Source organism: Orcinus orca, chromosome 19, assembly GCF_937001465.1.
Source record: "Orcinus orca chromosome 19, mOrcOrc1.1, whole genome shotgun sequence".
Lineage (NCBI taxonomy): Eukaryota > Metazoa > Chordata > Mammalia > Artiodactyla > Delphinidae > Orcinus > Orcinus orca.
The window spans coordinates 41,248,980-41,317,682 of NC_064577.1; the positions used below are offsets into that span (position 1 = coordinate 41,248,980).

General features: G+C 53.4%; 3 protein-coding genes across 11 annotated transcripts; 2 read left to right on the plus strand and 1 right to left on the minus strand.

Moving 5' to 3' along the window:
* Window positions 1–3,925: 3,925 nt before the first annotated feature.
* Window positions 3,926–30,364, plus strand: JUP (junction plakoglobin). 9 transcript variants are annotated; one of them, XM_033410812.2, is made up of 15 exons: window positions 3,926–4,065; window positions 14,778–14,993; window positions 18,038–18,294; window positions 18,532–18,770; window positions 19,862–20,063; window positions 20,853–20,997; window positions 21,102–21,205; window positions 22,910–23,248; window positions 24,882–25,037; window positions 25,248–25,367; window positions 27,850–28,000; window positions 28,109–28,230; window positions 28,779–28,818; window positions 29,084–29,249; window positions 29,578–30,364. In XM_033410812.2, the coding sequence occupies exons 2-14, from the start codon at window positions 14,786–14,788 to the stop codon at window positions 29,233–29,235; spliced, it is 2,235 nt and encodes a 744-aa protein (XP_033266703.1). In that variant the 5' UTR covers window positions 3,926–4,065; window positions 14,778–14,785; the 3' UTR covers window positions 29,236–29,249; window positions 29,578–30,364. The 9 variants fall into 9 exon arrangements, with proteins under 9 accessions (XP_033266703.1, XP_012393193.1, XP_033266706.1 ...); XM_033410815.2 differs by having other exon boundaries at window positions 3,927–4,065; window positions 14,781–14,993; XM_033410817.2 differs by having other exon boundaries at window positions 3,941–4,084.
* A 17,391-nt stretch (window positions 30,365–47,755) lies between these two features.
* HAP1 (huntingtin associated protein 1) lies at window positions 47,756–57,485 on the plus strand. The gene is made up of 13 exons (XM_033410777.2): window positions 47,756–47,853; window positions 48,039–48,718; window positions 49,514–49,593; window positions 49,984–50,100; window positions 50,220–50,359; window positions 50,718–50,819; window positions 50,898–50,964; window positions 52,299–52,429; window positions 52,790–52,862; window positions 53,098–53,319; window positions 53,451–53,542; window positions 53,860–53,898; window positions 55,007–57,485. Exons 1-13 carry the CDS (start codon window positions 47,756–47,758, stop codon window positions 55,443–55,445), a joined length of 2,280 nt encoding a protein of 759 aa, XP_033266668.2. The 3' UTR covers window positions 55,446–57,485.
* A 6,844-nt stretch (window positions 57,486–64,329) lies between these two features.
* GAST (gastrin) lies at window positions 64,330–64,872 on the minus strand. The gene is made up of 2 exons (XM_004282787.1): window positions 64,662–64,872; window positions 64,330–64,519 (listed from the first exon to the last, which is right to left on the minus strand). The coding sequence occupies exons 1-2, from the start codon at window positions 64,870–64,872 to the stop codon at window positions 64,416–64,418; spliced, it is 315 nt and encodes a 104-aa protein (XP_004282835.1). The 3' UTR covers window positions 64,330–64,415.
* Window positions 64,873–68,703: the final 3,831 nt, after the last annotated feature.

Below are 68,703 nucleotides of genomic sequence, written 5' to 3' on the forward strand. Positions count from 1 at the left end.
TGTGCGTGTGTAACGTGTGCAGATCTAAATGTCTACTTGCTTCTGTCTGGGGAAGGGGCCTCCACAGAGAAAGGACTGATTGTGAACAGATAACAGAGACTCATGCCCCTCCTTATATGGCCCAGAGGCCTCGTGGAGGTTGAGAAGAAGGGAGAGGAGCTGAGGAGGGTGGCCGGGCTGCCTCGGTCGCCTTTCTCCAGGGAAACGCCTCCCATCCTCCACCGGCTCCCCTCATCAGACGGGCCCCTCTTTGCCAGTAACTCCTGTCTCTGGGGGGACTTGGGAGGGGCCGCTTGATGCCCTTTCCTCCTTTACTCTGAGGCCCCACAAATCTGCAAGGTTGAATTAACTATATGTGTTCTTGGTGGCCCAAAGACTCCGCTTCCACTGAGCTCTGGGCAAGAGAAATTAGTTTAAACTGCAGGGATATGAATGAGGGCTAGACACCAGAAGGAATTTACCAGTGTTAGAATAAGGAGACAAGGGTATTCATATAAGGGAGGCTGGAGAATCTCCTTTCCTGGAGGTTTGTCAAACAGAGAAGTCCCTGCCTTTAAAGGCTTGGAGGCAGGGGACTGGGTAAGATGGTCTTGTGGCCTTTCCTTCAAGTTCAAGCTACAGAGGAGACTGTGGCCACAGGGACTCTCATCCCTATCCCTAGGCACCTCCTTGCCCCATGAGACCAAATCCCCTATACAGACAGCTGATTCTAGTAAACATCGTTTTCTGATTCTTTTCTGTATCCTACAGATGAATCCTCAGTGCCTAGGAGGCAACAGTAGGTGCTTAATAAACGTGCAGAAACTCCCTTGATGTGGGAGATGCAGCTCTTAGCCCAGTCTTTCCTGCTGCTGTGGTGATGCCTCCACCCAGTCTCAGGCTGAGTTTTGGGGCCAGCTTGTTGCAGCATGTTCTAGGCTGACATGCAGGGAGAATTCTGAGGACACACACACATACACACAGGCTTTATTCTGAAGCCTTATTTCTGTCTCTCCACCCCACCCAGGCTTCTCCACCCCTTTGCAGTCAAACAACCTACTGAAGTCAGGAGAAAGGAAGGGGTTAAGCCAGGCTTAGGTCTGGACGTGTGTGTGTCTGTGTGTCGCCTTGTGTGGGTGCGTGAAGTGGGCAGGGGAAGATGGGAGGTGGGAGAGGAATGAAGAGAAACGCTGGAGGGGGCAGCAGCCTAGGATTGGGAGCTCTTTTCCTCCCAAGCTGGGGGCTGGCTGCTGCATGGCGCGGCAGGGTGGCAAGCAGGTGGATGGGGCACAGGGAAGGTAGGGAGAAAGAAGTTGGGGAGTAGGGGAAACAAAGCGCAGGGCAGTGGCCAGGGCATGTGGATGGTAACTGGCTGGGGATGTTGATGTCTCCCTGGCCCCTTCCAGGAAGACTTGGATGGCACAAGCCTCAGAAGTGAGACTGTTTTGCCATCATTCCTTTCTCTGGTGGAGAAAGTGGTCAAGGATGGACATGCCTCCATCCAGCCCATCCTGAGGGCTAGCTTTGGGGATGTAAAGGTTTTTTGAGCGGGGGACCCTTTCCTGAACAATCACCCCTCCAACACCGACACACGTGGAGTGGCTAAGATGAGCTGTTTACACTTGGTCCTCTGGAAGCCCTTTGAGGGTTGGGGTCATTTTGATTTTCCCTGTCACCAGGGTCTAACCCAGTGTCTAGTATACAGTTGGTGCTCAATACTTGTGTGTTTTTTTAAAAAATAAATTTATTTATTTATTTTTGGCTGTGTTGGGTCTTCGTTGCTGCTCACGGGCTTTCTCTAGTTGCAGCGAGCGGGGTCTACGCTTCATTGTGGTGCGCAGGCTACTCATTTCGGTGGCTTCTTTTGTTGTGGAGCACGGGCTCTAGGAGTGAGGGCTTCAGTAGTTGCAGCACGCAGGCTCAGCAGCTGTGGCTCATGGGCTCTAGAGCGCAGGCTCAGTAGTTGTGGTTCATGGGCTTAGTTGCTCCGCAGCATGTGGGTTCCTCCAGACCGGGGCTCGAACCCGTGTCCCCTGCATTGGCAGGCGGATTCTTAACCACTGCGCCACCAGGGAAGCCCAATACTTGTGTTAATAAATGAATGTCTGTAAGACCCTTGGCACACTGTACAGCAGGCTTTCACTTCATCAACCACAGAAAGACCCTTGTCTTCTCAACCCGCCTACTGAGAAGTTCTTTCTTTTCTTTTTTTTTTTTTTTTGCGGTACGCGGGCGTCTCACTGTTGTGGCCTCTCCCGCTGCGGAGCACAGGCTCCGGACGCGCAGGCTCAGCGGCCATGGCTCACGGGCCCAGCCGCTCTGCGGCATGTGGGATTTTCCCGGACCGGGGCAGGAACCCTTGTCCCCTGCATCAGCAGGCGGACTCTCAACCACTGCGCCACCAGGGAAGCCCTCTTTCTTTAAAAAAATTTATTTATTTTACTTATTTATTTTTGGCTGTGTTGGGTCTTCGTTGCCGCACGTGGGCTTTCTCTAGTTGTGGCGAGTGGGAGCTACTCTTCGTTGTGGTGCGCGGGCTTCTCATTGCGGTGGCTTCCCTTGTTGCGGAGCATGGACTCTAGGCATGTGGGCTTCAGTTGTGGCTCGCAGGCTCTAGAGCGCAGGCTCAGTAGTTGTGGTGCACGGGCTTAGTTGCTCCGTGGCACGTGGGATCCTCCAGACCAGGGCTCGAACCCGTGTCCCCTGCATTGGCAGGCGGATTCTTAACCACTGCGCCACCAGAGAAGCCCTGGGAAGTTCTTTCTGATAACTAACCCAGACTTCCACTACTGAGGGGCCTGCTGCCCCATTTCTTTTATGCCAGTGTTGATGTCCTTTAGATCTGCTGCCTGACTTTTTCCAAACCCACCAATACTTTCTCTTTGACACACATCGTGGCTCTTCTGCCTCTCCCCAGAATATTCATTTTTGCCTTTTCCCCAGCCCCTCCCCACTGCTTTGACATTTTATGTCTATGCTATTATTCCACCAGGAGAGCATGTGGTTTGGTGGACCTTGAAGTTAGAAAAGGGGTCTAGTTTAGGATGTGCCATTTTCTAGTTTTGTCATCTCTCTGAAGCAGTTTCCTCATCTTTGAAATGAGGACCATTTTGTTGCCCTAACAATTTTTCAGAATTGTCATGAGAATTTTTTTTTAAAAACCCATCATTAATTTAACTTTAAGTTTTAGCAGTTGTCCAAGTGACTTCACAAAACTTCCTTCACCCCCATGAGAGAGATGTAGCTCATAAACCCATTTTACAGGTGTGGAGAAACAGGGTGAAAGACAAGTAATTTGCCTAAGATCACACAGCTACTAAGTAGCAGAACCCGAATCCAGGACTTCTAATTGTAAAGCTCATGAGCACTCCATCTTTTGGGAAAAAAAATCCCAGCCCAGAAAAAAAAGCCTATGAAATGCTATACCAATACGTTATTACCACTTTGAGGCAAGGGTGAATAAGCCCAAAGAAGCATCATGCCTGACGCTGAGTTGGCTGGCCAGTGAAGTCATCTGTCCTTTCCCATGGCCCCTCCTGACTCACCTGTTGGACAGGTAGGGGGAAGGGGAGAGTAATCATTCTTACCTGCTCGGGGGTAGGGTGGGACAAGACACACCCCATCCCTTCCATTGGTTCTTTCCTTAGTCTTACTGACAGTTCCTTGCCCAATCAGGAGGAAGTACCCCTCAATCTGCCAATAGGTGAGGAGTTAGGATGGAACCTCAAGTTGGAAAACGTCTCTAGGGCCGAGTGGCAGTCCCTGGGGCCAATGGCCAGCGGATAAACAGAGGCGGCGGTGAAAGGGGACTGGGCGCGAGGCTCCGCCTCTCCATAGGACAGTCAGGCCAGGCAGCCAGTAAGCCCACATCAGCGGGTGGGCGTCTCCCTCAGGGGCGGAGCTTCGAGGGGGCGAGAGGCGTGGCTTGGCTGTCAGGTCCTTTCGCCTTTTGTTCGGTTACTGAGTTGCTGCCTTGGCCAGAGTCCGGAGCAGCCACCGCCCGAGTGCGCTAAGCTCAGTTCGCAGCCCGCGCCGGCTCCCATCCCGGCCCGACCCCTACCCAGCCCGGCCAGGCTCCAAACGCAGGTGCGGACGATCGGGGCAGGTATCGCTGAGGCGAGGGAAGCGGGGCGAGCGGACGAGAGGCCGATCCCCGCCGTCCCCGGGCAGGTGAGGGCGGGAGCCAGGGAGAGCCACCCTGCACGGGCGGCAGGGGGCGCGCTGGGGTCCTGGGCGCGGTGACTAAGTGGGCGCGAGGTTCGCGCGGAGCGCGACTGGGGGCTCCGAGAGCCGGTGTCTGAGAAAGGTGGGGAGGGATCAGGGCAGGTGCCTCCGGGTCGCGCCTCCCCCGGGACCCGCGGAGCTCGCTGGGCGCCGCGTCCCTGACTCTGGCCCTGCTTCTTGCGGGGGAGACTTTAACCTGCTCGGCCTGCGTCCCAGCGCTCACTCTGTAATCAGGAATTTACTGTTTGCGAAACTTGCTGCCGCTGGTCTCTTTGGGGCCACCGTCACCCCACCCCACGCGTTATCCTCGCTTTCCCTCCCTCTCTACTCCCCCAGGCCTGGGTGGGGCCCTATTGTCTACGCCCGGCTTGCCCAACTGTGAGGGCTGAGCGCACATTTTCCTAGAGACGCGGGCCCCACCTGCCGAGCAGGTGAGCACACGGAGTCCGGAGGCCCTGCCCTCCAGCTCTGCGAGCCTGGTCGGGACTGTACCTGCGGCGCCTCTCTCCGCTCTGTTCGGGTGGGTGCCGGGCTCTGGCTCCGCCAGCGGAGGCGGGATGGGATGGCAGGGGGATTGGTGCTGGGCCCGGCTCCGCGCCCAGCCGGTGTCTGGCACCCGAGGCTCCAGATAGGGGTCTGGGCGGAGGGGTCGTGCACGGGTGGAGAATTCACCGGCCCAGTTTCCAGTAGCTGCGGCTTCCAGAGTGTTGATATGGGAACAGGACTACCCTTCCTTTCTATCCTCTTCTTGGCGGAAAAATCACGCCGAACAAACTTTCCAGGAAGGAGTATTCACGGCGGCTTTCTCTGGGGGTTTTCCTGCCTCCTTGCCCGGGGCTTCCCGCAGGCTTTAGGGGTCCTTCTCGGAGCAAAGCCCCCTCCCCCAGCCGGCCAGGCTGAACCTGGGCAGTGCCTGCGCTGTGACCCCGTCCTCCCAGCCCCCACCTCCATCCTGTTTGCTGGGCCCCTTGGGGCCTGAGGGGGGGCCGGGCCAAAGGGGAAGCAGCTTCTTCCTTGTCTTCCTGTCTCCGGGGACCACCACACCCCCTCGCAGGAGGTCTGCCCTACAGGCTCTCCCGAGCTCTGCCCCCCTCCCCAGGAATGGGGGTGGGGCCGGGCCGGGCCAAACTGACTGAGGGTGGGGGGAGCGATTGTTCTGGTGCTTTTTTCCCCTCTATCCCATCCCCCACGTTATTTAGCTGGCTGGGGATTGAGTCCGAAGAGCGCGGAGCAATGGGGCTGGATTTCCATTTGATTTCTGGGTTTTGAAGGTGCATTCCTTCTGGAGGCTTTTGAAGTCCTTTTCCCACCCACCCCCTTTCCGGAGAGACTTCGATGGGGAAGGTGGGACTGGAGGAAGGCTTCAGTGGGGAAGGTTTCAGGCAGAGCTGCGTTAGCTGCTGCCCTCCCTACTCCCCCCCAGCAATTTCCTGAGAGCCCCTTCCCTGGCCTCCTTGGGGAACAGAAAGGGGGGATGTAACAGCCAGGTTCTCCATTCCTGAGATGAAGGGAAGACTGGGGGGATCAGGGTTGCTTGCCCTGACTCACTTGGGAAGACCCTTACCACCCTACAACTCCACCGTGGGGGGTAGATGGGAGAGTGAGGGCGGAGGTCAGACCCACCCCATGGAGTGCCCTGGGTCAGGGGGAACCTGGGTCAGGGGGAGTCCCATACCTCTTCTGCTCCAGTGGGTGTCACAAGGGCAAGGAGTTTGGGCAAAATAACCTGTTTTCCCTCTTTGTGCCAAAGTGGAGGAGGGGAAGGCATTGTTAATTACACTGGTTAAATGATTAGGTTAGCTAATCTGTTTCCTGGCTTCGATGAAAAGATAATACTGAAGAAGTATTGTTAGGAGGTGCAAACTGGCTACTTACTGGACTGGAGGGAGAGGGGAAAAAAAGGTAGGATCCAAGTGGTCATTTCTTGCTAGATCAAGCCTCAGCTTGGGTGACATGAGCCCTCTCCATGCCTCCACCCGGTCCCACCCCACCCCAGTTACAACCCCATTTCCTCTGGAATCTCTGTTTGGGCTGCCAGAGATGAGGCTTTGAGAGTGCATTGCATGGGAAGGAAGGGGTACTGACTGGGCAGGTACAGGTGACGGGGGTCTCTCCCTGGCCTGGGAGGGCTTGTGGAAAAGAGCCACCTTAGAATGAGATGGGGCAGTTGACTTCTCTACAGAAGGGCTATTATTTGGACAGATGTTATAGTGGGGCAGTTCTGAGCATAGGGATTTAGGCTTGGACTGAGCTAGGTTTGATTCCCAGCTCTGTCGCTCGTTACCTGCGTGGCCTTGGTCAAGTCACTTCACCTCTCTGAGCTTCAGTGACCTCCTGGGCAAAATGGAAATAATAGTACCAACTACCGAATAAGTACTTGATAAATGGTCACTTAAAAGGTAAGGGGCTACTTATAGATTCCAAGCACTGTCATTAACTGTTCTCACTTAATCTTTATGACCATCCCTCTAGGCAAGTATCATTACCCCATTCTACAGGTGAGGAAGGGGAGTTAAGTAACTTGCCCAAGGTTGCACAGTGAGACCCAAGCAGGGCCAAGGCTGGCATTTGGGTCCTTTGGTGCCAAGCCCAGGGCCCATCTTGCTGTATCACCCCACCATGGCTCTGGGAAGAATTTTTCTGCCATCCCTTTTTTGAGAGTCTCTGCTTAGGAGTTTGGGGAGAAGAGAATTCCAAAGGCTCCAGGGTGGTGTGTGTGGTTGGTGAAGGCGGGGGCAGGTTTGCCAGGTAGGGGTGACTCACGTCCCAGCCTCCTGCCCTCTGAAACCCCTGACCCTCCCGTGGGTTGGTTTTTGGTTCCTGGTGGAGGGGGCTGTCTCCCCAAGGCCAGGGGCTGTGGCGGATATGTGGAGGAGGTTTCGGCAGGGAGAGGAGGGCAGGGGTCAAAGCTGCTGCCGCCTCCTGGCTTGAGCTGGGCCGAGCCATGGACTGTTCTGGACTTCTCCCTGTATAGGAAGTGGGAGTTGTATGCTTTGCTGGGGGCTGGAGCTGGGCCAGGATAAAGGGGGGCCTGTCCCCTGGGGAGTGGAGAGAAACGAGAGTCAGATTTAGGACCGGACCAGTGTCCTGCTGGACTCTACCAGTCAGCACTGCCAGGCTGGTCTTGGGCGGGGAGCTGGCTGTCCTCTGGAGCTGGGAGCCCTGGGGGCTGGGAGTAGGTTTTCTGCTGCTGAGGAGGCCCTTCTGGTGATTGGGGTGGGGTCAGCAGGGCCTGGGTCCTGGAGGGAGGGGCTGGTGTCACTGTCCTCAGACCTGCTGGCACGTCTGCCTACTGGGCACCTGACACCGGAACGGGCCTGGGAAATGGGGCCTCTATCTGTGTCAGTACAGCCTGGGTACTGAGCCTATCGACACGGGGCTTCCAGATCCCTTGAGGTCAGGAGGGGACCCTAGGCATGGGGAGTTACTGATCCTGGAGAAGAGAAGGCTGAGGGGACTTGATGTGACAAAGAAAGAAAGAGAATGAACTCAGTCCTGGCTGATTGCTGTGAAAAGGGTGACAGGCTTGCAGTTTTCCAACAGCCCTGAGGACACAAGAGCGATTGGGACTCTTGTGAAAGGAATGGAGGCTAGACAGGAGGAAGGACTTCCTGCCTGTTAGAGATGAGATCTTGAGCTGATGAGTAAGAGGGAGATCCTGGTGGAGGCTCAGGGTTGACTCTTCTCGGAAGAGGATGAAGCAGGGTCCCATCCGTGTGAGCTGGGGGAGAGCCAGGCTGCCCCAGGAGAGAGGGCAGGTAGGAATCACTACCCTTTGGGGTGAGTCTGAGGTCTGTTGGTGTCCCTGGGGAAACTCTTAGTCTTGTGTCTTTTGGGAGGAGAGACCTGGCCATGTGAGAGGCAGGTGGCCATGAGCCGCTGGCCCAGTGACCCCTATGAAGAGAAGCAGCAGTGTGACTGGGGCAGGTCATCAGGGTTTGTGTCTCTGCAAGCGACACCTTGAGGCCTGCCTCCTGGGACGTGGTTGAATCTGGGGGAGGTCTGGGGGGCGTGGACTGTCCTGATTTCCAGCAGCTTCCTTGGCTAGGCTGAAGAGAAAGCTCACCGACCACTCCCCCTTTGCTCAGCCTCCTGGCCCCTCAGGCTTTGGGGGCCCTCAGGGCAGGAAGCTCAGCTTTCTAAGACCTGCGGAGTGTGGGTTACAGGTCGACTGTCTTTCCTCCCTGTGGGGACAGAGGATTCTTGTCTCTGGTGAGTGGCAGGGACAGGGGAGAATTGGGACGGGGCTGGGCAATCAATACACTGCTTATTTTGGGGTGAGCGGAGGTTGCACTCACTACACAACTCCCACTCCCACTTGATTGAAAAAGTAATATCTGATCATTTTATAAAACAGTTGGAAAGTTTAGGAAAGTTTCCAAGAGAAGAAAAAAAGTCACCCGTAATCCTGTTGAGGCATCTAACCATGAACATTTCCTTCCCTTCTCTTTTCTTAGCATCCTCCTATTATCTCAGCCTCGCTCTTGGATGGTCTTATGCTCTGTAGACAATAACAAATTTTAACCAAATCTTTATCCGAACCCTAGTTTTCTCCAGCAAATGCTGAACAGGGAAGTAAGAGTTGGGTCTTCCCTGCTTTTCCAGGAGAGGGCCAGGCAGCGATCCTTGCAGAATGAAACCCCGGGGAATCACACCCTGAGGAGTGGACATGAGCTGGGGACGGGCTCCCCAAGCCCCCCTGGGTGGGGGTGGTCAGGTGGCGACACCAGGCACTTGGGTATTGAGATACGTCACCGACCCAAGTGAGTCCTTAGCTGTTGTTTCCTGAGGCTGGTAAAGTGTTTTTCCATTCCCAGGAGTCCCGGTTTAGGGTCATCTGCCGGTTTGGGATTTTAGCCCACCCAGGGTCCCCAGCAGGGAATGGCGCTCCAGCTGGAGCCCTCTCCAGGGGAGCCCGGAGGTTCCCAGGGTCCAGCCACCTGGCTAGGCATTTCCCTCTCCTCCAAGTCCCCTTCATTTTCCCACCCTGGTTTGTTTGCTTTGGGCAGGAGCCCAGAAGGAAGAAAATAAACAGCAGCTGGGTCGGCCTGACCTGAACCTCTACCCGCAGCCAGTGCTGGGCCACAGCTCAGGCTGTCCTCCAGCCTAGAAGTGAGGGGTTTCCTCCGGAAGCTCAGGATGGGCTTCTGTATCTTCTCCCGTCCCCAGGACCCTGGCCACACATGGTACCCGCTTCAGTCCCTGCCCGTTTGGAATGACCAGTCTGATGGCGGAGACCACAGTCTCTGCCAGGGAACATCTAGTGTGCGGGTGGTGGACATTTCTCCTGGAGCCACCCGTCTGAGGGGAGAGGCCTAGATGGGAAGCCCCAGCCTGATGGGGGAGACAGGGCTCTCAAGGGATGCAGTCCTGTCTGTCTCTGTACTTTTGTAGAGTCTGTTTCCGTCTGTGCTTGGGACCGCTCGCCAGATCTCTTCTGGAGCCAGAGACAGAGTGGGGAAGGGTGGTGGCTGGCGACACTGTGGAGCCCAGCCTCTCCCCTGGGGCTGCTATGTGGGGAATGTCCAGGCCTGACTGGCCTGCAGGCCCCCAGCTGCAGAAGGCGGCACGTGTGACGGGGGAGAGGGGCAGCGCCATGTCTCCACCCGGCCTCCCCTCCCAGGACCTGGACATAACTCATCCTCCCTGGCCACACCTCCCCCGACCCCAGGGGCTCTGGCCCAGGGCCGGGAGGCAGCTCCCCTTCTAGCCTTCATCTGAGGGGTCAGGGAAAAGAAGCCTGGGTCTTGCCCTGAGTACTGGGTCCCACAAAGCAGGCTGGCTACCGGCTACCTTGCCAGGCCCATCTCTGCTGGCTTCCTCCTCTGCCATGTCTGTGCTTCCCTAGTAGAAGGACGCTTGCCTGGGCCTTTCCTACCAACAGAGGCCTTGCACAGTCATGGCTGTGTACCATCCACACAACACACAGCCGTCTGAAGAAGGGAGTGTCTTCATTGTCTCTACTTTACAGAGGCGGAATGAGGCTTCAGGAAGTTGCGTGATTTGCCCAAGGGCACGCGGCCAGTGAGCGCGGGGGGGGGGGGGGGGGGGGGGCTGGATGGAGCCTTCCCCTGACCCCCATGCCCTCCCGCCCTGCCCATGGCCCCCTTCGTCTGTCATTTTCTGAGCCCGTGATCCGTGTCTGCACAGGGTGCTGGCCTCTGGCCCAAGGAACTTCTGGGGGGCCCTGACTGCTCTAATGCAATGTTTCTGAGCCGGGTCCCAGCTCACCTCTCAGGCAGCCCATTTCCTGTCCTGGTCTCCCCGTGTCTTATTGACACTTGGCGTCCAGCAGCCTGGCCCAGCCCGTCACTGCGGCAGGTACTGGCAGGGCGAAGAAGCCTGATGCAGCTCTGGTGGGCGTTCTTTTTATTTATTTTTAATTTTTTTTTTGGCCGTGACGCATGGCATGCAGGATCTTCGTTCCCCGACCAGGGATCGAACCCGTGCCCCCTGCAGTGGAAGCACGGAGTCCTAACCACTGGACTGCCTGGGAATTCCTGGGAGTTCTTTTTAATGTCAGAGCTGGGCCACACTCTGCCAGGACAGTCTTCGATTTAGGGTGCCCGCTGCCAGCCCCCTGGGTCGGCCACGCGGAGGAGGAAGCAGGAGCGACAGGCCGGGTAGGCCCCAAAGCAGTCCCCTTGCTTGCAGGCTCCTGGCCAGTGTGGACCAGTGGGGGAAGGGTCCTTCGCACATCCTCTTCAGGGCCCCTGTCTTCTCTCTTCCTATCCCTTGCGAGGTCCCCACCCCACCCAGTGATCTCTGAGCTGGCTTCTTCCTCCTGCAATAGAGACTGCTTGCTAAACAAAGTGCGCCCATTCAACTCAGGGCCCCGCCCTGTGTCTGGCTCTGCCCGGCTCCCGCCAGGGTGCAGGGGCAGGGCCCGCGTCTGTCTCGCCTCCTTCCACCCTGGCTCTGTCCAGGGGCATTGTGGCGGGTGTCACTTCAGGTCCAGGGCGGAGAGGGACAAGACCAAACCGGGTGCGGCCTCCTCCACCCTGGGAGCTGCAAAAACAGCACTTTTGTTTCTTGTGAAAGAATTCCCCTGGGGCTTCGCTGGTGGCGCAGTGGTTAAGAATCCGCCTGCTAGTGCAGGGGACACAGGTTCGAGCCCTGGTCCGGGAAGATCCCACACGCCACAGAGCAACTAAGCCCATGTGCCACAACTACTGAAGCCTGTGTGCCTAGAGCCCGTGCTCTGCAACAAAGAGTAGCCCCCGCTGGCCGCAACTAGAGAAAGCCCGTGTGCGTCAATGAAGACCCAACACAGCCAAAAATAAATAAATAAATAAATAAATATATTAAAAAAGAAAAAAAGAATTCCCCTGGTTCTCCTGGGGAGTAGGTGGGGAGAAAGGTGGGGCTGCTTGACAGCCCTGCCTGAGGTCTGACTTCTATCTTTCCTGTGGCGGGAGTGGCTTCCCACCAGCATCCTTTCTTCAAGAAGAGTTCTGGTGCATGTCCTTTCTGGACTGCTTTCCACCTCTGACCCTGCCCACCCTCAGCCTTTTCTGGTCTGTCATGGGAATTCTGACTCTTTATTCCTAGAATCTTAGATATCAACTTTCCTCTGAGATCACCTGGGCTACCCTTTCTGAAGATGAAGCACAGAGAGGGAAAGCTGTTGCCCAAGGACACACAGCAAGTTTGCAGCAGAGGTGGGACTAGAACCTGGGACTCCTGATTGCCAAGCAGCAGGTGCTCGGCTCCACCTGTGCCCCTCCTGCCCCCTGCCCCTCACTGTCTTCTGCAGCAGGGTGTCTGGCATTCTCTCCTTGGTGGGCTGGAGACTGGTTGGCAGTGAGGTAGATCTGGATTTGAGCAGAGCGCCACTGTTTTTCAGCCTGGAGCTTGTTTCCTCACCTAGAAACTGGGAATAATAAAATGCCGGCCAGGGTTGCTTCTAGGGAAGCATGAGATTCATTTGCTAGTTAAGGCTTTCCCCCGCCCCGCCTCCCCTCCGCCATGGATCCTTTGACCTCTGAGGGCTCTGTCTCGCCCTGGGCAGCTGTCCAGCCCTCAACTTCTTTTGGCTCCAGGCCTGGGCTGGCGGGGGTTGGTGAGGGGCCTGCTGAGGAAATGCCCCTCCTATGGCCAGCCTTGACCTCGGTGGTCCCTTTGCATATGGGGCTGGTGAGGGGATTGTCCCTGAGGTTCCGGCCAAGGCCTGTATCCCTCTTACTTGGCTCAGAAGCATCAGGGTAGGCGGTGGTCTCTACCGGGGAGCAGCTTCTTCTGGCTCGGGTTGCGTGTTTTTACTGATAGGGCTGGAGATGTCCAGTTTGTCCTAAGCGAATCTGACTGAGGCTCGGCGTCCAGATGTCGGCTCAGCCCTCTGCTCGGCAAAGTGGCCTTTACAGGGTTAATGCAACTGTATTTACTGATGCAGTTTCATCTTCCTTCTCCAGTGCTTGGATGTCCAAGGCCTCCTGCCTGAATTTTCTCCCTGGGGCTTCTGCGACAGGCTTTCTCCTCCCAAACTCTCCTGTATTCTCTGTGTCCAGGGAAGGCAGGAGTGCCGGGCAGTGTGTGGTTAGGGTGGGGGTGAGGGGGAAGGGCTTCCCCTGAAATAGCCACACTTGGCCGGTGCCTGGAAAGCAGCTGGGCACGTCTGGAGGCACCGAGCCCGCTTCTGTTTATCAGCCTGAAACTGAGTCACTCGGGGTGATGGGAGGAGAGGAAGGAGTCTGCGGGGAGCTGGTCTGGCTCCTGCCTCTGCCGGTTCCAGGTGTGCTCACAGGCAGACGAGGAGCTGGGGTCGCCATAAAAGGCAGGGTGACATGAAGGATCTTTGTCATCCTCCCGGAGGGTAGCACTGGGGCCGTCCCAGAAGACATATCCTTGGTGATCTTTGTTCCTGGGGTGGGACCAGGCTCACCAGCCACTCCAGCCTCGTCCTTAACTGGTCTCCCAACACAGTGGGACAGTGGGTTTGAGGTGCTGGGTACTGATGCCCAGCCTCATGGGTGGACCAGCCTGGGGTCTACTTGCCATCTGAGGCCACACTGGGTGTGCACAGGCCACAGACTCGGGTGTCACTCACACCTGGGCCTGGGCCTGGCTCTGTCATTTCTCTGCTATGCCTCCTTACTGGGTGGAGCCTCAGTTTCCCCATCTGTAAACGCGGGAGCAGAGCATGTGCTTCGAAACCCACTTGTGAGGATGGTGACCTTTTAAAATTTATTTATTTGTTTTTAAAATTTTTGGCTATGTTGGGTCTTCGTTGCTGTGCTCAGGCTTTCTCTAGTTACGGTGAGGGGGGGCTACTCTTTGTTGTGGTGCGCGGGCTTCTCATTGCAGTGGCTTCTCTTGTTGCGGAGCACAGGCCCTAGGTGCGTGGGCTTCAGTAGTTGCGGCACGCGGGCGCAGTAGCTGTGGCTTGGGGGCTCTAGAGCGCAGGCTCAGTAGTTGTGGCGCATGGCCCTTGTTGCTCCGCGGCATGTGGGATCTTCCTGGACCAGGGCTCGAACCCGTGGCCCCTGCATGGGCAGGCGGATTCTTAACCACTGCGCCACCAGGGAAGCCTTCTTGAAGGACACCAGGAAGGCCCTCACTGGGGCACAGCCTCCCTTGCCCGTCCTCCCAGCTGCTGGACTCTGGAGGTCAGCACCGAGACGGGAGCTGGACAGACCAAGTGGGAGTCACCACCTCCCTGGTAGAGTCAGGCCCAGCTATTCATGAGCCTCAAGTGGCCCCAAGTCTCTGAATAGTAGTCTGCCCCACCCTGAGGGAGAAGCAATACTGATATCTGGCCATGGTCACCAACATTGAACACCTACTGTGTGCCAGGCACCAGGCTGGGTCCTTTACGAATCTGGTCCTCACAACAGCCTACGAGGGAGGTGGTGCTACCCCATTTTACAAATGAGGACTGAGGTTCAGCAGAGCCTCTGAAGTATGTGGCTGAGATTTGAACTGGTTGGTGGGATTCAGAATTCCGGGAAAGGCTTCTAGAAGCTGGAGTGCTGGAGAGATGGGGTCCTTAGGGCCTGAGCCTCTGGGGTCACTCGTGATCCTGCCCCATCTGCAGGAAAGTGAGATCTTGGAGTCTCTGAGGCTTCCCAGACAAACCTGTCTGGCTGCTTCCCTGCCCCACCCGGTTTCCTGCCCAGTGCCTGGGGTGTAGCTGCCTCACCTCTACAGTGCTTCCCAGGGGGCCCCAGTGGATGGGGGTGGGTCTGCGGGACCCTAGAAGCTGTTGAAGGTCCTGAATGCCTTCTCCTGTTCTGGGGGTTTGGGGCTGGGACAGCAAGGTGAGTGAGCTGAGGGCTGGGTTGGGGCATCTGGCCCTTTATACCCCTCCCGCTATTGGGTTCGCCCCACCCTGGGCTGGAGGTCAGAGATGCAAGCCCAGGACTCACAGACAGGTGTCCCATCCTGGCAGTTCCCCCCTGGGCTTGGTCTCTCCTGTCTCCCACCCTCCTCCACAGCCTGCTGACGGCCTTGCAGCTGTGGTGCGGGTTAGGGGTGATGGGCAGGGCCTGGGGAGAGGCTGAAGGTGGGGACTGGGCCTGTTGATGGGATGCCTCACTGCGGCCAGCTGATTTCCTGCCCCTCCTTTGTGTCCCCAGCAGCCACCATGGACGTGATGAACCTGATCGAACAACCCATCAAGGTGACGGAGTGGCAACAGACGTACACCTACGACTCGGGCATCCACTCGGGGGTCAATACCTGCGTGCCCTCGGTCAGCAGCAAAGGCGTCACGGAGGATGACGAGGCCTGTGAGCGCCAGTACATGCTGAAGAAGACCACCACCTACACCCAGGCGGTGCCCCAGAGCCAAGGTCAGGATCCCTGGGGACTCTTCCATGGGACTATTCCAGCCGAAAACCAGGCTGGGCACTGGAGGGAGGTCAGGGTCAGAGGAGGCAGACTTTAGGGGGCTCCCGGTCTGAGGAGGGAGGCACAGCTACGGTTGTTTGTTTGTTTTTTTTAATATATAAATTTATTTATCTATTTATTTTTGGCTGCATTGGGTCTTCGTTGCTGCGCACGGGCTTTCTCTAGTTGCGGTGCACGGGCTTCTCATTGCGGTGGTTTCTCTTGTTGCGGAGCATGGGCTCTAGGCATGCAGGCTTCAGTAGTTGTGGCACGTGGGCTTAGTTGCTCCGACGCATGTGGGATCTTCCCAGACTAAGGCTTGAACCCATGTTCCCTGCACTGGCTGGTGGATTCTCAACCACTGCGCCACCAGGGAAGCCCCACAGCTCCTGTTGTTAGACTTACCAGTCTGAGGGAGGAGGCACAGCGACTTCAGAGCGCCCCCATCTGGGAGGGAGGCAGATTCCTCTTCCATGAACCTCTGGTACGGAGCGGAAGCGTAGACCCTGCCCACCAGTCTGAAGGAAGAGGCACAGTCTTTGCCTTCCGTGAACTTACAGTGTGATGAGGAGGCATCACTGCTGCCTTCAGGGAATTCAGGGACTGTGGGGAAGACACAGTCCTCTTGCTCCAGGAGCCTCAAATATGCCGGGAAGGCAGAGCCTTCCCCACCAGCCCAGGGTGCCCTGCCTCTCTGGGGGAGAGGAGTATCCAGTCCTGTCTGTAGTCCACAGATACCTCTAGGGCCCTGAGTGTTGCAGCCCGGAGAGCTATGGGAGCTGGGGAGGGTGCTGGGTAGGCTTTGGCAGCCTGGGCCACGGCAGAGCTCAGCCTCTGCACCCTGGGGAGCTCCTCCCACACGGCAGGCAGAGGCCTCTCAGCCTGGCAGGGCCAGGCATTGTGTTGGTAGCTCAAGTACAGCATCCGGATGGGAAAGTCACGTGGATGGTCTCTCCTTCCCGACTGGTTGGAGGGTGGAACCTCTGCCTCCCTCTCTTCGGGGCTTTGGGACACTTGCCAGGGCAGGGCTGCCTGCCAGGGCAGCGCTGCCTGGGAAGCCGGGGCACCTGTTTGTGGGACTCCCAGACCCGCCAGGGGGTGGAGCCTGGACTCTGAGCTGAGAGCCCCCCTCTTGCTTGCTGAAACCCACAGTCTGGACTTTCCCTCTGATCTGCTGTATTCTACTGGGTGGCCCTCTGGGCCTCTATTTGCCTGCCTGTATAATGGGAGAGTTGTCTCCTTTGGGGAGGATGAGGGTATAATTAGAACCGTGAAATTTCAGGGTTGAAAATAGACCGAGGTTGTCTCATCCTACCTCTACCTGGTGGTTAAGGGAGGGGCATAGAGTCGGGGTTGGATTCTGGAGTCAGGCTGTCTGAGTTCAGATCCCAGCTTGGGTTCTTATAACCTCTCTGTGTCTCAGTTTTCCCATCTATAAAGTGGAGATAATAATGGTCCTTACGTTCTAGGATTGTTGTAAGATTAAATGAGAAAAGTATAAGGAAAGCACTTAATTCACTGCTAAGCACATAATAAGTACAGGCACACCTCGTTTTATTGCACTTCACTTTATTACACTTCGCAGATACTGCGTTTTTTACAAATTGAAGTTTTGTGGTAACTCTGCATGGAGCAAGTCAGTCGGTGTCATTTCTGCAACAGCGTTTGCTCACTTCATGTCTCTGTGTCACATTTTAGTAATTCTTGCAATATTTCAAACATTTTCATGACTATTTTATTTGTCATAGTGATGTATGATCAGTGATCTTTGATATTACTACTATGACTTGCTGAAGACTCAGATGACGGTTAGCATTTTTGGGCAGTATTTTAAAATTGAGATATGCACATTTTTTAGACATAATGCTATTGCACACTTAATACACTACATACAGTGTAAACATAACTTTTATATGCACTGGGAAACCAAAAAATTCATGACTCACTTTATTGCAATATTCACTTCACTGCAGTGGTCTGGAAATGAAACCGCAGTATCTCCAAGGTGTGCCTGTACTCAAAAGATGTTAGCTATTCCTTTTAATAATAATAATCTCTGAACTTTTTTTTAGCAATATGTGCCAGGCACATGCATCCTTTCTTTTTTTTAATTAATTAATTAATTTATTTTTGGCTGTGTTGGGTCTTCGTTTCTGTGCGAGGACTTCCTCTAGTTGCAGCGAGCGGGGGCCACTCTTCATCACGGTTCACGGACCTCTCACTGTTGCGGAGCACAAGCTCCAGACACGCAGGGTCAGTAGTTGTGGCCCACAGGCCCAGCCGCTCCGTGGCATGTGGGATCCTCCCGGACCGGGGCACGAACCCGTGTCCCCTGTATCGGCAGGCAGACTCTCAACCACTGTGCCACCAGGGAAGCACCTCGTCATCCTTTCTTTTAAGAGCAATTCACAACTTTTTTTTTAAAGATTTATTTATTATTTATTTTATTTGTTTTTAGCTGCGTCGGGTCTTAGCTGCGGCGTGTGGACTCTCCATTGTGGTGTACAGCCTTCTCTCTAGTTGTGGCATGTGGATTTTCTGTTTTCTAGTTGTGGTGCGCAGGCTCCAGGACGTGTGGGCATTGTAGTGGCACGTGGGTTCCAGAGCGCGAGGGCTCTGTGGTTTGTGGCACGTGGGCTCTAGTTGTGGCACGTGAGCTTCGTTGCCCCGCGGCATGTGAGATCTTAGTTCCCTGACCAGGGATCAAACCCGCATCCCCTGCATTGTAAGGAGGATTCTTTACCACTGGACCACCAGGGAGGTCCCAATTCACAACTATTATCTCATTTAATTCTTGTAAGAATTCCCTGCGACGGACAGGACAGGTGGTGCCCCATTTTACAGATGATGTAACTGAGGCGATGATGCCCTCCTCAAGGTCACTGGTTAAAGGTAGAACTATGATAGGTGGTCTGGGAGGCGGTCCAGAGGACCCAGATGGGATGCCTGCTCCCCAGTGTCCCCCTGCCCGCATCCTGCAGCTCAGTCCCTGCCTGTTGGCCCCCAGGTGACCTGGATTACCAGATGTCCACGACAGGCAGAGCCCAGCGGGTGCGGGAGGCCATATGTCCTGGTGTGACAAGAGAGGACAGCTGCCTGCTGGCCACCCAGGTGGAGGGACAGACCACCAACCTGCAGCGGCTGGCCGAGCCATCCCAGCTCCTGAAGTCTGCCATCGTGCATCTCATCAACTACCAGGACGACGCTGAGCTGGCCACCCGGGCCCTTCCTGAGCTCACCAAGCTGCTCAACGATGAGGACCCGGTCTGTGAGGGGTCTGGCTGGGGTGGAGGCGGGGCAGGGAAGGGAGAGGTCAGGTGTCTGCAGGAGAGGGCCCTACCTGGGGTGGAGGGAGGTCATTGACCCAAAGCCCCATCAGTGGGAAGAGTCTGACCCGGGTCTGTCTGAGCTTTGTGGAGGGGTCTCCTGGCCCTTCCTTCTCACAGTGGCAACCAGCCTGGCCCATCTGCTCAGATCCTCCTATCCTCCCCCTCCCCCCAGGTGGTGGTGACCAAGGCGGCCATGATCGTGAACCAGCTGTCGAAGAAGGAGGCATCTCGGCGGGCGCTGATGGGCTCGCCCCAGCTGGTAGCAGCCGTCGTGCGCGCCATGCAGAACACCAGCGACCTGGACACAGCCCGCTGTACCACCAGCATCCTTCACAACCTCTCCCACCACCGCGAGGGGCTGCTTGCCATCTTCAAGTCGGGTGGCATCCCTGCCCTGGTCCGCATGCTCAGGTACCGACCCCTACCCACTGCGGGAGCCTGGGGCTTCCCCTCCCTTGGACTCCCCAACCTGCCCACGTCCCTGGGCTTCCATACCTTTACTGAGCACCTACTATGTGCCAGGTGCAGAACCACACCCAGTCTTGGTGCTCAGCTGCTCACAGCCTAGCAGGGGAGACAGGCATGTAGCTCGCAGGTTAGTTATCAGGATACAGTATAGATGAGAGCAAAGGTGTGTCCAAGATTGGTCAGCGGAGCTCCAAGAAGCTGTTCACTCTAATGGTAGGGGGTTGACGGATGAGTGGAGTTTGGCTGGTGTAGATGAAGGGAAGAGTATTACAGGCAGAGGGAACAGCATGTGCGAAGTCCTTTGCCACCTTTACCTTTCCCAGCCTTGCAGTGTTGATTGGCCTTTTTCCTTACATCATATTAGGCTGCGAGTTACCTAAGGGTGGAGATACTGATCTTACTCCCCTGAGTCCCTTGCAGGGCCTCTCTAGTACGAGGCCTTCCACATGGCAGTTACTCAGTAGGGACAGGTGTCGAGGGGACCAACCGTGCGTTAGCACCCAGCCGGGAGCATAAAGCAGGAGGAGTCCTGGTCCCAGTGGAGAGAGGAGAGGTGCTGTGTTTTTTGTGCATAAAAATGGGGCTGGGGGGGTCTTCCCTGGTGGCGCAGTGGTTGGGAGTCCGCCTGCCAATGCAGGGCACATGGGTTTGTGCCCCGGTCCGGGAAGATCCCACATGCCGCGGAGCGGCTGGGCCCGTGAGCCATGGCCGCTGAACCTGCGTGTCCGGAGCCTGTGCTCCGCAACGGGAGAGGCCACAACAGTGAGAGGCCCGCGTACCGCAAAAAAAAAAAAAAAAAAAAATGGGGCTGTGGGACTCCCCTGGCGGTCCAGTGGTTAAGACTCTGCGCTTCCACTGCATGGGGTGTGGGTTTGATCCCTGGTCAGGGAACTAAGATCCTGCATGCCGCACGGTGTGGCCCAAAAAAAAAAAGTGGGGCTGGACTCAAGGGACACCATTGGGGTGTCAGTACTGGGAGGTGGCCCACATTTACCTGGGACCTGACTCACGTGACCCCCCTGCCCCTCTCCCAGCTCCCCCGTGGAGTCGGTCCTTTTCTACGCCATCACCACGCTGCACAACCTGCTGCTGTACCAGGAGGGCGCCAAGATGGCGGTGCGCCTGGCAGACGGGCTGCAGAAGATGGTGCCTCTGCTCAACAAGAACAACCCCAAGTTCCTGGCCATCACCACCGACTGCCTGCAGCTCCTGGCCTACGGCAACCAGGAGAGCAAGGTGGGCCGCACCCCACCCCCAACCAAGACCTGCAGCCCCCGTGGCATCACCCTCCGCCCAGCGGCAGCTTCAGGACACTGCCTTCTTACCCTATTTAGGTTAAATATATATGTATATACAGATGTACATGTTTCACCATATTACTGGATATTTTGAGGACAAGGGAAAGAAAAAATTCATTATCCTCATACAACCATGTGCTTCTCCAGTGCTTTCCTGTGGGCATATTTGTACACAGTTGTACTTACAGCAATTTACAACTTTGCATCTGTTTTCTGCATGATATTAAATTTTTTTTTTTGGATAGACTGTCCTCAAAACCACCCTCTATAACAGCAAATAGCATTTCACTTAAGTGGAGGCCCCAGACTTTATTCTGAGGGAGGGCATCTAGGTTGCTCCCGATTTTCCACCTTGATGAACGAACGATGCTGTAATGAACATATTCAAGTACACAGCCTTTCCCAGAGAGTAGGAAAAGTTTTTCATCAATGGGGCTGAGGATTTTTAATATCTCTAAGCTTTTACTCAGAGTTCCAGGTACTTTCCAAAAGGATTGCATTATTTGCAATGCCATCAGTGGCAATGTACGTTAGTAGTTTCACCTCATCCTTTCCAGCATTGTGTATTACCTTTTTTTGTAACGTTTTGGCTTATTTAATAGTCACAAAAGCTGTTCAGGTTTTAGATGAAGCACAGTAGTAACAGCTCTGTCACCCCCCCCTTCCTTCTTTGTTCCCTGTCATAGTCCCTATCTGTCTCACACGCATTTCCCCCCTCCCTCCACAGCTCATCATCCTGGCCAATGGAGGACCCCAGGCTCTCGTGCACATCATGCGGAACTACAGTTACGAGAAGCTGCTCTGGACCACCAGCCGTGTGCTCAAGGTGCTGTCTGTGTGTCCCAGCAATAAGCCCGCTATCGTGGAGGCTGGTGAGTACTGTGGCCGGGCAGGCGGGGGTAGGGGCTCTGACCAGTGACCAGGCTCAGTCAGTGGTGCTCCCCTGTGGCTGATGTGCCCCTGTCTCCCACCCCAGGTGGGATGCAGGCCCTGGGCAAACACCTGACAAGCAACAGCCCCCGCCTCGTGCAGAACTGCCTCTGGACCCTGCGCAACCTCTCGGACGTGGCCACCAAGCAGGTGAGGGGGGTCGTGGAGCCTGGGTCTGCCTCTTCAGCCACCTCGTCCTTCCCTCTTACCATGTCCAACCTCCTGTCTGGGAGTCTGACCTTAGGAGCTGGGGAAGGGCTGAGACCTCTGTTCTTGCTCCACTGTGGCTGGGGATGGAAGTGCCCTGTAACCCCTCATCCCTTTAGGCTCAAGGCTCTAATCCCTGTTAGGGATTCAGAAAGGGGACTAGATGAAGGAGGCTGATGTTTCTTGGCTGGGGTTCAGGTGGTGTCAGAGGAACAGTTCTGACCTAGACCCTGGGCGGGGGGGAGCAGTAGTGTGCAGGAGACGGCTTGGGGGTCGCCGGTGCCTAAAAACAGCTTAAGGAAAAATGCAGTTTCAGGACAAGTCTTCTGGTCCCTCCTTCCAACCTGACTGTCACTGCTAAGAATTGCATCAATCGGCTGCTTGTTGAGCACCTGCCACGTGCTGGGCTCCACTAGGCACCGGGGACATTGGCTCCTTTACCCCTTTCAGTACTGGGAGGTAGAGTGTGGGGCCTAGATGAAGAAACAGAGGCTCAGGTGGTCCAGATACACAGTGGAATATTACTTAGCCATTAAAAAGAATGAAATAATGCCATTGGCAGCAACACAAATGGACCTGGAGATTATCATACCAAGTGAAGTAAGTCATTCAGAGAAAGACAAATATCACACGATGTCGCTTATATGCGGAAGCTAAAAAAAAAATGATACAAATGAACTTACTTATAAAACAGAAACAGACTCACAGACTTAAAGAACAAATTTATGGTTACCGGGGGGAAGGGACAAACTGGGAATTTGGTATCAACATGTACACACTGCTATATTTAAAATAGATAATCAACAGGGCCTACTGTATAGCACAGGGAACTCTACTCAGTATTCTGTAATAACCTAAATTGGAAAAGAATCTGAAAAAGAATAGATATATGTATATGTATAACTGACTTTGCTGTACACCTGAAACTAACACAACACTAAATCAACTATACTCTAATATAAAATAAAAAATTTAAAGAAAAAGAAAGTTTTCACAGAAAAATAGAAAAAAAAAAAAAAGAAACAGAGGCTCAGGGAGTTAAGGAACGGCCCTTGGTCACAGACAGCAGAGCTGGGATTTGAACTCAGGACTGTCTGTCCCCAGATCCTGGGCTCTTCCTGTTCCATCACGGCCCACATGGCTCCCCTTGGGAGAATGAGGCTCCTGGGTTAGGGGTGTTTCCTGAAAGCAGATTTGGCCTGGGGACCACAGAATGGGCAGCAGCTAAGGCCCAGAGAGGGGAGAAGCGTGTAAAAGTGGGTCAGCTGGGCCATGGAAGCATGGACCTCCTCAACAATTTCTTTCTGGCCTAGGGGCCTCCCTCGGCCTGAGTAGAGCTCTGTTGGGTCTGAGGACAGGAGCGGGTGGAAGGAAAGAGCGTGGAGCTTACAGACAGGCCTGAGTTCAGATCCGGCTCACTAGCTGTGGGTCTATGGGCAAGGCCCTCAACCTCTCTGGACCTCAGCTGCCCCGTGACTACCTTCTCACGGGGTTTGGCAGGATCACGGGGATGAACACACACAGGCAGGGCCCATCGAGTATGAGCTGAGTGGGCTGGAGACCTCCGTAGGCCATCTGTTCTCCCGGGTACACTTGGGAAGACCCTGCGTTTGGGAATCTCCCTCACTCTGCCTCCCCCGACCCCAGGAGGGCCTGGAGAGTGTGCTGAAGATTCTGGTGAACCAGCTGAGCGTGGACGACGTCAACGTCCTCACCTGTGCCACGGGTACTCTGTCCAACCTGACCTGCAACAACAGCAAGAACAAGACGCTGGTGACGCAGAACAGCGGCGTGGAGGCGCTCATCCACGCCATCCTGTGTGCCGGTGACAAGGATGACATCACAGAGCCCGCCATCTGTGCCCTGCGCCACCTCACCAGCCGCCACCCCGAGGCCGAGATGGCTCAGAACTCCGTGCGCCTCAACTACGGCATCCCGGCCATCGTCAAGCTGCTCAACCAGCCCAACCAGTGGCCGCTGGTCAAGGTACCGCCCACTGCACGGTGGGGTCCAGCGAGGGGAGGAGCTCTGAAGACCAGATTAGGCGCTGTATGGGTTCAGGCAAAGCTGCGGTAACAAAGAAGCCTGAAATACAGTGGCTCCGATAAGACAAAAGTTTACTCCTCTCTCATGTTCCGGTTTAGACCTCCACAGTGGCTCTGCTCCTGAGACCCAGACTCCTTCTATCTCGTAGCTCAACCATCTCCTAGAATAGAGCTTCAAAGTTTAATATGCACAGGAACGCCCTGGGCAGTCTCATTCAACTGCAGGCTCTGATTCGGTGGGCCTGGGGTGGGCCTGAGAGTCTGCATTTCTAACAAGCCCCCAGGTGATATTGGTGATCCATGGAGCACATTCCTTATGCCAGAGGGTCTGGTCATGAGGGTGGGCTGTCCTCACACGAACAGTTGGACTATATCATCCCCATAGGTGCCTTTTAGCTCTGGAGAAGTAGGGAGGGCTAGCAGCGACCAGAAAGCGGGACACAGCACTTCAGCCCATACTCTGCAACTTGGTCATTTGGCCACATCTGGATGCAAGCATGTTAGCACTGTGCTATGTGTCCTGCTCAAACTCAGGAGCGTCGCGAAAAAGACAAAGGGTAGAGAGGATTCTGGGGACACTGGGTGTCTGCTCCTGGGAGCCAGGGTGGAGCCTTCTTCTCGGGGGGCTGCCTGGGTAGAGGAGAGATGTGTATCAGTTCCCTGTCACAGGCAGGGGAGGTGAGGGTGAGCCAGGGCAGAGCTACCGGTGTGTGTGACACCTGGTGCTAGAGAGTGAGGGAAGCCGCTGTAGACTGGGGTCTTGTCAAAGGGCGCAGGAGCCAGCTGGCAGGGGCTCCTGTTGCCTACATTTTCAACAATAGAACAGTCCAGGTAAGAATGACTCTTAAGTGATTATATATATTGTATTTTAAAGAAAGGGCAGCACGCGGTCCCTCCCCTCCTTGGTCTTGGTCTGCAGCACAAGCTCGAGGTGGGCGGAGGGTTTGCACCCTGACCCAGCAGCTAAGTTGACAAGTGACCTTGGCAGGTCATCCACCCTGTCCTCGTCTCCCCCGTGATTTTCATCCCTGCCCTCCTGGTTTCTTGTTTTGAGGATCAAATAAGATGATAAATTGCTCCCCAAGGAGCCCTGGGAGGCCAGAATGGCTCCTGGGAGTTGGAGGACCCTGGGGCAGAGACCTCTTCCCAGAGCCGCCTGCTGGGGGTTGATTACAGTGTGAGCGTCACCAAAGCAGGAGGCTTCGGGGTCACCCCTAGTGAGGACCCCCTCTCCCTGATAATCAGGGTTTGGGAACTATCAGAAAAGCAAGACTATGTTGTCTGTGAGTGGGAGGTAAGAGAGAGGGGACAGGGGGCAGTGTCAGGGCCTGGGGGCTGATGGAATATTCTGGAATGGGGTATCATTTTAGCAGGGGCTCTAAGAGTTAGACATGAGGACCCACAGATTGTATGGAATAAGGGGCATGGGCTGGGGGTGATCTCATTCTCTGGAGATCTTCCAGCATGTCTGTGGCTGGCCTGGGGGATAGAAGAGATGAGAGGGGAAGGAGGAGATGATGCTGGAGAAGTGATGCCCAGGAAATGCCCTTGATGAGTGTCCCTTTTCTTGCCAGGCAACCATCGGCCTGATCAGGAATCTGGCCCTGTGCCCAGCCAACCATGCCCCACTGCAGGAGGCAGCGGTCATCCCCCGCCTCGTCCAGCTGCTGGTCAAGGCCCACCAGGATGCCCAGCGCCACATGGCTGCAGGCACACAGCAGCCCTACACGGTAAGTGAGCTGCAGGGGCCTGTGACCCTCCACCCGGGGAGTCAGAGTGTCCTCTGTGTGAACGTGTGCGCACGCGAGTGTGTAAATAGGGAGGCGAGTTGCAGTTGATGCCAACTCCAAGGACCAGTGAGGTTTGCCAGCGTCCTGGGGGTGTGTGACCACTCCCAAGGGCTACCTGTTGCTATGCCCCAACGGCTCTCTCTTGTACAGGACGGCGTGAGGATGGAGGAGATCGTGGAAGGCTGCACCGGAGCCCTGCACATCCTCGCCCGGGATCCCATGAACCGCATGGAGATCTTCCGACTCAACACCATCCCCCTGTTTGTGCAGGTGAGTCTGGGGCAGGTGGGCAGGAGAGGTTCCCCCAACCCCTGCTTCTGCCCACTGCTGAAAGGGGAAGGTTGCCAGCCATGGGTTTGAGGGGGTCTGGGCCAGGCATCAAGAGGTCTTTGGAGGAGTTTGGAGAGAAGTGGCCGTACCAGGAGTGACCACTTAGCAAACGCCAGCAAATGAAAATAAAAACTATGTTTTAATGTCCGACAAAACCTAAAAGCATTGAAAAGTAAACAGCAAACTGAGAACATATTTGCAAGCATTACAACAGGCAAGAGTTTAGTATCTTTCATATAAAAAGAGCTCGTTAATACTAGACCCCAGTAGTTATATAAGAAGAGGCACATGCAATTCCCAGCTGGCTCATAAACAGACAATGCTCGGGACTTCCCTAGTGGTCCAATGGCTAAGACTCCGCACTCCAAATGCAGGGGACCCGGATTCAGTCCCACACCTAAGAGTTCACATGCCACAACTAAAGACCCCGCGTACTGCAACTAAGACCCAGCACAGCCAAATAAATAAAGAAATATTTAAAAAAGCAAAAAACAAAAAGCAATGCTCAACCCCAGGAGTTTAAAGAAATGAAGATTACCCTGCAGTGAGAGCCCATTTTCCACTATCAAATTGGCAAAGAAAAAACAGAGTGCTTGGGCTTCCCTGGTGGCGCAGTGGTTGAGAGTCCGCCTGCCGATGCAGGGGACATGGGTTTGTGCCCCGGTCCGGGAAGATCCCACATGCCGCGGAGCGGCTGGGCCCGTGAGCCATGGCCACTGAGCCTGCGCGTCTGGAGCCTGTGCTCTGCAACGGGAGAGGCCACAGCAGTGAGAGGCCCGCGTACCGCAAAAAAAAAAAAAAAAAAAAAAAAAAAAAAAAAATGGAGTGCTTTGTGCTGATGAAGATGTGATCAAATGGGCAGTCTTAGACCCTGCTGGTGGGAAGATAAGGTGGTAGAACCTTTCCAGAAAGCAGTTTTGAAATATGTATAGACAGCCAAGTAGTACAGGTCTGGGACTCTGTCTTTATGAAATAGCATAATGTAATTGAAAACATGGCATAGGTGTATGCACAGAGCTGACAATTGCAGTGTTACTACCAATAATTGAAAATTAACCGACTGTCCAATGATAAGAGAATGGTTAAAAAAGGAATGGTCTATTGTATCATGTGGTTATAGACAATGGTGTCGAAGAAGAACTTTTAGTTTTTGAAATTTCTTTCCTTTAATTATTAATGTTCAGAGTAAGGAATTGGTGCCGGTAGCTACCTCCACTTGCGATCGATGAGGTTTTTTTACTTTTTGTTGTTGTTTTGCTTTGTAGCATTCTCTTTCTCTCTCTCTCTCTTTTTTTTAAATTTAATTTAATTTTTTATACAGCAGGTTCTTTTTTAAAAATTAATTTATGTATTATTTTTGGCTGAGTTGGGTCTTTGTTGCCGCGCGCAGGCTTTCTCTGGTTGCGACGAGCAGGGGCTGCTCTTCGTTGCGGTGCGCCTGCTTCTCATTGCAGTGGCTTCTCTTGTTGCGGAGCACGGGCTCTAGGTGCATGGGCTTCAGTAGTTGTGGCTCGTGGGCTCTAGAGCGCAGGCTCAGTAGTTTCGGCACACGGGCTTAGTTGCTCCGCGGCATGTAGGATCTTCCCGGCCCAGGACTCGAACCCGTGTCCCCTGCATTGACAGGAGGATTCTTAACTACTGGCACCGCCAGGGAAACCCCTATACAGCAGGTTCTTGTTAGTTATCTACTTTATACACATCAGTGTATACATGTCAATCCCAATCTCCCAGTTCATCCCACCACCACCACCCCCACTCCCCCTGCTTTCCCCCCTTGGTGTCCTTACTTTTGTTCTCTATATCTGTGTCTCTATTTCTGCCTTGCAAACTGATTCATCTGTACCATTTGTCGAGATTCCACAAATATTAATAGTTAATATACGATATTTGTTTTTCTCTTTCTGACTTACTTCACTCCGTATGACAGTCTCTAGGTCCATCCACGTCTCTGTCTCTTTCTCTCTTGAGTATCAATACGTGCGCATAGATTTTTTTTTTTTTTTTTGGCTGCTCTGTGCTGCTTCTGATTTGTTCTCTGACCAGGGATTGAACTCACGCCCTCGGTAGTGAAAGTGCAGAGTCCTAACCACTGGACCGCCAGGGAATTCCCGTGAACTCATAGATTTTTAAAGAAAAGTTATTGAATAATGTGGGAAAATGCTTTATGCTACAATGTTTGATAAAAAAAAACAGGAATCAAATATATGTATATGACTGTGATAAAAATCCAATGGAAGAAGCTGTGTCTGGGTGGGGGATTGTGTCCAGTGTGCTTTTCCATTTCTTTTTACTTTTCTTAGACTTTTCATGCTTTCTACTAAGGGCTTGGGTTAAATCCAAAAAACGGAGACAGAGATGGGCAGGGCGGTGAGGTGCCTCATGCCCGCCTGCCTCACGCCCACCCCACGCCCCCTCTCCCCAGCTCCTGTACTCCTCAGTGGAGAACATCCAGCGTGTGGCCGCCGGGGTGCTGTGCGAGCTGGCCCAGGACAAGGAGGCGGCCGACGTCATTGATGCTGAGGGGGCCTCAGCCCCACTCATGGAGCTACTGCACTCCCACAATGAGGGCACCGGTGAGGGGCTGGGCTGGGGGCGAGGGGTCGAGGGGGGAAGCTGGGCCTTGTTTCTCCGGCCTGGGTGGAGGCAGGCACCTGACTTGGCCCGTCCTTTTCTCTGCTCAGCCACCTACGCTGCTGCTGTCTTGTTCCGCATCTCCGAGGACAAGAACCCAGATTACCGAAAGCGTGTGTCTGTGGAGCTCACCAACTCGCTCTTCAAGCACGACCCTGCAGCCTGGGAGGCTGTGAGTATCCCGGGTTGGGCTGCCGTGTCTGGTTGTGCAAGTTGTGCACTGCACAAGGATTGCACTTAGGGAGGCCTCTACCATCCTGTCAACTTCATAGATTTTTATTTTATAACTGGGTCATTTATGACAATCCCCAGCAGATGGAAGTAGTGGGTTGAACCATCTACTGTTTTTGACCTACAAAATGGCAATTTTATTTTGTCCAAACTAATCTGAAGTGTTGGGGCAGGGGTGCTTTTCTCTAACTTGCACAAAGGTGCCGTATAGGCTGGAGGCTGCCCTGATCCTGGGTGGGGCAGCTCCTGGCACCCATTCTCTAGTCCTCTCCCCTCCACTCCCCTCCCCGCTCTAGTTCTGAGGGTGCCTCCTAGCATGAATGGTGGGGACCCTCCACCCTGGGGAGGTGCCTGAGGAGAGGAGTTCATCAGAGCTCTGTGTAACCCTATCTTATCCTCTGTTCCTTCAAGGGGTCTTTGCCCCCAGCCTGGAGCCTACATTTTCCACCCTTCCCCTCCCACAATGTTTCTCTTTGTCTCCATCCTCAGGCCCAGAGCATGATCCCCGTTAATGAACCCTACGCAGATGGTAAGTGTGTGCAGAGCCCAGGGCAGAGGGGGTGCATGTGTGGGTGTGAGCAAGGGGGCAACTTTGTGACCCCAGGGCCAAAGGACCAGTGACAGCCACTGTCGTGTCCACATGCACTTCTGTCCGGGTTCCTGATGTGAGAGTCTGGGGAAGGGGGCGGACCCACTGGGGGCGGGCAGAGGTAGAAAGTGTGTGGCTGAGGGCTGTCCAGACCCCCCCGCAGGGTAACCTGAGACCCTAGATGGAGCTCCCTTCTCCTCCCCAGACATGGATGCCACCTACCGCCCCATGTACTCGAGTGACGTGCCCCTGGACCCCCTGGAGATGCACATGGACATGGATGGGGACTATCCCATTGACACCTACAGCGACGGCCTCAGGCCCCCCTACCCCACTGCGGACCACATGCTGGCCTAGCTGCCTGGACCCTAGTATGGCGACCCCTCCCCGCCCTGCTTTGCAGCTCTCCCTTCCCGCTATGGGCTGCTGAGGCTCGGGCTTTCCCTTCCCTTCAGAACCTCCTTCTCATGGAGGCCCTCTCAGGTTTCCCCTGAAACCCTGGCTCCTTTCTGGGGGGAACAAGTGTGGGGTCTCTTGGTGCTGAGCTCCCCCAGGGAAGGTGTGCCTCGCCTGCCTCATTCTGTTACCTTTGCTTGAGGCGAGGAGTCCTGCCCCTTCTACCATGGTGGCCGGGTTATGCACGAACTCCTACGGGCCACAGGGCTGGCCTGACCCCTCTGTGTCTGCCCCTCCCTCCAGGTGCGGTTCCCCATCTGAGAGGCTCTCCTCGCGGGCGTTGGGGCGAGATAGCCAAGTGCCTGAGCCTGGGCAGGAGGGCTGCAACTTCCTGCTGAACCCTGCGCCTTCAGAGGTCCTCTGTAGGGTCTTTCTCGGGATGGCGATCTGCTCTTGCTTTCCTGTTCTGGGCTGTGGGTCCAGGGCCCGACACCCCCTCCCACCCCCGAGGCCCTGGCACTAAAGCTTTAGACTTGAGGCCCCCACTCTGTCCCCCCTCCTCCTGGGCTTCCCGTCTCCATAGGGCCATGGTTCCTTCTCCAGCTGGCTCCGATTTGGTCACTGAACTCCACCAACTGTACTGAGCCCCTGGGGTCTCCAGGCCCCAGGTTCAAGGCCCAAAGGCCCAGAATCCAAAGCTTATCTTGAAAAGTTCAGGGATCCTCTGACCAGGGGGATGGGGCGGAGATGCGGAGAGTGCCTCCCCTGCGCCAGGACATGGCCTGCTCCCTCCCCAGGATGCGCAGTTGGCTTTGGCCCCTCCCAGGGTTAGCAGCTCCCTTGCACCTGTCCCGCCCACACAACTGCCCTAGCTGACCCCCTGAAAAGTGCTCTTGGCTGACCCCTCTGGTGTGCGGTGAGGGGCTTTCTCTTCCCCTTCCTGTTTCAGACTCCCCCCACCACCTCCTGCACACGGGTGTGGGGGGCTGGGGAAGGTCCCAGTAGAAAATTTTATTATTATCGCTTTATGTTTTTGGTTATTGGTTTTTTTGTATAGACCAAAGCAAAGAAAATAAAACTAAGGCACAGATCTGGTGGAGGCTGTTTGGGGGAGGGGTGGGGGGGCGGGGCTCCGTTAGCAGCCTGATGCCTCCTCGGCTGGATCGCGAGCGTCCAGGCTGCCTTGTGTGTGGAGAAGGCAAGGTGCGGGGGAGCGGGGAGAAAGGAGCCGTCCAGGAGCTGGAGTTGATTTAATTTAATACACACAACTTGGAACCTTGGGAGGCTAGGAGGGGTGAAGAGATGACGGGGGGTGAGCCCCCCCTTTTGGGCACACCAGGCCGTATTTATCTCTTCAGCGGTCAGCCTCCTTGCCGGCCTCTCAACTTCCAGCCTGCTCTGCCCCCGTCCAGCCTTGATGAACACTGGCCCATCTCTCCAGGGCAGAACACTACCCCACCCCCACCCCACCCCCCGCCCCGCCGTGGCCTGTAGCTTGGAGTCCAGGCCCCTTATTGGTCGGTGTGTGGTGGGCCCGTCCCCACCCCTGCACCCCTCCCCTCCGTCCCTTCAGCCAACGTCCTCCGCGCTGTTTCTTGCCTCCCGATCATTGTCCATGCTGTTCCCTCTGCTCTCATTTCACCCATCACGGTGCCACTGTCAGCTTATGTCACGGTCCCCCACCCACGTCCCCAAATTCTCCTTCCTGGGGAGGGCTGAGTATAACACACATGCCAAGCCTGGAACATGTGGCCCCTGTGGGCCTGCTCTCACCAGATCCGTTGTCTCATCTCTATACCTGCCTGGAGCTCGGGCCGTGGAGGGAGGTCATGGCCTTGTTCTTGGAGGAGCAGTGGCACAGGTCTGGTGTTGGGGGCAGGGCAGGGAGCCCAGTTAGGCGGCAGTTGAAAGGTGCAGGGGAGAGGTGATGAGATGCTGAGGCGAGCTCTGCTGAGAGGGGCCGTGGAATGGGAGGGGAGAACAGAATTTTCAGAGATCATGAGAAGGTCTGTTTTTTTTTTTGGCTGTGCCTCGCGGCTTGTGGGACCTTAGTTCCCCGACCAGGGATTGAACCCGGGCCCTTGGCAGTGAAAGTGCACAGTCTTAACCACTGCACTGCCAGGGAATTCCCACGAGAAGGTCTCTTAACAATGCGCTTTCTGTACTCTGTGTTCAGGGCCTGCCTTAGTCTGCTTGGGTTGCTATAACAAAATACCAGAGACTGGTGGCTTAAACCCCATTTACTTCTCACAGTTCTGGAGGCAGGAAGTTCAAGATCAAGGTGCCAGTAGATTTCATGTCTGGTGAGAGCCTACTTGGCTTGCAGACAACACCTCCTTGCTGTGTGCTCACATGACCTTTCCTTGGTGCTGGCTCAGAGAGAGAGAGATTTCTCTCCCTCTTCTTATAAGGGCACGAATCCCATCATGAGAGTCCCACCCTTGTGACCTCATCTAAACCAAATTATCTCCCAAAGGCCTTATCTCCAAATACCATCACACTGGGGGCTAGAACTTCAACATATGAATTCAGAGGGACACAGACATTCAGCCCATAAGAGAGTCCTGATAGGAAACAATCAATTTGGGTAATTTGAGAATTTGCTAAAGGGACAGTTTTACAAAGGTGTGGGCAGGTATAGGAAGCAGGAAGGGAGAGGGTAGTACTCTGGACTAATTATGGGGGCCTCGCCTTCTCTACCCTCAGGCAGGAAGGGAAGGAGTGCTTCTTGGGGACAGAGCCCTGTGGATGAGGTTCCTGACAAGGGAAGGCTGTGACCTCACTCCCTACTGGTGCTCCCTGTTGGCCAAACCCAAGCAGAAACCAGAGAGCCCATCAATGTGGTCTATCCATGTTGTATCCTGCTGCCCAGAGCAGAGTGGGGAGTAGATCTGGGGAAGCCAGTGGAATATAACTCTCTCCCACCCACCATCTTTCCAAAAGAGAATTGGAGATGGCTTATAAGAAAGGATTGCTCTTTCAAGTCTCAAAACAGGCAATGAGGACAAGGGAAAGCAAGGGGCAGCAAAGCACCCATGTTAAGGGTTCATACTAGCCATGATTGAGCTTCCTCATTGACGCTGAGCTTCCTGGCAGCCTGGTCAAAAGGGGAAACAATGCAAGTTAAACTCAATGGAGTGAGTTGACTGCTGCTTCAGTTTTCACGCAGGAGCTGTCTGAGCCCCACAACCTTGAGAAAGTCAGTTCACTTCTCTGAACTTCAATATCCTCATCTGTAAAAAGGGGGTAATGCCTGCTCCGCCTACCGAGCATGAGGATGAAATGAGAAAGCACAGCGACTCCGGCAAGAGGAAGGAAAGGGCGAGAGGCTTTTTTCTAGAGAGACACCTAGGTGAGGGGGGCAGACCTGATTGACCCACATCCAAGGAATAGGAACCTGGCCCTGTCCGTCTAGAGGGTCTGGAGGAAGGTCTCTGCCACCCACATGATCAACATCTCTACCTTGGTATCAACAGTACCAATGCAGACAGACACCCACCTATGACAAGGGAGGGTCACTTGCTAGATGGCCGAACCAAGCCCCCACCCGCCCAGAAATGGCGATGGGCCGGAATGAGGGGCAGAATCCAACAAGGTGGGATTAATATCAAGTTATTAAAATACGTCTTTAAAGGACTTCCCTGGCGGTCTGGTTAAGCTTCTACGCTTCCAGTGCAGGGGCCATGGGTTTGATCCCTGGTCGGGGAACTAAGATCCCACATGCTGCATGGCGTGGCCAAAAAAAAAAAAAAAAAGTCTTAAAAATAAGTTCTCATCTGTGGACCTAAAATGGCTCTTAAAATAACGTCTGTCAATTAAAAAAATAAGTTATTAAAGGGAATCTTACACTAAACATTTAAAAAACGTTTCTGCATGACCTCATCTCCAAAGCATATAAGCTGGCTTAAAAGGTACAATCGATAAGATAAAATAACTAGGTAGGAAATAATTTGATGGAATCCTAAATCCTATACTTTAATCTAAAAACATCTATGCACATATAGGAAATATGGGGAAATTCAGCTACACCCAGAACGTGTGGGAAAGATGAGTTGCCCCGCGGCATGTGGGATCTTTGTTCCCCAAGGAAAGAACTGTCTCTGGAGGAACGCAGTAGCACCGCGTTGGCTCGATTTGTGGATCGTACATTCATTCATTCATTCATTCATTCATCAACTGCTTCCTAAGGGCCTGCTGTTTGCCAGGCTTTGTTCAAGGCACCGTGGGTAGAGACGCCCATGTTCTTGTCTTCCGGGGGAAGGTGGAAGGACAGGAAACCAAGACCAGCAGGACGGCACGGATGGGAGCATGTGCTTAGGAGTCTGGGTGGGTCCAGGAAGTCCGGGAGGGAGTGGGGGGCAACTGAGCCTCACTGTGAATAGGGAGGAGGTATTTGCTGGCCGTCACTGGGAGGCACCGGCATTCCTGGCAGTGGGAACAGCAAAGACATGGACATGGGGATCTGGGTGGGGAGTTCAAGAAATAACAGTGGGTTGGTGTGCCCGGCCCTTAAAGAGGAGGGGGGCGGTACAGTGAGAAACAGGCTGGAAAATGGGGCAAAAGTCAGAGGGCGGAAGGCCTTGTGCATCTGGCCAAAGCGTGTGAACTTGATCCCGGATACGATGGGGTGTGTGTGTGGGGAAACCACTGAGGTTTTAACCAGAAGGCAACAGTGACCCCACGTGGAGGGTGAGGTTCTGTCTTGAGGTCATTCTTGGAGGGCCGGTCGTAGTAACAGTCAGTGATCATGCCCATCATCACTCATTTACCTTTTTCTTAGTACCAGACCCTCTGCTAAGTGATTTCCTCACAACTTTGAGGGTGAGGACTACTTCCTCTCATTTCACTTTTGAGGCTAAAGACGTTCCAGTGACCTGCCTATAACTCTATAGTTTTAACTCATACTAACAACAGCAGTTATGAGCCCTCAGGTGCAAAGTACTTTACTGAATAATCTCAGTCCCCACATCCCTGTGAGGTGTATAAAATGAAGGTAAATTATACAAGGTGCAGCCCCCGAGGCTCAGAGAGGTTAGAAAACGTGCCGAAGGCAGAACAGCTGTGTGAGCACCTGGGCTGAGATCTGAATCCAGGACACCTGACTCTTTCTTTCTTTAACTTTGTTTTATTTCTTTCCCTTTTCTTAACTATATATTTATTTATTTTTTGGCTGCGTCGGGTCTTCGTTGCGTCATACAGGATCTTTCTTTGTGGTGCGCGGTTCTTCGCTGCGGTGCGCGGGCTTCACTCTAGTTGTGGTGCGCAGGCTTAGTTGCCCCGCGGCATGTGGGATCTTAGCTCCCCAAGGAAGGAACTGGCGTCCCCTGCATTGCAAGATGGATCCTCAACCACTGGACCACCAGGGAAGTCCCCAGGACACCTGACTCTTAATCCCAAGGCGCTTTACCCACACCCCGTCCCCAAGGTTGGGACCCTGAGCCTAGGTCTGCGTTGATGCCATGGCCCCACTGGCAACCCCTGGCTGGTCTGGGGCGCCCCGATGAGATCAGGAGGGATGGGGTTCATGCCCGACCAAAGGATGCGGGGCCTGGAGAAGAGCACATTGGCAAAAGACCTGTCAGATGTGCCAGAGCACTGGGGGGTGCAGCCTCATTCTGGGGGTCCCCAGAGGGCGTAACTGGAACAAGAAGTGGGATTGCGTGTGGGAGTGGGATTACAAAGATCTTTGCTCTAAGCAGAAGTCTTGAGGAAGACTTTTCGAGAATGAGGGCTGTCTGGAAGTGCACAGACTACTTTACTGAGCTCCGCGTTACTGGAGATATCCAGGCAGAGGCTGGAGGATGACCTGGTGGGGCGACGATGGGAGAGGTTCTGCAGCAACTGACAAAGGTCTCCACGGAAGGGCGGGAGTGGCAATGGGGTTGCCTGATAAGGGGACCTCAGGGCATGTTCCTCCACCGGGAATCCTCACTCCTTGGTCAGAGGTGCTAAGCCCCCCTCCTCTGGGGCCAGAACACAGCCCTCTCTCTCCTCCCCACCCCAGCAGCACTGCCCCTCCCCTCTCCCTCCTTCCCTGCCCTCCAGCCCCACAAATTCCCCTGGAAGGGCACAGAGCCTGGACACAGACCCAAGGATCAGAGGGGGACAAGTCAAGGAGCAAAGGGCGCTTTGGTATCCTCCCTGGGGCTGGGGGGAGCTCAGAGAGGCCCGAGAGCAGCAGAACATCCTCCCAGGCTCGCCAGCACTGCCTGCCCGGCAGGCTAGACCCGGCTGACGGCACTGCCCTCCTCACAGTGGGTGCTGTGGCTTCCCTCACCCCTCTCCCAGCTGTTCCCCACAGAGCCTCCCAGGGCAGGGCCGGCCCTGTGACCTGCCAGCTCCTTATCCCAATTAGGCTCACAGCTCTGGTCCCTGGAGGAAGTGAGTGGGGGCCAGGCTGAGGGGCTCTAAGTGAGAGTTCGGGGGAGGTGACTGAGCTGGGGGTCCCCCACGGAGGGTCTGTGGCTCCCATCCTTGAATCCCCTTGCTCCCAACAGGCGCTGCCTGGAAGGTTTCCCAGTGGGGCTCAGCTCTGCTGGGGATTGGGGAGCACTGGTCTGGGAGTCCAGAGCCCTGGGCTCTCACCTTGCCTGGGCAAGTCAGCCCTCTCTGAAGCCTTTGGGGGTCACTCCCCCCCACCCCCGCAACAGACAGACTCACCATTCAACAAATACAGAGTGCCTGCTCTAATTAGAGTCCTGAGGCTACAGAAGTGAGCAAAGCAGACACTGCCCTCATTGTTTCTATTTTAATTAATTAATTAATTAATTTAGGCTGCTCCACGCGGCATGCAGGATCTTAGTTCCCTGACCAGGGATCGAAGCTGTGCCCCCTGCATTGGAAGCGAGAAGTCCTAACCACTGGACCGCCAGGGAAGTCCCTCATTGTTTTTATTTTATTTTATTTTTTTCAATAGACAGCAAACACGGTACGCGGGCCTCTCACTGCTGTGGCCTCTCCCGTTGCGGAGCACGGGCTGCAGACGCGCAGGCTCAGCGGCCATGGCTCACGGGCCCAGCCGCTCCGCGGCATGTGGGATCTTCCCGGACCGGGGCACGAACCTGTGTCCCCTGCATCGGCAGGCGGACTCTCAACCACTGTGCCACCAGGGAAGCCCTTTTTTTTTTTTTTTAACATCTTTATTGGAGTATAACTGCTTTACAATGGTGTGTTAGTTTCTGCTTTATAACAAAGTGAATCAGTTCCTCATTGTTTTTAAAATAATCAGCTCATGGGTAACAATCTTACACGGTGAACAGTGAGAGGCAGGCGAGGATGCCAGGAGAGGGCAGATCAAGGAGACACCCTGGTCTCGGAGCAGGGAGGGCTTCTCAGAGGAGGAGGGCAACCTCAGAAGGACAGATGAGAAGGAGTGAGCCTGCAGGCTGTATGGGTGGCAGGGGTTCTACGGAACAAGAGCCCTGTGGGAGAGAGCTTGGTGGGGCTTGGAGAGGAGGAAATGGCACTCTGCCCAAGGTCCTGGCCATCCTCCCTGCAGCCCCTGCATCCCACCCTGACCATCGCCCCAGGTACTTCCCCTCTGTCCTGTCTCCTTGCTTTTCTCTCTTCACTGTCCTGGCCAACAGCAGGGCCTAGAAAACAGAAGACAGTGGGTTGAGGTGCTCAGGACCCCAGTGCATCCCCACGTCCTCACCCCGGCTCAGGGGAGGGCTTAGAAGGCTCAGTGCCCCAGGAGTCTGGCTGGGATCCCGGGAAGCGGAGTAAGGGAAAGGGGGCGCTGAGGGGTGGAGGGACCCGGGGGATCGGGGGTTACACTGTCGCGGCCATTGCCTGGTTCTGCTGGGGAAGTGGGACCAGGAGAGGGAGGAGGGCTCCCCGGAGGCCTGCGGGAGACGAGCAGGAGTGGGGGTGGGGGTGAGAGGTCTGTGCTGTCCCACGTCCAGGGCACCCCTCCGTCCTGCCCCCCAGTCTGATGCAGAAGGTAGGCCTGGTGCCTGGCCCTGCCCGGGTCCCTGCATTCAACCTCAGGGGCTCTTTCCACAGGGAACCCTGTCCCAGGTGGCTTTTTCCAGGTTCAGGCCAGGGGAGGTGGCCTGAGCTGGGTGTGTGTCGCCCAAGGCTGGGGATCAGAGTGTCTGTGCCCCAAGTTCATGGCTGCGGTGAGGAGTATGCCTGGCAGACCTGGGCAGAAAGCGGCAGAAACCCAACAGCCAGACCGAAATGCTTATTGCGGACGAACTGGGGGTCTGAGCCCTGGTTTTTCCATCTGAAAAATGGAGTCACCATCCCTGCACTGCCTCTTCTGTGGGGTGATGACCCTGCAGGCGAGGGAGCTGGGGTGGGGTGGGGTGTGGGTGGGGGCATGTGGACTGGCACTGCCCTCTGGTGGCTACAGTGAGAGTTGCCAGGCACTAGTGCCTGGTCCTAGAGGGTGTTGTTACCTGGGAGCCTCATGAGTCCCCTTCAACTCTGTCTTCTCCATCCCACTTCCTTCTTCTTTACCCCACACTTCCCAGGGGTCTCAGGGTTACTTTCTCAAGGACTGGGATAATTCAGTTCAGCAAACATCTATTCAGCAAAAATTAAATGGGCCCCTACTCTATGTCCTGTTCTGTGCTTGGTGTTGGAGCTACAGAGATGTCTCTAGTAAGACTGTCCAGGAAGCTAGTGGCTAGTGGGGGAGCCACTCGACAGAGCTGCAGCCTCATGTAGTCCGGGCTGTGCTGATGCCAGGTCATGGCCACCTCCTGGTATTCTCCACCCTCCCTGTCCACAGCAAGCCCTTGGGGTCGGGTTGTGTCTTCTTAAAATTTCTTGTTGACAGACAGAGAAAGACAGATATCAAATGATATCACTTATATGTACAGTCTTATATGTAAACAAGTCCACGAATGGACTTATTTACAAAACAAACAGACTGGCTGACATAAAAAACAAACTTATGGTTACCAAAGGAGGGGCGGAGGGATAAATTAGGAGTTTGGGATTAGCAGACACCAACTACTATACATAAAACAGATAAACAACAAGGTCCTACTGTATGGCACAGGGAAATATATTCAATATCTTGTAATAACATAATGAAAAAGAATATATATATATGTATAACTGAACCACTTTGCTGTACACCAGAATCTAACGCAACATTGTAAATCAACTATACTTCAAGAAAAACATAATAAAAAACTTTTTGCTGACAAACAAACTGCAGGAAAGACGTGCACACTTTATGCACCTCTATGTTCGCAGCAGCATTATTTACAATAGCCAAGATATGGAAGCAAAGTGTCCATCAACAGATGAATGGATAAAGAAGATGTGATACACACACACACACACGTATATATACATATATGTATAAAATGAAATATTACTCAGCCATAAAAGAGAACGAAATCTTGCCATTTTCAACAGCATGGATGGACCTAGAGGGCATTATGCTAAGTGAAATAAGTCGCACAGAGAGGCAGATACCTATGATTTCACCCATATGTGGAATCTAAAAAAAAAAAAAAGAACAAACATAACAAAACAGAAAGCAAGGTTATAGGTAAGAGATACCAACAGGTGGTTGTCAGAGGGGAGGAAACAAAAAGTTGAGGGAGATTAAGAGGTACAAATTTTCAGTTGCAAAATAAATGAGTCATGGGTATGAAATGCACAGTGAGGGATCTAGTCAATAACTATGTAATATCTTTGTATGGTGAGAGATGGTGACTAGACTTATCATGGTGAGATATATATATATTTTTTGGGGGGGCGTGCCGCATTGCGGGACTTGCGGGATCTCAGTTCCCCGACGAGGGACTGAACCTGGGCCACGGCAGTGATAAACCTGGAATCCTAACCACTATGCCACCAGGGAACTCCCATGGTGATCATTTTGAAATGCATAGAAATATTGAATCACTGTATTGTGCAACAGGAATTAACACAGTGTCGTAGGTCGATTATACTTTAAAAACAAACACACAGAAAAAGAAATCAGATTTGTGGTTAACAGAGATGGGGGGTAGGGGAAGGGGGAAGTAGGGGAAGTCAGTCAAAAGGTACAGACTTCCAGTTACAAGATAAAGAAGTTCCTGGGATGTGCTGTCTAACATGATAAATAGAAGTAACACTGTTTTATGCTATCTGTGAAAGTCGTTAAGCGAGTAAAGCCTAAGAGTTCTCATCACAAGAAAGAAATTTGTTTTGTTTTTTTAAAAAAGATCAGTGGGGGACTTCCCTGGTGATGCAGTAGTTGAGAATCCGCCTGCCAATGCAGGGGACACGGGTTCGAGCCCTGGTCTGGGAAGATCCCACGTGCCACAGGGCAACTAAGCCCGTGCACCACAACTACTGGGCCTGGGCTCTAGAGCCCACGAGCCACAACTAATGAGCCTGTGTGCTGCAACTACTGAAGCCCGTGCGCCTAGAGCTCGTGCTCCGCAACAAGAGAAGCTACCGCAATGAGAAGCCCGTGCACCTCAACGAAGACCCAACGCATTCAAAAATAATTAAAAAAAAAAAAAATAAATGTATTAAAAATAATAAAATAAAATACAGCTGCTATAAAAAATACAGCTGCTAGAACATTTAAAATCACATGTGTGGCAAAACAAAAACAGATGGACATAGAGAACAGACTTGTGGTTGCCAAGGAGAAGGGGGTGGGGGAGGGATGGATTGGGAGTTTGGGATTAGCAAATGCAGACTATTACATATAGAATGGATAAATAACAAGGTCCTACTGTATAGCACTGTGTTCAATATCCTGTGATAAACCACAGTGGAAAAGAACATGAAAAAAATTACATTTGTGACTCCCATTCTATTCTTATTGGACAGCGTTGCTCCAGAATTCATTCTTTACCCAGGAGCCAAAGTGATCTTCTCATAAATGTAGGTTAGACCATGTTGCTCTCCTGCTGGAAAATCCTCGGGGGTATCCCATCCCACGAGCATCCAAGCAGGCACGGGTCTCCAGGTCTTTGTACTTGCTTTTCCTCTGCCTGAACAGCTCTTCCCTCATATAGGCAGGGCTCACTTGCTTAATTCACTTTGGTCTGTGCCCAAATGTCACCTCCTCAGGGAAGCCTTCCCAGAACATGCTTTCTGAAACAGTAACATCTGTTCCTCCTCCTCCTTACTTGGCTCTCTTTCTCTCCCACAGTGCTTATCACCATAGGATATTATACATGGTGTCACTATGTGACATTATAGGTGGTGTTACCGTGTCTACTTCCCTAGAGTGGAAGCTCCCGACGGTAGGGACTTGTCTTGTTCATTGCTGTATCCCCAGTTCCTAGAAGAGTACCAGGCTCTTGGAGGGGCTCAATGAAGACTTGTTGAGTGAATGAATGAAAGTGTGAGAAGTTCCAAGGGTTGGGAGAAGTCCTGCATGGCTGGAGCGGGGGGATGTCAGTGGATGGCAGAGGTGCAGGTGGGTGAGATGGGAGCCCCAAACAGGAATGAATGTGCTGCCCAAAAGTTGGACTCTTGTTGGCCTTGATGACAATAAAACTATGTAAGATTGGAATGTTCTGGGCGACAAAGCAGAAGAGATGCTTACAACTGATTTTCAGCACTCTTTGTAGAGGATAGGGAGTTATCAGGGGTAATGTGTGTCTGTGTGTTACTACTTTAAAAGTAAGATTTTATTTATTTATTTATTTATTGGCTGTGCCGCGCAGCTTGTGGAATATCAGTTCCCTGACCTGGGATTGAACCCCGGCCCTGGCAGTGAAGGCGCCGAGTCCTAACCACTGGACCACAAGGGAATTTCCTAAAAGTAAGATTTTATTAAGACACACCCCCCACAATGTTCATAGCAGCGCTATTTACAATAGCCAAGACATGGAAAGAGCCTAAATGTTCATTGACGGATGAATGGATGAAGAAGATGTGGTCCATACATACAGAAAGGAATACTACTCAGCCATAAAAAAGTATGAAACAATGCCATTTGGAGCAACATGGATGGACCTAGAGATTATCATACTAAATGAAGTAAGTCAGAAAGAGAAAGACAAATACCATATGATATCACTTATATGTGGAATCTAAAAAAATGATAGAAATGAACTTATTTACAAAACAGAAATAGACTCACAGACATAGAAAACAAATTTATATTTACCAAAGGGGGGAGGGATAAATGAGTTTGGGATTAGCAGATACAAACTACTATATATGAAATAGATAAACAACAATGTCCTACTGTATAGCACAGGGAACTATATTCACTATCCTGGGATAAACCATGATGGAAAAGAATATGAAGAAGAATATGTATATATATGTATAACTGAATCAATTTTCTGTACACCAGAAACTAACACATCGTATATCAACTATACTTCAATTAAAATGTAAGATTTTATTATGGAAAACAAAAAACACACGAGAGAGAGAGAACAGTATTATGATCCGCCTGTGTTTATCCCATGATGACGACACTAGTTACCAACTCATGGCCGACCTTGTTTCATCTATGTCCCCATCGGCTTCCCCCTCCTGTGTTATTTTGAAGCAAATCCCAGACATTGTTTCATATACAAAAAGTTCGGTATCTATCTTTAAAAAATAAAGGCTCAGGCTTCCCTGGTGGCACAGTGGTTGAGAGTCCGCCTGCCGATTCAGGGGACACGGGTTCGTGCCCCTGTCCAGGAAGATCCCACATGCCGCGGAGCGGCTGGGCCCGTGAGCCATGGCCGCTGAGCCTGCGCGTCCGGAGCCTGTGCTCCGCAACGGGAGAGGCCACAACAGTGAGAGGCCCGCGTACCAAAAAAAAAAAAGGCTCTTTTCAAAAACATAAGGGGACTTCCCTGGTGGTCCAGTGGGTAAGACTCCGCGCTCCCAATGCAGGGGCTCCGGGTTTGATCCCTGGTTGTGAAACTAGATCCTGCATGCATTCCTGCAACTAAGAAGCCCACATGCCCCAACTAAGAAGTCCACATGCCTCAACTAAATATACTGCATGCCGCAACAAAGATCCCGTGTGCTGCAACTAAGATCTGGCGCGGCCAAAATACATAAATAAATAATAAATCAAACAAAAATGAAAGGACATCAGTAGGTGAATAGATTAATAAACCATGGTACATCCAGATGATAAAATATTATTCAGTGCAAAAAAAGAATGAGATATCGAGACATGAAAAGACATGGAAGAACCTTAAATACATATTAGTAAGTGAAAGAAGGCAATCCCAAAAGGCTAGATATTGTGTGATTCCAACTATATGACATTCTGGAAAAGGCCAAACTATGAGATTGTGAAAACATCTATGGTTGCCAGGGTTGAGGTAGAGGGAGGGATGAAAGGTGGAGCCCAGGGGATTTTTTTTAAATTGAAGCATAGTTGATTTATAATGTGTCAATTATTGCTGTACAGCACAGTGATTCAGTTATACATATATGTATACATTCTTTTGTATATTCTTTTCCATTATGGTTTATCACAGGATTTGAATGTAATTTCCTGTGCTATACAGTAGGACCTTGTTAAACAACAAGGTTATCCAAGGTTGTTATCCATTTTATATATGAGTTTGCGCCATCTAATCCCAAACTCCTAGTTCATCCCTCCCGCATCCTTCCTCCCCCTTGTCCGCCACAAATCTGTTCTCTACGTCTGTGAGTCTACTTCTGTTTCGTAAATAAGTTCATGTGTGTCATATTTTCGATTCCACATATAAGTGATATCACATGGTATTTGTCTTTTTCTTTCTGACTTGCTTCACTCAGTATGATAATCTCTGAGCCTATCCATGTTGCAGAGGATTCTTAGGGCAATGAAAATGTTCTGTATGATACCATAATGATGGCTACATGTCATACATTTGTCCAGATCCATAGAATGTAAAACACCAAGAGTGACCCCTAATGTAAACTATGGACTTTGGGTGATGATGATGTGTCAGTTTAGGCTCCTCAGTTGTGACAAATGTCCCACTCTGGGGGGAGACGCTGATAATGAGGGAAGCTATGCGTGTGTTGTGGGAGGGGATATATAGGGAACTCTTTGTACTTTCTAAGCTCAGTTTTGCTGTGAACCTAAAACTGCTCTAAAATATAAACTTTATTTTTTTTGAAAGATAAAATATGGAGTGATGGATATGTTCATTGTCTTGATTGTGAGGATGGCTTCATGAGTATTATAAGTCTGTCAAAACTTACCCTATTTAAGTATGTTCCCCTTGAAGTGTGTTCAGTTAGAATTGTCAATTATACCTCAATAAGTCTGGTTACAAAAAAAGGAACGAGGTATTGATATATTCTACACCTTAGATGAACCTTAAAAACATGATGCTAAGCGAAAGAAGCCAGACACAAAGGCCACATGTTATAGGATTCCATTAACGTGAAGTGTCCGGAATAGGCAATCCATAGAGAGAGAAAGTAGATTAGTGGTCGCTGGGGCTTGTGGGGGAGGGGGATGGGGAATGACTACCAATGGGTATGGGGCTTCATTCTGGTTTGATGAAAATGTTCTGAAATTAGGTAGTGGTGTTGGTTGTACAATTCTGTGAATATACTAAACCCAGAGATTAAACAGTTTTTCTTTTTTTGGTTTTATCTTTTAATTTTTAAAATTATTTATTTTTATTTATTTATTTAAAAATTTTATTTATTTCCTTTGGCTGTGTTGGGTCTTCGTTGTTGCGTGCGGGCTTTCTCTAGTTGTGTCGAGCGGGGGCTGCTCTTCGGTCTGGTGTGCAGGCTTCTCACTGCGGTGGCTTCTCTTGTTGCGGAGCACGGGCTCCAGGCGTGCAGGCTTCAGTAGTTGTGGCTCGTGGGCTCTAGAGCGCAGGTTCAGTAGTTGTGGCGCACAGGCCTAGTTGCTCCGCGGCATGTGGTATCTTCCCGGACCAGGGCTTGAACCTGTGTCCCCTGCACTGGCAGCAGATTCTTAACCACTGTGCCACCAGGGAAGTCCAGATTGGACACTTTTTTTTTTTTTTTTTTTTTTTTTGCGATACGCGGGCCTCACTGTTGTGGCCTCTCCCGTTGCGGAGCACAGGCTCCGGAATCGCAGGCTCAGCGGCCGTGGCTCACGGGCCCAGCCGCTCCACGGCATGTGGGATCTTCCCGAACTGGGGCCCGAACCCGTGTCCCCTGCATCGGCAGGCGGACTCTCAACCATTGCGCCACCAGGGAAGCCCCTGGACACTTTTAAATGGTGAATTTTATGGCACGTGAGTTATATCTCAAAAAAGCTTTTATTTTTTTTTTAAAAGAGCGATAGGGTTGTTACAGACTGTTTTGTCCTCCACCTCCCTCTGCAATTCGTAGGCTGAAACTTCAGCCCCAATGTGATAGTATTAAGAGGAGGAGGCTTTGAGGAAGTGATTATGCCATGAGGGTGGAGCCCTCCTGAATGGGAACTGCAGCCTTATAAAAGAGACCCCAGAGAGCTCCCTTACCAGGTGAGGACACAGTGAGAAGGGAAGAGCGCTGTCTATGAACAAGAAATTGGACCTCTCACCAGACACGGAACATGCCGGCATCTGGATCTTGGACTTCCAGCCTCCAGAGCTCTGAGGAGTAAATTTCTGTTGTTTGTAAGCCATCCAGTCTATGGTATTTTGTTAGAGCAATCTGAACGGACTAAGACACCCCCTGCTGGCTGTCTATTCTCAGCCAAACAGCCAGCGCCTTCCTGTTAAAGCTTAAGCCAGGTGACATCACTCCTCTGATGTAAAGTCCTCCACTGACTCAACTTAGGTCTAGCCCATCGGGCCCTGCTCTTACCTCTCCACCTCCCTCATCTATAGTCCCCTTTGTTCATGTCATTTTAGCAACTGTGGCCTCCTTCTCTGGCCTCCAGTCTTCGCATTTGCTGTTGCTGCTTCGAACCCTCTGTTGGTGAATATTCTCCCCAGCTCCCTCCCTCCTTCAACTCTGGACTTAAGTGACTCTTCAATGAGAGCTTCCCTGACCACCCAAATATTTAAACTTGCAACCCACAGCTCACCCACCCCTCCCAGGTCCTCCTCCTGCTTTCTTTTCTTCTCCCAGCACTTTTCACATCATTTATGCTATGTGCTCTACTTCTTTGTTTATTATTTGTAGCTCTGCATTGCATGTGGGCCCTAGGAGGGCAAAGATCTTTGTTTTGTCTCACTGATGTGTCCCCAACACCTGTCACAATGCCTGGCACCAGGTGCTTGATAAATGTTTGTTGAATTCACACCTATGTTCATAGCAGCACTAGTCACAATAGCCAAGACATGGAAACAACCTAAATGTCCATCAACAGATGAATGGATAAAGAAGACGTGATACATATATACAGTGGAATATTACTCGGCCATAAAAAAGAACAAAATAATGCCATTTGCAGCAACATGGATGCAACTAGAGATTATCATACTAAGTGAAGTAAGTCAGAAAGAGAAAGACAAACACCATATGACATCACTTATATGTGGAATCTAAAATATGGCACAAATTAATCTATCCACAAAACAGAAACAGACTCACAGACAGAGAACAGATTTGTGGTTGCCAAGGGGGAGGGGGAATGGGGGAGGGATGGAGTGGGAGTTTGGGGTTAGTAGATGCAAACTGTTTCATATAGAATGGATAAACAGCAAGGTCCCACTGTATAGCACAGGGAACTACATCCAATATCTTGGGATAAATCATAATGGAAAAGAATGTAAAAAAGAATGTATATATGTGTATAACTGAGTTACTTTGCTGTACAGCAGAAATTAACACATTGTCAATCAACTATACTTCAATAAATAAATAAATAAATATTTGTTGAATGAATAAGGAGTAGAAGGTAAGTTAGGGGGACGAGAAGAGCTGAGATGAAAGAAGAAATGAAGCCAACAAATATTAAGGTTGTTAAGGATTATGACCATAAAAAATGGCCGTGGAGCTTAGATGCCCCATCTTTTTATCCAAAGCCTCTGGCCTGAGCCACCTTTAACAACTTGGCAGAAGTGCCCTGGAGTCTGGATGGGAGGAGAGGAGAGGAAGAGGGAGCAGGGGCCAGGTGGGCAAGGGTTAGGAGGGGTCTGGTTCCACAGGGGAACCACTTCTTACTTCCCAGCCAATGAGGGGGCTGCATTTGAGCCACTGTTTCAGAAACAACGTAACTAGTGCAGACTGCTCCTTTGATAAACTGGCAGATGAATCCCCATGTGGGTATGCAGGATTTGGGGAAGGGGAGGTGAACTGGCTCCAGGGTTCACTCACCAATCAGGAATAAGAAACACAGGCTTCTGGGGAGAGAGGTTGCCACTGGAGGGGGGTGGGTATGAATGGGCTGTGAAGGTGGAGGTGTGGGTTGAGACGCAAAATACTACGCAGTTAATGATTTCTCCTCTGCCACGGCCCAGACCACCCTGTCAGTAGCACTTTCCATTTTTCTCAGTCACAGCTCCGTTTGTTTCTTTCAGAGAACTCCCCACACTCTGTAACTACCTTACTTGTTCTCTTGTTTATCTGCCTCCCCTTCTAGACTCTAAACTCCAGGAGAGCAGGGATCTAGTTTCCCTTGTTCCCTGGTCTAGCCTGAGAGTCTAGCACGGTGCCTAGTATATATAGTGGGTGCTCAAGAAATATTTGTCAAAGGAATGAATGAACCCAGACAGAAGGAAATACTCTAATCACACTGCTTCTCCACTGGACAGCTGGGGATGGGGCACTCTGATCCTCCTTCCTGGGTTGTGCCTCTTGTTCCAGGCTGTGTCATGGACACCTGGCCCCCAAAGCACGCTGTCAGCACGAAGAGCCTCTGTCCCAGGGGCAGACCTTGGGCACAGCTTCTGTCCTGGGCTCCAGCTTTGAGTGGTGGCGGTAGGAAAAGGGCTCCTGGAATTCCTTAGCTAGGATAGGGGTATGAGTGAGAGAGATGGGTTAGAGATGGAGTCATGTGGATGGGGGTCGGGTGGGTGGGAGGAGAGACTCACAACAATCTAGAAGAGAGAATGAGGCCTCAAGAGCAGAAGGGCTGAAAAGGAGGTGGCACATGTGAGAACTATTTAGGAGGTAAATTAAGCAGGATTTGGTGATTGACGGTATTGAAGAGAAGGGAATTGGGGCACCAAGAATAATCCCAAGGCTTTAAAAGAATCAGTGCCGCAGCCATTTCTTTTTGGCCTGTAGGTTCCTCCGGTCCAAAGGCACAGAAATGGCCACTGGACTCCTCTGCCGCTCCACAGTTCATTCAGGACTTACGGCGACCCTCACAGGTATCCCGTCACGTGCTGCGCTCTGAGGAACACGCTCTCTGTGTTGAAGGGGCGCACGTCTGGTCTCGGAGACAGACACAGTGCGACCACTGCGGCCATCGCATAAAGGATGCTCTGGGGCCGAGAAGGACGGGGTCGGATGAGTCTTTACGCGGAGACACCTAAGTGGGGTCTCCCGGAAGAACAGGTGTTTGCTACCGTGGTATGAGGTGGGCAAAGTGAATAAGGGCGGAGGTAAAGCACTAGGAAAGGCAATAAAACGACTTAAGAAATACGAAAGAGGTCTGTCAAGCGGCTGGAACACCGTGGGTGTGAGCGCCGGGATCATGATGTCCCAGACTGGGCAGCGCGTGGAGGCCGTACTGGAATTTGGATTTATCTCCCAGCCCACGCGGGAGAGACACAATACGGCCCCAACTTACAGGTCAGATCCAGGGAAGGCAGCCGAAAAGCCTCTGGCTGGAGCGGAGCGAGGGGGTTCCCCCAGTTAGGGACTTCCAAGTCCCGGTAACCGAAACCCCGGGAAGCGGCGGCTTTGGGCAAAACCATTCTCCGGAGGTGGAGAGGGAAGAGAAGGCCAGCACTCGGAGCCCAAGTCCGCTGAACCAGCTGGAACTCCACTCGCCTCTTCTCCTCGCACTTCTCTTACTTTTGCGCTCTGTTTCGCCTCATTAGCTCGCCTCCTGAGCGCCCGCCAGTGCCGGGCACCACCAGTTGCTCCTCGGCCGCCCCCTCCCGCGCGTGGTACGGCCCGGCGGGCGCGCATCCAGGCACAGGTTATAAAGGCCCTGCTGCGGCAGCCGACTGCGGGGTCAACTTGCGCCCGCAAGAGTTGGGGCAGGGTTCAGCCGTCGACTGGCCGGGACCCGGCGATCCGGCAGCAGTCACCCCAGCTCCTCAGCCCGCAGCCAATCCCGCTCCAGAGCCCTCCGCCGAGCCTGAACCCGCCCCTGTGCAGGTACCGGCGGCAGGACAGGCAGCAGGATCCGGATCCGCAACCGCCTCGGGACCCTCAGCGGGAGCTCGCCCGGCCTCCAAGGCTGGATCGGAGGCAGGAGTCCAGCGCGCGTCCGCATTCTCGGCAGTCCAGGGGAATGCCCAGTCCGTGCCCGACAACTCGGACGCGCCGCGGACTCGCTTCATATTCCAAGGTCCATTTGGCCCCCGGACCGCTGGCTTGGGGACTGGAAAGGCAGCGGGCATCTGGAAGACGCCGGCTGCCTACATCGGCCGGCGGCCTAGGGTGTCGGGCCCCGAGCGCGCCTCCTTTATTCGGGAGCTGGAGGAAGGTAAACTGGGTCCCCGGACCCCCGGAGCAGGTGGGACTAGGGCAGCAGCAGGGAGGAGGGGGCCCCGTCGGGTCCGGGCGCCCGGTCCCCTCTGGCACTCAGTCCCACCCCTCCGCCCACCCTTGCGAAGTCATGGTCTGCGGCGCCTCTCCGGTCCCCTTTTCCCCACCTCCTTCTCCCCTTCTCTCGTTCCCTATTTCCGTCGGTGGGTAAGATCCCCGGGGCTCGCGCTCCCCTGCCCCCCTCTTCACGCCTGTTGCTGCAGCAGATCTGCGCACTCTCAGTGCCCCCCTCCCGAGGCTACCGCAGTGCCAGGAGAGGGGCGGGGGGCTGCGGGAGGGCTCTGCCCGGTGCGCTCTGAGCCTGCGCTGGCCCGCCGCGCCAGCGACGGGGAGGTGGGTGGGCAGAGGGGAGGTTTTGCCAACCTCCTGGCTGCTGGGGTCAAGATCGGGCTTCCCCCCCTACCCCCAAACAATCTTGGGGGTGGGCGGAGCCTCAGACAGAAGCTGCCTCTCCTCTTCCCTCCGAGCTGTAGGACTGGGATCTCCTTACCCCTCCCAGGCCCCTCCAGAAAAAACAAACAATCAATCAAACAAACAAACAAGAGTCCAGCTGGCCCTGGGAGCAGGGAAGGGAGTGCTGATTACTGGGGGTATGGAGAGGATATTGGGGGCAGAAAGGGAACTCAGTCTTCTTCCTTGTTGCTGATCCTTGCTGTTGAGGGCAGGAAACAGTAGGGTGGAAGGTAGCATGTGCCCCCTTTTCCCTGATGCGGCTTCCCGCCTTCTCTTGCAGCGCTGTGTCCTGACCTACACCCACCAGTCAAGAAAATCGCCCAAGAAGATGTCAAAGTGATGTTAAGTTTGCTAGAGGAGGTGTGTGCTGCCTTCCCCGCCCGGGACAGCCCCAGCTTTAGCCAGGCTCCCGTTTTAATTATGTCTGTAGGGGTAGGAGTGTTCCTGCCTGGCTACCTCTCTGGGGTCCAAGCTGGAGGTCCCTCTTATGGAAGACAGGTAGATGTGGGATGTCCAGGCTGCAAGAGCTCTTAGCACCTTCCGGTCTGATCTCTTTTTCCATAGGGGGAAACTGAGTCAATTCCCACAGTGGGTTCATGGCAGGCTCTGGTCTAGTACCTTGGAGAACTAGGGAATGGAGAGGGTCTCCAGTAGTGGCCTAGCTTTCCTCTGGACGCTAGCTCCTCCCATCTGTCTGGGAGATCCCAGAAACCAGGAACATATTCCCCATGGATGGGGGTCCCTCTGCAGAGAGAGCGGGACCTGAACACGGCAGCTCGCATTGGCCAGTCCCTGGTGAAACAGAACAGTGTTCTGCCGGAGGAGAACAGCAAGCTGGAAGCCATGCTGGGCTCGGCCAGGGAGGAGGTACCTGGGTGGGGAGGGCAGCGGGAGGCGTACCTCAGGCCGGCCTCCATCCCACTGTGCTGGGCTGTGTGCCTGCCCCTGCGCATACCCCGCCCCAGGGCTTCTCTTCCTCCTGCCAGATTTTACATCTCAGACACCAGGTGAGCCTGCGGGATGACCTCCTTCAGCTTTACTCAGACTCTGATGATGAAGAGGAGGAGGACGAGGAGGATGAAGAAGAAGAGCGGGGGCATGGTCATCCCTACGAAGCCTCAGATCCGTCAGTGTCCTGCCCCCCTTTTTTTTTTTTTTTTTAATTTTTCGCTGCGCCACGTAGCTTGCGAGATCTCAGTTCCCCAACCAGGGATTGAACCTGGGCCATGGCAGTGAAAGTGCCAATCCTAACCACTGGACCGCCAGGGAACTCCCCGCAAGTGTCCTGCCTTTGCACCTGGGCGGCCCCTTCTCCGAGCCTCAGTTTCCTCGTTCGCAAACAGGGACACCACGTACCTGCCACTGGGGTTGCTGGAGCTAACTGAGACCACCGCAGTCAGCCTGGGGTGGGGGAGCCCTGGGGTGGGCTGGGAACTGGGTCCCCCGAGCCCCTGCACCCCGACTCCCATCACTCCCTCCCCTAGGACTCCTCTGACAGAGTCAGAGGCACACCACTGCCCGCAGCTGGAGGCCCTGCAGGAGCGGCTGCGGCTGCTGGAGAGGAGAACGAGCAGCTGCGAGAGGAGGTGAGGACGGGGGAGGAGGGCGTGCCCGTGGGCAGGGGGTGTTGCCGCCCCTGCCCCTTCCTCTCTCCCGCTCTCCAGGTCTCTCAACTCGATGACCTTGAGGAGGAGGGACAGATGTTCATCCTGGGTTGTGTGGAGCAGTTTTGTACGTGAACTTGTAACTGGGGGTAGGGGGCGCTGTCCAGAGGAGCAGAGACAAGAACCTGGGATTTGGAGTTTGGAGACTTGAGTTCATGTCGCAGCTCTGACACCTTCTAGCTGTGTTACCTTGGACAAGTTCCTTAACCTCTCTGAAACTTCATCCTTAGAATGGGGGTTCATAACTTGGCCCTGCTGACCTCTCCAGGGGTTACAGCTGAGGAAGTGCTTTGTGCAAACTGTAAAGAGCTGTGCGGATGCTATGGGGCTCCTCTAAGCTTGTCTCCTTTTGTTATTTGAGAAGGGAGAGGGAGGGGGCTGGGAGCGAGGAATGGAGGGAGCCAGGAACCGCCAGAGACCGGGGCCCCCCTCCCTCCTCAGGCACTGCATTATTAGGCAGAGGCTGTGCCTGGCACTGTGTGGTCCTGAAGATGAGTGAGGCACAGCGTTTGTCCCTGAGGAGCTCAGGCCTAGCTCGGGAGATGCATACTCAAGGTGGCAACAGATGAACTCGTGCTGTTCCGCTCACCCCAAATCTGGCCTTCCTTCCCCCTGGGTTCCCTGAATGGCGCCCCCCTGGTCCCAGGCCCCCGGAGTAGGAGCCAGTCCCCACATTCTGTTGCTTCTACAACAGGAAAGGCTAGGAAAGGCTCACGTCTCTTTCCTTTTCCCACCCCAGCTGCCTCTAGCCCAGGCCAACTCTTAACTGGTCTCTCTGCCTCCACTCCTACCCTTCCAGGCCCTTCTGCACACAGCGCAAAGGAGTTTTCTAAAACCAAATCTATGTCACTCCCCTGCCTAAAACACCCAAATAACTCCCCATTGGCCAAAGGATAAACCCCACCCTCCCTACCCCAGCCCTAGTGATCTGGGCCCTGCCCACCACCCCAGCCACTCCCTCCTGGTGTCCTCTGGGCCTCTCCACACCCTGCCTGGGCCCTGTCTTCCCTTCTGCTGGGCGAGCCCCATTTCCCCGGGGAGGTCCTAGCATCTCAGACCTTGCCAGGCTGGCCTGGGTGCGGCAGCTGTGACCCCGATGCACCCTTTACGCTTGCCGCATCCTAGTCCATAACGTGCACTATCGTGATTTCTTTTTCCCTCAGTCTCCACAGTAGTCTTGAGCTCAGTGTGGGCTGGGGCCAGGTCTTGCTGACTGCTTGTCCAACACCCTGCTCTGTGTCAGTCAGTAAATGTTTACTGAAAAGAAGACCCGAGTGAGGGATGCTAAGCCCTGTGGAACCTCGGGTACTTGGCGCGAGCTGAGGGGTGCAGGTGGACGGAGGCATCTGGGAGACTGAGGACCCAGGGAACCAGGGCTGACCTCTCCTCACTCCTCCCCAGCGGAGGCCAGCCAGCAGATGGCCGAGCTGTCGGAGGTGCTGGCGCTCAGGAGGCAGAACTCTGAACAGCAGCAGAGGGAGGCTGCCCAGCTGCGGGCCCAGGTCACGAAGCTGCAGCAGTGCTGCCAGGCGGTGCGTTGGGGTGTGTGCGGGGCTCCTTGCTCCTGTCATGGCCCCATGGGACCCCCACACCATGGAGCTCAGAGGCCCAAGGCCCCTCTCTGTGTCAGAGTCAGTGTTGGAGGAGACATCAGAGAGCGCCTCATCCCATCCCCTCGTCCCAAGTTGGGGACCGAGCCCAAAGAGAGACACAGGGTGTTCCAGGAAACAGGCCACGTGACTCCCCACGTTCTCTGGCCTTATTCCATGTGACTTCTTTTTGGAAGAGCTGCCAGAGACTCACTGATGAGCCTGGGAAGACTTGCCAGAAGCAGGGTGTGCGCGGGAGCAGGGAGGTCTGGGGTGAAGTTCACTGGTCTTGGGTCCTTCCAGTATGGGGCTGAGGCTGAGAAGTTGCAGAGAGCTGGCTTCGGAGAAAGAAATCCAGATGCAGCTCCAGAATGAGGTGAAGCTACCCTGGGCTCCTGGGGGACCTGGGACCCTTGGGCAGCTGCCTGACTCTCCTGAGAGGACAAGCTCCTTGCAGCAGGGACTGGGTCTGTCCTTTCCATACCCTCAGCCTCTGGCACAGGGCCTGGCAGGTGGCAGTTCATTTGGGGTCTGAGTGGAGTGGAGTCCGGGGATCACCCTGCATATCATTATGGGGATCTAGAGTCTGGGCCTCTTGCCTCTTTGCCCAGGCTTCCCCGCCCCCTGGGGAGAGAGTGGGCAAGGCGTCTGGGCTGGGTGCGCCTGCGTCCCAGCAGAGCCTGTGGGCGGGTTCCCAGCTGCAGGACCTACGGGAGAAGTACTCTGAGCGTGGGAGCATGCTGACTGAGGCCCAGGAGGAGGTGAAGACCCTCCGCCAGCAAGCCCCGGCGTCCACTGGCTCTGTTACCCACTACACGTACGCTGTACCTCTGGTGAGGCCCCCTGGCTGCCTGCCTTTTTACCTCTGTGCGATCTGTCTATCCGCAGTCCTTTCCTGTGCCTGGGGGTATGGGTGGGGTGTTCTGTGGGGATCTTCTGGTGATGTCCCCCCTCTCCACCGTAGGAAGCACTTCCTGATTTCCAGGAGGCCCTGGCTGAGGAGCTCAGAACGTCTATAAGGAGGATTATCTCAGACCCTGTGTTTTTTATGGAAAGGTGCACTCTGGGCCCCAGACCTTTGCCTGCCCTGCACTCACTCTTGCCTACCTGGTAGGCAGCAGCCTTTCTGGTAGTGGGAGGGGGTTCACCTCACACCCCACTCTGACCTCCCTCCCCCGCTCCTCCACCCCCCGGGCGCCCCTCCTCCTGCCTCATTGGTCCTTGGCCCCTTCCACTCAACACCTTTCCTCTGTGCACACGTTCTGGGTGTATCACTTCTTCCTGGGATTTTTCTGCATGAGGGGGTCCCAGGGATTTCACACTTTCAGCTTCCCGTTGCCTCGGGACAGTGAAGGCCCTTTTCTATGTTGAAGGAATTATGAAGTGACTCCAGAGGAGACCTCAGATCTGGGGTACGCCGACCAGGGGCTCCCCCTTCACCTGCCCTCACCTTTTTTTAAAGAATATTATTATGTTTTTGGCTGCGTTGGGTCTTTGTTGCCGCACAGGCTTTCTCTCCTTGCGGCGAGTGGGGGCTACTCTTCGTTGTGGTGCGTGGGCTTCTCATTGCGGTAGCTTCTCTTGTTGAGGAGCACGGGCTCTAGGTGCATGGGCTTCAGTTGTTGTGGTGCACGGGCTCAGTAGTTGTGGCTCGCGGGCTCTAGAGTGCAGGCTCAGTAGTTGTGGCACATGGGCTTAGTTGCTCTGCGGCATGTGGGATCTTAGTTCCCCGACCAGGGCTTGAACCCATGTCCTGTGCATTGGCAAGCGGATTCTTAACCACCGCACCACCAGGGAAGTCCCCACCTGCCCTCACATTTCAGCAGCCAGACAACCCCCTGCAGCTGGTTCTGTGGCCCTACAACCCTGGAGAAGCCCCTGCTCTCGGGCCGGCTGGGCTAAGAGTTGTTCTGGGAAGGAGCTGCCCGCTTTGCCTTCAAATTTTGCCCCATGGGTGGCCATCTGATTTGAGGCTTCTCCAAGTGGGAGCTGAAGCCTTCCCTTCACCTGACCAGGGACTGAGAGGCGAATGGGCGCTGGCCTAGGAGCTGGAAACAACTGGGACTGAGTCCCAGCTTGATCCCTTTAGTGGCTGTGTGTCCTTGGGCAAGTCACTTGACCTGTCTGGGCCTTACTAAAATGGATTTGTTCCCATGGCAACTAGATGTGGGATGGGTTGTGAATGTTAAATAATGAAAGAGGGGGGCAGAGGGGATGTTATTCCTGCTGGTCTGTTCCGTGCAGCAGGGTGGGGTTACTGGGGGAAGGCGGGGCCTAGGCAGTGTTGGTGACCATTCTTCTTTCTACCAGGGTCATGGGCTGGGTGTTTGAAGCCTTGAGGCTGGTACCCAGCTGCCCTCTCCCCTGGCTGGGACAGAACTGGGGAGTAACCATCAGGGTCTGTGTGCAGGCCGGGGCGGAGAGCAGGAGCCCCAGTGGCTGGAGGAGCCCTGGGGCAGTGAAGAGGGGTGGCTCTGGCTTTGGGGGGTTAGGGAAGGACTCTCCTGTCTCCCTGCCCAGCTATGAGCTGCACTACAGTGAAGATCGAGAGCAGGAGCAGGGGCTCGAGGCAGAGGAGGGGCTGACGTCGGCCGAGGATTTCGCGCCTGCGGAGGAGTTCGTGCCTGAGGAGGAGCTGGGGGCCACAGGAGAGGCGCTGCCAGCTGACGAGGGGGTGACGGAAGAGGCAGAGCTGGTGTCTGAGGAGGCTGAGGCCTGGGAAGAGGTGGAGCCCGAGCTGGATGAGGCAACGCGGATGAATGTGGTCACGTCAGCCCTGGATGCCAGCGGCTTGGGCCCCTCATGCCTGGACATGAAGTATGTCCTCCAGCAACTGGCCAACTGGCAGGACGCCCATTACAGGCAGCAGCTGCGGCAGAAGATGCTCCAGAAAGGTGAGTGCTCCCGTGGGGGCCTCCCTCCGGCCAGCTGGACAAGCTGCAGATCGTCAAGCCGATGAAAGGTGAGGATAGGTGAGCCCCCCAGACGCTCACTTACCCCAGCCCGGCCCCACCCAGCGTGCTGATTTGCATGGACTTTGCATATCATTTACATAGGCACCTCAGGTCCCCCTCAGTGGGAACTGTGGCCCCAATGCTTATTTACGTGGAGTTTGCATAGGATTCCAGATCTTCACCCTTTTTGCTCCTGGGGCTGGGCTGGGGGTCAGGGCGCGGACTGTAGCCCCTCACTGCGTCTCAGCTTCCTGTCTCGGCCCGCCCCCATCCCGTGTCCCCCCCACCCCCACCTCCCGCATCCCCAAGGCTCCTCAACCCTGCAGCAGGGGCAGGAGCCAAAACAAACATGGGGGGCGGGGTCGTGGAGCAGCAGCTGGGGGGCCGACCCACGACTTTCGGAGGCTGGAGGAGGAGAGGGCCAATCACCCTCCCAGGGCCTGGAAGGACATTCCCAGGCCATTAGGACAAAAGCCTCTGCCAGCAAGGGCCACAGTCGGACCAGTCCCCTGGGTGAGTCTGAAGGTGGGCTAGGGGCTCCTACAGGGTGATGGGGGGCGGTTAAGGTCTCCTCTCCCCAGCTGGAAGCCCCAAAGGTTGGGGAGTAACACCTGTTGAGTACAGGCCTTGTGCTAGGCTGTGAGAGCCCTGCCTTGAGGAGTTCATGGAGATATCAAAGATGATTTAGTGATGCAAATTATCTTCTCTAATCCTCACAGCCCTGTAGGTACGTATTATCCCCGTTTGGAGAGGAAACGGAGGTTCAGAGAGCAAAATAATTTGTTCAAGGCCACTGAACCCGTTTTCGTCACTGCTATGCCATAATGACTTCCCTGACCCATCCCTCCCCTCTAACCCTGTCCTGGTGCCTTCTTGGCCTTCTGGGTGAGCTGTGATGTTTATAACCTGTTGGCAGCCTCACCATTACATCTGATCTGCCCTGACTCTGATGGCCGTTTGGTCACTGCTGGGTGGCCTCATCGGGGTCGCCATGTAAGGTTGTGCAGGTTGTAAACTGAATGGTGACCTCTATGGCTAGACAACCTGCATAACTCAATGGTGGCTGTCTCTTTCTGATATAGCTGACGAGGCGTAGCCCCTGCCTGCTGCCCAGGCCAGACCTGTGGTCCTCAGGCCCCCAGTTCACGTCCACCCACTTCTTTTCCAGGCTTTGCTGTTTCCCAGCAGCCTGCAGAGGCCCCATAGACAGCCTGAGGCCCCTCCTTCCGCTGCCTGGCCAAGCCCCACCCTCCCCAGACCTCCCTTCCCTTGCTCAGAAACCGGACCCCCGATCTGTCACCAGCCCACCCGCTGTCCTGATGAACCTGGGCCGGAACTTGAGGGCCCAAGCCTTGACCCTCTTCTGGGACAGGCTGAAGGAACCCCGGCCCTCGTTCTGCAGCTGGTGCAAAAGCTGTGGCTGCTGGGCCTGGATCACTTGGTGGCCCCAGGGGCGTAAGAAGCTCAGGGGGCGTAAGAAGCCCAGGGGGAGGCCCACCAGCTACCAGACTCGGCTCTGAGCTGGGGCAGGGCTCAGGCCCGGGGTGTAGGAAGTTGTTTTGAGCACCTTGGTCACTACATGCCCCTCACCCCTTGACCCCCAATCAAAGGTGGCTTCCCAGTCCTTGGTGACTTTTAGGGACCTGGTCGTCTTTCCCGGTTCTTAGCTCTTTCTTCTCAGTCCCTAATTGCTGTGTGTAACCAGAAGCATCTGTCTGTGTGGGCGAGGACTCCCTCTGCCCGGGATGGGGGTGCAGGGCTCCCTCCCCTCCCCTGCCCTCCCCACCTCCCCACCTGTGGCCTGTGAGTGTCCAGGCTCCCTCCCAAGGCCCTGTCACTCCCCACCACGTCCTCTCCTCAGTGCCCCTTGTTTCCTTGTTCTAGATGTTTCGCCCTTTCCCACCCTTTACTCATAAACACCTGGAGTCAGGGGCTCAGGCCCCCGTCGGTATCTGCCCACCTCCCCACAGTGCTTCTCATGCTTCTGTTGCTTGTCAGACCGTGTACGTGCCGGTGAAGGAAATAAAGGACCTGTGCGCTACCTGGCCCAGCCTCTGCTGTCTTTCTCAGGGAGTGCATGTGTGTGTGTGTGTGTGCAATGTGTGCGTGTGCATGTGCACTTTGGTGGGGCAAAGCTGTGGCGAGAGGATGGGCTCCAGTAGTGAATTATGTGCCAGGGGCTTTGATTAAACACATAATCATTTCAACAACCCCTGGGGGGGTGGTGGGTGATCTGATAAATGGTCATCAGTGATGAAACTGACACCTAGGCAGGTGAAGTGACCCTCCCAAGAGTGGAACAGCTGGTTGTGGAGCTGGGATTTGAACCCAAGCCCTCAGGCCTCCAGAGCCCATGCTTGGGCAGGCCCCCTTCCCCGATCCTTTCTGTTCCTGGGATCCTGACTCAGTGCCTAGCTGCAAAGGGTAAAGCAGGAATGAAGTCACCACTGTCTTAGGCAGAGGTCCCCCAGAACAACATGTGAAAACACGTCGTTTATTCTGTTAAATGAGGCTGTTGGACTGACTCTTGCCAAGGGAGGGTTCTCAAACATGCAGGCAGAGAGGGACAGAAAACAGTATGAGATCAGAGGGTCCCAGAACTTTTGTTATGAGTCTGGCTTGATATGTTCAATTTCCAGTTTAGAGTTTATCATTTTAGAAAATAAGAGCTCAATTCTCAGAGCAGTTTAGTCACCTTCTAATTCTTGGTGTTTCCAGAGCATTGCTAATAAAGATTTCAATCATGAAAAAAAAAAAAAAACCCAAGTAGTTTATTTAGAAGATGATCCCAGGAAGCCCTCCTGGTGGGGGAGTGGGGAATTGAGGACAGAAGGAAGCTAACGAAAGGGAGTTTTAGGCAACAGAGGCTCAGTCCTACCGGGGAACCCTGGGAGGGGGTGTAGCCCGTTGCAACTCAAAGTGTGGTCGGTGGACCAGCATCATTAACATCTCCTGGGAGTTTATCAGAAATGCAGAATCTCAGGTCTCACCCAACACCTATATTGTCGGAATCTGCATGTTGACAAGGTCCCCAAGACCTTGACCTTCAATGCATATTGAAGTCGGAGATGCACCAATCTAGAACCCATTTCAGTTACCCCATCCAAGGGGCGAGGAAGCTGGGGCAGGCATCCTCCAAGTTTCGTTTGTCATTGGCTGAGGTCTGCTCCCGGGTTATTAACTCACTGGTGCTCTGGCCTCTCCACACATACGCTGGGGAAAAGCCCCCTGGCAGAGACTAACTGCTTGTCATGGACCATGGTCAGCGTGTGCTAGCATGGTGAGTGCCGAGGAGGCGGGCAGGTCACTGACAGTCTGCTACAGTCCACTCTTTGTGCCACTCAGATGCACTCAAGCCCCATGTGGAGTTCACTCTGGCCTGGCATTGCTTCTTTAAGATGGCGGCTGGTCACAGTGTCTTAGGAAGAAGAATTACACCTGGAGGATGAATGGTATAAGCTGTGGTCCTCAGCTGCAATTGCTCCTGAATCCCTAGATGGTACTTCTCATCTCCTTCCTCTACCACCCATCCTATATTCCCCTCTTCCTTGGTCAGCACTTCAGCTGGTCCAGGTTGCTTTCCTGGTGAAGTAACCTAGATCGTAATTCCTGAGAGGTCTGAACACTTGGTCATCGGCCCTGGTCAGGCTATTGTTACTGCAACTGCCTGTTTATGGTTATTGCCAGGCAGGAAGTCCCAAGACGCACCTCAGTGAATCCCCCTGAGTTCCAGACCCTGAATACTCCTTCCTGTCCCCACTATGAGGCAGTGATCCTAACCCCTCATGTTAATCAGAATCAGCAACCCCTGCTAATAATTGACTTTTCTTTGCCTGATGGTCTAATGACATGAACCGAAAATGGCCGGGCAGCCCCTATAACTTTATTTTTTTCTTTTTCTTTCTTTTTTTGTTTTTTTGTTTTTGGCCGCACTGTGTGGCTTGCAAGATCTTAGTTCCCTGACTAGGGATCGAAACTGGGCCCCCTGTAGTGGGAGCACAGGGTGCTAACCACTGGGCCACCAGGGAATTCGCAAGCCCCTATAACTTTAGACTTAGGAGAACCTTTACTGTTCTCCCTGGTGGAAGCATCTTTCCCCAGGAACCAGGATTTCTAGTCCAGGAGTGTCTAGAATCGTGGGGACGGGAAGTACAAATTTCTGAGGTGGGCCACTGGCAATGGTGGTCATAGGGACCACTTCCACTCTCCCCCTAGGTTCCCGGACCCACGTGTTCTGGCTGTCAGGGACAAAGCATTGTTTGAGAACCTCTGGCTCAAAGTATATCCTGCACCCCACCCTCCAGGGTGCATCCCCAAGTTAGTGCCTGAGCTGCGCCTTTAATTCCGACATTCTTTTAGTCCTGCGGTCTCTGGGTCACATGGTGTCTGGTAGGACAAGTGGATCCCATGGTCATGTGCTCATTGCTGCACCTCCTTCACTATAAAGTGGCTTGGCTATTGTTAATCATCAGAGAATCTCTAAAGGAGGAAAATGTTAAGCTCAGGTCAGCCAACCATTCACTCAGCATATGGTATGAAAATCAAATGGCCTCCATTGCAACAAAGGGAAGATTGCATTGGAAATCAGGACCAAGACCTGATGGTAAGAGTGCAGAGTAACAAAGGAGGCTGAAAGCAGCACCCCAAAAGTCTCCTCTGCTGAAGTCCTAGAATGAAAGGAATGGGACCATGACACCCATGGGTGGAACATTTGAGGAGATGTCCTTAAAAATCTTTTTTTTTTTTTTTTGCGGTACCCCGTTGTGGAGCACAGGCTCCAGACGTGCAGGCTCAGCGGCCATGGCTCACGGGCCCAGCTGCTCCGCGGCATGTGGGATCTTCCCGGACCAGGGCACGAACCCGTGTCCCCTGCATCGGCACTCTCAACCACTGCGCCACCAGGGAAGCCCTGCCCTTAAGAATCTTGAACTCCCAACCCTCCTACACTGTTGGTGGGAATGTAAATTGGTACAGCCACTATGGAAAGCAGTATGGAGATTCCTTAAAAAGCTAAAAATAGAGTTGCCGTATGACCCAGCAATCCCACTCCTGGGCATATATGTGGGCAAAACTCTAACTTGAAAAGATATATGCACCCCTATGTTCATACCAGAACTATTTACAATAGCTAAGACATGGAAGCAACCTAAATGTCCATCGACAGATGAATGGATAAAGAAGATGTGGTACATATATACAATGGAATACTACCCAGCCATAGAAAGAATGAAATAATGCCATTTGTAGCAACATGGATGGACCTAGAGATTATCATACTAAGTGAAGGATGTCAGAGAAAGACAAGTACCAAAAGATATCACTTACATGTGGAATCTAAAGTATGACTCAGGGACTTCCCTGGTGGCGCAGTGGTTAAGAATCTGCCTGCCAATGTAGGGGATATGGGTTCGAGCCCTGGTCCAGGAAGATCCCACATGCCACGGAGCAACTAAGCCTGTGAGCCACAACTACTGAGCCTGCACTCTAGAGCCCGCAAGCCACAACTACTGAAGCCTGTGTACCTAGAGCCCGTGCTCCGCAACAAGAGAAGCCACTGCAATGAGAAGTCCACCCACCGCAACGAAGAGTAGCCCCCGGTCACTGCAACTAGAGAAAGCCTGCGCGCAACAATGAAGACCCAATGCAGCCCAAAATAAATTAATTAATTAAGAAAAAAATGACAGGAACCTGTCTACAAAACAGAAACAGACTCACAGACATAGAAAACAAATTTATGGGGAATTCCCAGTGGTTAAGACTCGGCACTTTCACTGCCGTGACCCGGGTTTGATCTCTGGCCGGGGAATTAGGATCCTGCAAGCCTTGCATCCCAAGACCAAAACAAACAAACAAACAAATAAATCCCCTCCCCCATTTAAAAAAGAAAAGAAGGGCTTCCCTGGTGGCGCAGTGGTTGAGAGTCCACCTGCCGAGGCAGGGGACACGGGTTCGTGCCCCGGTCTGGGAAGATCCCACATGAGAGGCCCGCGTACCGCAAAAAACAAAACAAAACAAAACAAACAAAAAAAAACCTTATGGTTATCAAAGGGGAAAGGGGGTGGGATAAATTAGGAGTTTGGGATTAGCAGATACACACTATTACATATAAAATAGATAAACAACAAGGACCTGCTGTAAAGAACAGGGAACTATATTCAATATCCTGTAATAAACCATAATGGAAAAGAATATGAAAAAGAATATGTATACATATGTATAACTGAATCATTTTGCTGTACACCAGAAGCTAACACAACGTTGTCAATCAACTATACTTCAATTAAAAAAAAAAAAAGTAAAAGAATCTTGAACTCCCGGTTTCCGGGAATCCTCTGGGCTGGAAGAAGGGCCTTTACTTTGCCAGAGGGGAGCAGCTTCCCTTTACCTGGAGGCTGCAAAGACCTCCTTGAGGCAGATGCCTCCTGAAATGATGCTTCTCAAGATTTGCCCCTGCCACCCTTAGGCGTTTCTAAACCACAAGCTAACGTCCAGGTCTTAGCATGTGGAGAAGTACTGTTCCAGATAAGAGAAGACAGGGATTATTCTCCGCCAAATGCTGCGGGAGCTGAATGACCTGATAATATGTACCAGCAGGGACCAGGACAGCAAATATAGGAGTGGATTTTTGAGGTTGGTAGACCCAGGAGGGTGAGCTGGAGAATGACTGGCTAGGGGAGAGTTTATTTTATTTTATTTTGGCCACACCGCCCAGCTTGTGGGATCTTAGCTCCCCAACCAGGGATTGAACCCAGGCTCTCGGCAGTGAAAATGTGGAGTCCTAACCACTGGACGGCCAGGGAATTCCCAGGGGAGAGTTTATTTATATAGGAGACAAGGATGCCTACTCTCCTATGACTCAGGATCTAACTTCCTGGCAAAGACACCTGAAGCCAAATGACTCGCTGGTAATGACTCCTTGACAGACAAAACAACAGCATACAGCAACTGAATCGAAGATGTCTGAATTGCCTCAGCAGAGTATTGAGGAAGGAGACAACAGGCTCAGAGAGGCAGCAATGAAGACCCATTCCATTGCTAGAATGTAATTGTGATGTAAGATGAGAGAATCCACAGGGGACTGTGATGCTGCAGGTGTTATCAGCACCCTTCTTAGCACAGCAATGGGGTCTGGCCGGTGCAGGACCAAATCTCGGAATCCCATCATGGGGGTCTTACTTCCTATAACTGCTTCTAGTACCCACTGTCTTAGGATGCGTTCCCCCAGGTGCAGACTTGGAGATAGGGATTTGAATGCAAGTAGTTTATCTGGGCGGTGATCACAAGAAATATCTGTAGCAGCCTAAGGATGTGAGACAGGGAAGGGAAGGGAGCCAATAAAGGAGATCGTTGAGCAGGTTACTGTTGTGGGTAACTAGGGCTCAGTGCTACTGGGGACCTCTGGGAGACAGAGTAGCATATACCTCAGTGTTACCCCGCCCCAGGTGAGGGAGCTGGGGTAATTGTTCTCCAACTCTAATCTGTCATTGACTGAGATGCTTCTGGAGGCACTAACTCCCCAGAATTTCTAGCCTGCCTTGCGTTCTGAAAGCCCTCAGGTGGCGAGTAGCAGGTGCCTGGGGTAGGATGCTGTGACAGGCACAGGAACAGTAAAGGAATACGAGCAAAACGCCAAGTGTGTGTGCCGGCCACGCGCCTATCCATTTGATAAATATTTTTAAAATTATTTATTTATTTAATTCATTTTTGGCTGTGTTGGGTCTTAGTTGCAGCACACGGGACCCCTCGTTGCAGCACTCGGGCCTCTCTCTAGTTGTGGCGTGTGGATTTTCTCTTCTCTAGTTGTGGCGCGGGTTCCAGAGCGCGTGGGCTCTGTAGTTTGTGACACGCAGGCTCTCTCGTTGAGACACACGAGCTCAGTAGTTGAGGCATGCGGGCTTAGTTGCCCCGCGGCGTGTGGGATCCTAGTTTCCTGACCAGGGATCAAACCTGCATCCCCTGCATTATAAGGCAGATTCTTTACCACTGGACCACCAGGGAAGTCCCCTATTTGATAAATATTTATGGGGTATCTCCTGTTCTTGGCACTAGGGATACAGCAGGGAAGAAGGACACGTAGTCCCCACCCGTACAGAGTTTCCCTTCTACCTGGGGCGGCAGACAATAAACTGGCAAACAAAACAACTACAGATTGTGAAATGCGCTCTGCAGACGGTGCTATGCTGTGATGAAAGACTATTGGGGGCTGCGTGCGAGGAGCAGAAAGGGCAGGTCTCTCAGGAAGAGGCCTTTCAACCAAGACCCAAGAGGAAAAGAGGAGCCGGCCACGTTTGTGCCCAGGAAATGCATTCCACGCACAGGGAACAGAGAGGACAAAGGTTCGGGGCAGGAAAGAGCATGGTGCGCTTGAGTAGCAGGAAGGAAGAGGAAGGAGGAAGGAATTTGGCACCCATGAGGTGGAAGAGGACAGCAGGGCTAGGTCTTAGGGCTATGGCAAGGAGTCCACGTTGGTTTTTTTGTTTGTTTTTGTTTTGTTTTTCTGGCTGGGCCATGTGGCATGCGTGGATCTTAGTTCCCCAACCAGTGATCCAACCCGTGCTCCCTGCAGTGGAAGCGTGGAGTCTTAACCACTGGACCACCAGGGAAGTCCCCAGGAGCTTAGGTTTTATTCTAAGTGCAACGGAAAGCACTGGGGGGTTCACTCTGGAGTGGCATGATTGATTTCTCTTTTAGAAGGCTCACTCTGGTTGCGATAACACCATCTATTCTCCCATCCACACTATAGAGTCTTGTTCAATGTTAAGCTCTGGGGACGCCCGGGAGACTTAGCCAGTATCCCTGCCCCTAGGGGCATGCTCAACCCTCCTCCCTGTCTCACCTCTGCTGCAGCCACCCCCATTCCCTGCCCCGTGACACTTGACACAATGTGATCCATTGGAAGCTAGTTTATTTCGATTTATGTTTCATGGGGCTGGGCTAGGCTGGGCTGGGAGGTGGCTGGGCTCTCAAGCTTGGCTCTAGGGACCTAGGTCCCCTTCCTCGGCACTGCGGCGGCCGAAGTCCATCCAGCCATATGCTTCTTCTTCTTCTTCCACCCATGGTCCTTGCTTCTTGGACAGGTCTGAGGGTCAGAGGTGGGAGAGGAGGTGAGGATGGGGGAAGGATGCCTAGCCTCTGGAGACTGAGGCCAGGGCCAGCCTGGGGGGACCTTGGCTAAACCAGGCTGGGCGAGGCAAGTAGGGACTGTTGTCAGCAGCTCCTACCTGCTACCAAGTGTGAGGGATCCTGGAGCCCCAGCTGCCTTCGGTGGTGAGAGGCTGGGCCCAACTGGTCCAGCCCATGTGGCTCCTGGCCCCTACTGGCCCCGGGACCCAAGGGTGCATCCTGCAGGTGGGAGCGGGGCTTCCAAGAAGCTTCAGAGAAGGTGGCCAGAGCCAGCACCAAGATCAGCACATACGCACACAGTCGCTGCATCTTGTCTGCAAAGGAGAGACGGGTTGAGCTTAAAGGTGGGGCTGTCCAGGCACCCAGAGGCAGGGCCAGGACCCTCCCTGCTGACGGATCTGCAATTCTGCGTGGGGTTGTGGTCTGTTCCTCCAGATCCTGCCAGATCCTCCCCTAACTCCCAACCTCAAGCCTTGCCCCTTTGCTCCTTACCTACCCTAGTTACAGTGACTGTTTCAGAGGAATTTAAAACCCAGAACAATGGTTTCTAAACTGTTCTGAAGAATTTGAGGCCACGTGAGCGGTTCTGTAATGCTTAAGTCTTGCATCTGAAAGTGAACTTTTAAATAGTAATAGGAATGGGATACACACACTCAGCTGCTTAAGTCTTGGAACTGAAAGTGAACTTTTTTTTTTTTTGCGGTACGCGGGCCTCTCACTGTTGTGGCCCCTCCCGTTGTGGAGCACATGCTCCAGACACGCAGGCCCAGCGGCCATGGCCCACGGGCCCAGCCGCTCCGAGGCATGTGGGATCCTCCCGGACCGGGGCATGAACCTGTGTCCCCTGCATCGGCAGGCGGACTCTCAACCACTGCGCCACAGGGAAGCCCTGAAAGTGAACTTTTAAATAGTAATAGGAATGGGATACGCACACTCAGCTGCTCACGTCTCTCTATACAGCCAACCAGCCATTCACTGTGTAGTGGGGTCACCCTGTTTTTGTGCAGCCTTTGGAGGAAAGGTTCTCCTGCCATTTTCACTTACCTGAGGACTATCCTCTGATTATAATCTAGCAATTAAAAAACAAACAAACAAACAAACTGAAACTGTCACCATTTGCAGCTGTGTGTCAAGGTGAACCAAGTTTGGGGAAACCAGAATACAGAAATAAACCGGACCCTCAAACAAATCTAAAATTTATCGGAAGTAAATAATAAACATGTTGCCTTTGAAGAACACATTTGTATTAATAAATTACTGGTTTCATCTGTTTTCTCTGTTAGATTTCTTTTGGAAGAGAAAGGGTTCTGCTGCTAAAGAAACAAACCTGAAAAACCAGTGATCTAGAGCGATGCTGTCCAATATGGTGGCCACCAGCCACAGGTGGTTCTTAACATTTAGATTAATAAAAGTTAAAAATTCCTGGGACTTCCCTGGCGGTCCAGTGGTTAAGACTCCATGCTTCCTCTGCAGGGGGCATGGGTTCAATCCCTGGTCGGGGAGCAAAGATTCCACATGCTGGGTGGCCACACACACACACACACACAAATTCCTCTCTTGCACAAGCCACATTTTTAGTGCACATGTGGCTGGCGGATACCGTATTGGACAGTGAGGCTGTGGAATGTTACCACCAACATGGAAAGTTCCATGAGACAGTGCTGGTCTAGGAAAGAGCTTGAGATGGGTCTAGGAGCTGTAGGTTCCAGTTCCAACCCTGCCCAATTTGTGTGACTTTGGGCAAGTCGCATCTCTCTCTGGGCCTCAGTTTTCTCCCCCGAGAGATGGGAGAATAGTCTTCATCCTCACCCCGCAGGGCTGGGGTGAGCATGGAGTCAGGGGGTCAGGGAAGGGCCCTGGTTGAGGTAGCAGGGCAGCTCGAAGGCAAGGGCTGGGATGCCAGGGTGGGTCCTAGAGCTGAGACCTAACCCAGCTAAGGGCTAAGGGAAGGCTCCCAGCCCTGGAGACACTGAAGTGTGAGGCTGCTAACTGGATGAGGGCAGGGGTCCCATTAACCCTCCTCCCAGCTTCTCCCCTCCCTTCCTGGGTGCTCTCACCTGCAGAGTTGGGAGATGCGTGTCGCTGCTGTTGGCCTGGCGCCTCAGTTCTCTGCTCTGCTGGGTGCTCCAGCCTGACTTATAAACCCTCAAGGGCCCTCCCAAGCCCTCCTCCCCCAGGAGGCCAGGCTCCCCACTGCAGAGGAATAAGGATGGGCACAGGTACCTCAGCCCCGCCCCGCCCTGTCATTTAGTCAGCTGTCCAGATGTGGGGGAAGGGAAGGCGAGTTGAACTTCACAGAGAGGGGCAGGAGCAGAGTGGGGGCAATTCTTCAGCTGGGCATATCAGGCGGGAGACAGGCTCCCTGGGCTCAGGACAGAGCCCCCTGCCGTGTCCTTGGGGTCTGCAGCCTGGTGATCATTCCTTGGACCAAATCCCAGTTGGATGGACCGAGTGACCTTAGATTCAGGGGAAGCATATTTCCCGACACGTTCATGTTTGAAGAGCAGGGAGTGTGTGAATGTGGAGTGATGTATTGATCCCCTGTCCCCTCTGTTGGGCTCTGCAAACAGGACGTGTCATAGCTATCAGGAGCAATGGGCCGTGGGCTGATGGCCCTGCTCTCTCTGCCTAGTGGCTGCATCCTGGTTGCCTCTGAAGCCCCTTCACCTCCCTTACCTGGAAAACCCTGAGCGTCCCCCTTCTGATGCCTTTGACGCCCTCTGCGCTGGGCTGGGTTTAGCTTGGGGTTCCCCATCATCTCTTGGGTCTGTCCCTCCTCCCCCACCCCTTGCATCCCCCATCAAAGCCAGCTCCCTGAGGTTCCTGGACTTCCAGGCTCCCTCATTTTGTCTGCAAAGCAAGATAGTAATCTGCACTTTTCAATATTGAAATACATCTTTAAATGGTTAGCAAAGAGACTAAAGCGTTTGCCCGAATGTGCCAGAAAACCAAAGGGTGCGTTTGGTCAACTTATTTGATAAACTGCTGCATCGACCTGGTTTGGGTGGATATAACTAGCTCTAGGCTGTGTCTGATTTTTCCACGGTTGGGGCTAGAGATTTAGCTCTTGTTCATGTGTCATCAGGGCCCCTCCTTGTCTGGGGGAGTTTTGATGCCCCTGGGTATCATAAGGGGCCGTGGTACCCACGCTCACAGCCAGACTTGCTGAAAATGAACAGGTGATGAAAGAAGCAGGCTGTGAAGTGTCCATGGCAACCAGCGGCCAAACGTTCTGGTAAATAACCACTCACAGCCGGAGCAGGACTCAGTGACTCAGCAGATGAAATAAATGAAAATGACAAAAACGGGGCAGGCATTGTTGATAATTAATCGAATCACAGAATCTTAGAGACGGAAGGGACTTTGAGGGGGCTTGGGAGAAAAGGTGGGGTGGGGAGCAGCTCTGCTCACGTGCTAGGGGAATAGAGGCGTTTGCGTTGCTGTGGTAACAGGAAATTATAAGCTTACAGCAGAGCCCTGGTTGTATAGGGCCCAGGACTTGATTTCTGCTGCGGAGGGGGTTATGCTCCTTTGGCTGTTCTTCTGCAGGCTGGTTGCTGGAGGGGCGGCCACTGCACAAAACAGAAGCAGGTACTCCCATGCAATAGGTGATGGCGGAAGACGGCTGCTGCTGGTGGGCGTTGGCGGGCCTGCGGGTGGGGGGGGGCGCTCACAGTCACAGAAACTGCATGTTCTCCTCACAAGGGGAGCTAGTCAGATGGCAAAGGGAAGGGTTTCCTGGCTCTGTCCTTTTCCAGTTTGGGGCAGATGGCTGTTTTATCCCCCCAGGGAATGAAGGAAGTAACTTGGAGAGGAGTCTTGAAGATGATGTACATAAAGCAAGTTGCCCAGAATATCGTGGGCACCTAATTTGTTTGCATCTTCTCCCCTTAGCCTCTCTGGGTCTCAGTTAGCCTCATCTGTGAAATGGGAATCACTCATTCCTACCTCACAGGGCTGTGGTGAAGGGGGAATGTGACAAGATCTATGCACACGTTTTGCATACACGGTCCTGAGTTGACATGACTGACCAAGGAGAGCTGGGCCGGAAACTCTGGGACCTGTGAAGATATGACAGTGCATGGCAAAAGAGATGTTGCACATGCGATTAAGGTTACAAACTTCAAAATAGGAAGTTTA

Excerpts from the sequence above, each read along its gene's own strand:
- JUP (XM_012537739.3), top strand. The coding sequence starts at position 14,786 with ATGGACGTGATGAACCTGATCGAACAACCCATCAAGGTGACGGAGTGG. Across the intron at positions 18,771-19,861 it reads GCCCTGGTCCGCATGCTCAG|CTCCCCCGTGGAGTCGGTCC; the intron begins GTACCGACCCCT and ends CCCCTCTCCCAG. Across the intron at positions 28,819-29,083 it reads TAATGAACCCTACGCAGATG|ACATGGATGCCACCTACCGC; the intron begins GTAAGTGTGTGC and ends TCTCCTCCCCAG.
- HAP1 (XM_033410777.2), top strand. The coding sequence starts at position 47,756 with ATGATGTCCCAGACTGGGCAGCGCGTGGAGGCCGTACTGGAATTTGGA. Across the intron at positions 50,360-50,717 it reads CCCTACGAAGCCTCAGATCC|GACTCCTCTGACAGAGTCAG; the intron begins GTCAGTGTCCTG and ends TCCCTCCCCTAG. Across the intron at positions 52,430-52,789 it reads TGCAGCAGTGCTGCCAGGCG|TATGGGGCTGAGGCTGAGAA; the intron begins GTGCGTTGGGGT and ends GGGTCCTTCCAG.
- GAST (XM_004282787.1), bottom strand. The coding sequence starts at position 64,872 with ATGCAGCGACTGTGTGCGTATGTGCTGATCTTGGTGCTGGCTCTGGCC. Across the intron at positions 64,520-64,661 it reads TCCCTCACACTTGGTAGCAG|ACCTGTCCAAGAAGCAAGGA; the intron begins GTAGGAGCTGCT and ends TCTGACCCTCAG.